Raw genomic sequence first — 72089 nt, 5'->3', positions numbered from 1 at the left:
CACCCCCCCCCCCCCCCCCCGACTCTTTTTCCACACCTTCACCACCTATTTTGCCAAAGAAAAACAAAACAGAGCATTTTATCAGCAGTGACCTAGACATGTCAGACAAGTTCAAACAATAGCTACAGCAGCACTGGCACAGTCACGTTCACACTCCAAGAACAAGCCAGTCCTTACAAGGAAATCTTCCGACTTGTGTGTGTGTGTGCACGTGTGTGTGTGTGTGTGTGTGTGTGTGTGTGTGTGTGTGTGTGTGTGTGTGTGTGTGTGTGTGTGTGTGTGTGTGTGTGTGTGTGTGTGTGTGTGTGTGTGTGCTTATATTGTTGAACTCGCAGTCTTATCCAGCAGTATAAGGTTTTGCATGGTTCATGGACACGTCTCTGCTCACCTGCAATGCCTACGAAGGGACACGCCAAGGACACTGGCACATAATAAGGTGATTTAAGTGTTCATTCATACTGCATTCTAGAGAAATGCAAACCACAGATCTGCACAATCATACATTTACATCCACACCTTGCCCTAGATCGTTTGGCACAGGACCAAAAGTGAAGGAGACCATCCAACAGCTGATATAGAGTCTCTGTGTACTCAGCAGTGCAAGCTTTACTTTTAGGTGATTATTGCGGTTAAAATATATATATATTCATGGTGGGTATCGGGTAAATTGAAAATATGCTATGTGACCTCCATGCTGCAGCTCACCATTGCCTAACCAAATTAACTAAAGTAGGTAAGTACAATTACTTAAACATGACTGCTTACCTGCATAACTCCAGCCTCCCCCCTCTGATTTACCTGCATGTATATGTGTATGGTGTCTGCACTCTAATCTTATATACTCGTAAACAACATGCTGCTCAACTTTTTTACATTGTGATCATTGCATTTACTGCCAATTTAACATGATATGGGAAATTGAATGGTGTCACCAAACTACGAGTTTCTTAAAACTAATACTTATTACTGAATGAACATTTAGGTTAAACTAGTCTATCCACCATCCCTGGCATTCACAAGGTTGTTGTTTTTTTTTACAGGCTGATTAAACATTAAATTCAGCAATCCTGTCACTGGATTCGCTAATCTAAGTTCCCCTGTAGTTCTGGTGCAGGTGACACCGGGTTTGAGTTGGAGACATTCATTTGTTCCAAATACATTCTGTTTCTTTTTTGCTTCCCTCTGTGTGTGAAGTGGCTGCGTGGGTGTTTTTCACAGCCTTTTGCTGGTTCCCTGCCAGTGACCGTACTTTGAACCAGCAGCAGCTGGGGCGTGAGCACAGCCAAAGATAGATGGCTTGCTGGAGCAAAGAAGCAAAGACCAGCCTCTCTCTCTCTCTCTCTCTCTCCCTCTCTCTGTTTTTTTCTGTCTGTCTCTCACCCTTCAGCCTTCCCTCTGTGCCTTCCTTTCATCACTGTCATGTTAATAACTCTGCCAAAACTCTCCAAAAGAAAAGCAAAAGCAAATGGCTTCCTCCTTCCTGCAGGTTTAGGGTCTCATAAGCACGAACCTGCGATGCCACCCTGCCAAACACATTTTCTTTTTGACCTGTTTTTTGTTGTTGTTGGAAACCACACTCCAGATGGTAAAAGGTCACAACCATCAAAACCTGTCAAATCCTATGTTTCAGGATTTTCTTTGAACTCATCTCCAAAGCATCCATGTTGTGTTTTTTCTTCGCAGGAGTGACTCCCTACAGCTTTTCACTCTCTTGTATTTCCAAAGAGACATTTTTTGTCAGCCAACAGGGTGACCACTGCATGTCATGTTGATCCTGGAAATGTTTGTATTATCTTTATCCCGCCACGTTTTCTCTTTTTTTTTCTCCTCACTACTTGTCAGTTTCAGGGCTCACATGCATTACTGCTCTCCCAATCCGGTAAAAATCTGAGAATCAAGAACAATGTAGAGCAGAAACTAACGTACTGCTAACAATAGAGAGGTGGCGTTCAAACTATATTTGTAGAAGTTGTTATGTCATTTGTATTCCTGTTTTTGTTTTGCATAACATGCTGCTGTTGTTTTCTCCCCCAGCATCTTGCTCTAATAATAGTTTTTGACTCTTCCCCTAAATAAAATGGTCACTAATAGACGACAGATTTCCTCTTTTCCCATTCCCATACAACTTGCTCACTGCTTGTTTTTGCTTTGAATCTCGCTGAGTCAGTCAAAGGGAGGGGTTGTTACAGCTGTATACAGCTGCATTTGCCACTATTTAAGAGAAGAGCTGTACACATTCTTTACTGATGATTGTTAATTTGAGATATTACAGGCTTTCTGCTAAACTAATTACAGACAGGCCATGGAGAAAGAATAGAGGTCCCACCAGTGGATCAAAGCCCTTTTGATCTATGTGATTAAGGATGGAAGTGGTGGATTGCTTTGATATTCACAGGCTTTTTTTTCACCTCTCTGTTATGAATCTTTGAGCTTCACTTTCAGAGAGCCCAACGATTGTTCATTGTTCTTTTGAAAACTTGCACAAGTTAACATACCTAAACTTATTAATATTTGATGTGACCATATGATTTGAAATTTTTATTGTGCATTTGCAGCAATGGGACAGACATAGAGTAACACTGACCTTTCACCACCAAAATTGTAATAATTAATGCACCCTTGAGTCCAAGTGAACGTTTTGTGCCAAATTTACAGAAAGTCACCCAAGGCATTTCTGAGATATGACGACAAAAATCTTATCAGTTTTTCCTTGAGACTAAATATTTAGGGTCAGATGTCTTGGTCAGAGCATTTTAGTCTGACAAGGGACAAACTACGAAGGGACAGTTCTGTGGCGGCTCCAATTCACAATTTACAGGATTTAAGGATCTTCTAAGGTCTTGATGCCAGATACCACATGACACCTTCAGAAGCCTTGTAATCTATGGCTCTGTAGGTCGGAGCTGTTTTGGCAGCATGTAAGGCAACCAGCACATCAGGTCAGGGTAGTTATAATGTTTTAAATTTCTGTGTCATATTACTGTTCATTTTATTCAAACAGCAACTCACTTTGAGGAGGTCAGTATGAAACTACACTGTCTGGTTGTTAGAAACCGACAAGTGACATTGATCCTTGCCAATCCATTTAGGACACTTAGTGGGCTCTGGCATGGATTTAAATTTGACAGCTAATTCAAAGCTCAAAGGAAGCACACTGTGACAGTTTCTTTGTGTGTATTAGGATTTATTTAAAATGAATTACTTTTAATTTGCCGCTTGATCAGCTACACAAATGGTGACCAATCGGTTAATTGAATTCAGTTTTTTGTTTCCCTTTTTCTTGCTTTGCCGAATTGTGACATTTTCTTTGAATGAGTTTAGTTCAACCTAGAAAAAAAAAAGAAAAGCTTTGAAATGAGCTCTGACTTAAAAGTGAGACCAATTAAAACAACACAGATTTATTAAACTGCTTTGAACACACAGTTGGAGAGAGGAGAATTAATATAAACCATATGGCCTCCAGCCCCTGCATACAGTGCTGTTCCTGCACAAGCTAACTTTAGCACTCTCTGTTTTTGCTCCTGGCACTGATATAATGTATATCTTTTTCAGAACCGTCCTCTCGGAGGGAGCAGAGCAGAAGAAATAGTCGTAGTTAAAGCTTTGAGGGAGTGGGTGTGCCCCATCATGAGTGTGTGCCTGCCCTTCCTTTAGGTCAGTCACCTCTGGCAAAGAATGTGAATTACTGTGTTTGTTCTACATGTGGAACTTCCCCACCTGCGCTGTAAAAAAAAACACAGCACTATTTATACAGTGAGGCATCCATTCATGACTTTGTTAATGGGATTGGGACTGGTCCAGCCCTTGTTTTGGCTGCTGGCAGCTATCTGTTAAGGGCTAGACATTTTACTGGACAGGTTATCACTTCAAACAGTAACTCTGGTACCATGAACTGGATTCACAGAGAGAGACACTGCTCATCTTCATGAATGACACTAAAATGAGGAAAATATTTAGAAATTGGGAACATTTTTGTTTCATGTTTCACCGTCTCACTAACAGGAAATAATAAACCAGCCAGCCATGGCAAGAATAAATTGAACTTCTGTTTTTATTTTTGTTAGTGTCATAAAAGTGCTAATTGAGTGATTTATATCATTGCAGAGTATATAGTATTGCACATAATATGTGACATACTTAAAAACTATATTTTGAACTGATCATAAACTTGTTATATGTATGTCTTTGCTCTTATACTGCATGTGCTCATGGTGGTGTTAATGAATCCTTTCATTCCAATTTCAGACATGTGGATTTACAGGGTGTTGGGTTTGACCCACATTTTCAGTCATGGCTTGTCTCTTAAACACCCTGGCAACTACAGTAGGCAACTTGAGTCCAAGCTGCTGACCTTGGGGTGGCTTCAAACATCTTTGTGCGGTTAATCCCGGTGCCACAGCATCAGGCCTCTTTAAGCTGACTGTGTTCTGGTCGAAATAGGGCACCATTTTCCCCTTTTCCATAAAAAAAAACAAAAAAAACAACACAATTATATACGTCTGCCTACCGGTGAAGTGATGGAAATTAGGGCCCAAAAATAGAAGCACATGAATCTGGGATGTGGCTGACTCAGATAATGGGGGAAAAGTTGAGTTGGAGGCCAAGAAAAGACCATACTGTGGAGGTGAAGTCATCGCTGGAAAAATAAATTATGGGGCCCCCAACTCTATTGGTACACTAATAATGGGTGCTTCTTCCCCTCCCTGAAGGAAAACAAACATGAGCTGTGCTGTATATCAGAATCATAATGAGAATTAGAAATGTGACTTGCGTGTCTAGATGCTTTCTCTCACAACACCAGAAAGCAACCTCATATTTTACACAATATAGGATTACAATTAATTTATATAAAAGTGTTTTTGCTAAAAGTGCCTTATGACATAACAGGTCAAATTAGTAATAACAAATAAACAACAACATAAAGGAACATTTTCTGGATTTGGTTTCAACAGCTGAGAACACTAATTTATCTAAAACCAAACATCGAAAAGAATTCCTCTCTGGGGCAAAGCAGCAGAGCTGAAACAAACGTTTATCAGTTAACATCCACTCAGCATATTTAGGCTGAATGAATTGCATTGAACCCCCTCAACATATTTAGGCTGAATGAATTGCATTGAACCCCCTCAACTCCGCTGAAATGGGTCATTTTGGTTGTGAGGGGTGGAGCAGATGAATGAAACTCTTGTACAAACACCTCTGTATCAACAGGATCATTGACAACCAGTAGTGTTGATTTTTACACCGAATATAGAAGCACGACGACGTAATGTACCCGCTTTAGAAACTGCAGTGTGAGCTTGTCACAGTGATGACAGGGTGGTATGACATCTTCAGCAGCCAATCGTTTTGCACAAATTCAGGTTTTTTTCTTACCCAATATGGCCAATAGTGCGGAGAAGAGCAGGACTTAGCAGTTCTCATCAACAGAGTCAGTTGGTTAAAAGAGGAACTTTGTCTCAGTGAGAGCAAGTCATTTCCTCCAAAACATTTTTTTTCTTTTTCTAATAAGTGGATGATTATGTGTCAATAAGAGACGTGCAGTGCTTATTGGACTCTATTCATATTTTTCTTTTTACCACGTGGTTGATTTGTATTTACAGTTCAGAAAGTCACACTTTGTTCCTAAAGTTTCCCCTCACTTCCTCTTTTCAGATTATTGTTTATAACCATTGACTGTTTCCATAGTAACCATGTAACAGTGAGGCCAAGAGCAACAAACAAACAAACACAAGTACAATAAATGGGAAATAACTCTCCTCAGAAAATGAAACAACTCCTCTGAAACTGAACAGATGTATTTTGATAGTCAAAGTAACTTGTTGATCAGTTGTTTGTACCTCTTCAAGAAACAAAGAACAGTTTGCACTTCACTTTTTATAGACCAGACAGCCCTCCCAGTTTTAGGAGTGAAGGGGGAAGGGGTTGAGGAGGATTTTAGGTGGAAAGGCTGTCTGGGTCTGGCTCGCTTCCTGATGGTGACTCAGACTGAGGGGGTTTCCTCAGTCTAACATCTGATTGTTGTTTGTATGTGCCCCCCTTTAGGTTAATGTTACTTTTCTTCTGTCATTCTTTAACCATTTCATCATTCCCCTCTCTGATTCTATCTTCTCCTCTAACACTTCCCTCTGCTTTCTCTCAGAGGTGGAAAGCCAACAGAGGTATGTCCTTATAAGGTCTGCTAAGGGGTCTGGTGACAATATCTGCTGTTGACATTCGCCACAGCGGAGCTGAGCGGTAGGTGTTTCCCGACGCTCCCACTATCAGATGCAGGCACAGAACAGGGTAAACAGGAAGCAGATAAAAAAGAAAAAAAAGAAAAAGAAGCTGCTGAGCTCCATGGGTTGACATCATCATCTGTTTTCCAACTCTTTTCTAAGGTTAAAAGGTTTGGTGATGTTTGGTCTGGTAAGGCAGGAAGACGCTTGTTAAACAAAAAAATTGCCTCTCTCAGCAGGAGGGCTCCACGAGTTTTTAACACAGTGACCTTATTCTTGCTTTTCCATCTTTCTGTCTGTGTCTGACTCTGTGCTTGTGGCCCACAAGATTACAATTAAAAACGTTCTGATGAGGCTCTAACAAGGCTCAGGCGGACAGATTTCTCACTCTGGATCCAGCTTAGCTTTGCAATGTTACTGTTCTTTACTTTTTAAAGGGGAACCTACTTCATCCATTTTGTATAAAAGGAGTTTGCCTTTCTCGCTGTCTTTCAGGCAACATTCACACTAATGCATTTTCATTTCTTAAAGCACAAGTGAAGTTTACATCTAGAGTTTACACTCCTCTTAAAATGGAGACTTTTGAAAACACTACTGATATAATCTGAATTTGAAAACTCGGGAATGACCTTTTAGTCTAGATAGGTAGAAAACAGAGACTTTTAAAAACAATGACACTCATGTTCGCTTTCCTATTGGGTCTTATCAGTAATGAGTCGTCACGCCCCATCACAGGACAATTTTTAGGAAGAAAGCAAATGGAATCATCCTTGACTTCCAATAGTTAATTCACGCAGTGAATTAAGGGCATTGTTGACCTTGCTGTTTTAGCTAGCGGCTGTTAAATTGATCGTTTTATGATGCTGCCGCTTACACGTGCACAAGGTAAGCTATTATTCAAGCAATTTGCAACAGTTCCTGCGTCCAGCGATGTTATCAGCACTAACTGGAGCACTGGTGATCCACTGTATTTGCTGACTGTCTGATTCTGTGACCTGCAGTGTTGGTTAGTTTGGTAGGGTTTAGATGAGGAGTGGGATGGGGTCGGGGTTAGGATTATATCAGGACAGATCACAGAATGTGCTGGATCTCTAAATACGTTGCAACACCAATGATGGGTGGCATGCCCAGTGTACGTAATTGGCCATGTGAAATGTGTTAATATGGACAGAGATACTTTTTGTTTTAAAATAAAAAAATATATTAGTGAGGACGCAGTCTCAGTTTGCGTTTACTTTGTCTGAGAGGCCTTTAGAAAATAAAAACGATACTGACAACATTAAATGTGGCCAAACAGGTGCATATTTTCACATTTCTGTGAACTTTTGTCAAGTATTTTAAAAAGAAATGACAGAATGAAGGCTACAATGAGCTAAAACCAAAGACAATTAAACAATAACAGGGTTTCAGGCATTACGTGTTGAGCGTCTGTTGGGACAGTTTATGGTCAAGTTCTCATGGTCAAACCGGTCTCTGTTGAAGCAAACACACGTGCCTCCCATGTAATGAATATTGCTAGGCATCCCAGATCGCTAGGTGTACAAGAGCCCCCAGGAAATCCCTTTATTCCCCTTGATTATGTTTCGTCTGTTCCCTCAAGGTAATGTGGTGTGCTAAGTTTTAAGTAGAGAGGAGGATGAAAGGAGCTCCTAATCTACAGTAATAAACAGAAAAGCCACGCAGAGGATTTGACCTTCTCACATGGATGGGGATGACCTAGTTGTGATGAGAGCAACATCTCAAACAGCTGATGGAGGTAACCTTCATTTTAAGGCATCCTCCTGCAGGATGCCTTACATATCTGCTAGATTACTCTGTAATATGAGCACAATATTTCTACTGTTTACCAGCGATCGTCCAGATGGAAGACAAAATTATGAGAACTTTCCAGAGCAGAGAAATAGTGATAAGCGTAGAAAGCATCTGATAAACCCTCGAAATCATGGAATCAAAATCATTTTCATAATTTCAAAAATATATATATATTTTTTTATCATTTATCTTTAATGATAGTGATAATGATAATGAGCAAACAATACAGACAGACAGGACATACTGTAGGTAAAACAATTAGAAACAAATTTAAGTAAAGCACATTTACGTTGTATAAAGACATACGATGGTACTGTACTTCTACATCTGTTTATTGAAAAAATAAAAACGTTTTTAGAGCAAATTTCTTGCAATGCAATCAAAAATCAAATGTTGAAAGAAAAATTCTATGACCTGAGAATAAAATTATTTGGATTGTAAACTAACTCCCTTACAGGTTTGTTGGTCTCACTCGCAACCAAATAGTTTTGGTTTACAATCAAAACTTTTTGTGGCGTAATAAAGAGGCTAGTTGGAACTGAGAACAATAATTATATCCTGAGTTCATATATTTGTACTAACGAACGTGATTTTTTTAATGTAGTATACTTGCATAAGAAAAACACAAAAACTACCCTCATTGACTTCCTAGAAGAAGCATTTCAAATAGACTCATAAATTACTGGGAAAGGCTCAGAGCAAAGAGGTGGGAGGCACTCAAGAACACACAAGAAAAACAAACAGGACAAGTGGGAAAAGAGGAGAGGGCGGGGTAGATGAAGAGGGTGGAGCTGTGGGAGTGAGATAAATACAAGTACTCTGAGAATTAAGTCAGGATGCAGCAGAGACAAGATAAAAGGATGCTCAAGTCGTGTTTCACAGCAAAAGAGCTGATTTCCTGGAGACTGTGTATTTTATATTCTTTCTCAGCAAACAATGGCACCTCCTTACAGTTGCATTGTAAAGTTACGCCACCCTGGGCACACATAGTTGTCATGGAGCAGCATGTTGCTGTTGTTGCTGGTGTTGGTAACCAGGCTTGGCGGGAGACTGCAACACAGGCTATGACTCATACAAAGAGTGGCTCATTCCTTCCTTGCCCACAGACTATCAACAGAAGACAGAAATGATACAATGATGCGTTCTTCCTTATATTAGTGTTCACATCACATCACAGTTTCTTTGATGACGCCCAACTATTGTTACCTAGTAACTGCTGCAATTACATCTTTGTGTTGTATCTGTACATTTTGTGGATTCTCAAATATGAAGTTTCACTTACTGTCGGATTTCATATATATAAATAAATACTGAACAATCTAAGAGGTTTGAACGATACACTGCACGTTAGTATTCTAATAATTTGTGAAAGTAACCCTGAAAGATGACACAGGATTAGACACTTCCATCAAACAAGAATACACCAACAAAACAGAACATAGCCGTCAGTGGTGAACAGAGTAAACAGTGCCAGATGGTGCTGACAACACACTACCGGCATCGGCACTGAGAACACTTAAAACAAAACGAGACATGACCAGGAAACAGGCTTTTAAATACATAGGTCAACTTGTCACATTGTGTTACTGCTGCTGCAAAGCTGCATCCACAAGATTTCAACATATACTGCTGAACTGTGCCAGGATGTGTACATATTTTCTCCAGAACTGCGTGCTGTGTTTACTGGGAACACGTGTTGGGAGTGTCAGCATGCATCATGTAGAGGTGCAGGCTGCATGGCGTCACACCTATAACACTAGTACAATCACAGCCTCGTGGTGCACTACAGTGTGTCCACATTATCTGTAACGAACACGCTGGTCTGCTTCGAGGAAGCTCACTTGAGTGTTTGTAGGCTGTGGTCAGCCGCAATGTAGGGCAGTGTTCGAATTTACATAAGCTGTTGTACAGTGAAAAAAAAAATAGAAGTCAGGAATCACGTTGTATAGTAAACCATGTCTGGAAAGAAATCTTCAACTATTTACTTGGCAGGACGGTTGTATCGGTACCTTGTATGTCTGCATTTGTGGATTAAAACACGTCAATCCTTGCATCGGTCCTCGGCTTTGGAACAATTACTGTCAACAGGTTTACTTAGGCTGAGGAAAACACCAGGAAAAAGATAAACGAAATAAGCAAAGCAGTTCAGCTATGTGGGCCGAAATGATCAGGAAACGGACAGAAAGGAAAGACAAGGTTTGCTGTAAATTGAGAGTACAAGCAGACACGCAAAACGATCTGCCGTAGTGACTGCAGGCTACGGAGTTAACTGCCTCCTCTGTTTGTGTGGTTGTCATTACCTAATTACCCATCCACTGCTCCAAAACTAAAAGGATAGAAATTGAAACCTCTTTTCCAAGCCCTGTATTTTTCTCAAGCCAAGTTCTCCTGTTGTGTGTTTAGCACAAGACATCATCCCTGTGTGTTTACATTCCCATCTGTTTGCAGTCAGACACACCACACACAGGCAAAGACCTGCTCGAGGCCATGCACTTTGACAAGCGTGTCCGTTGCATAATTAATGGTATGCCAAGCAGCCGTCACACATATTCATACTCATCTGGGTGGAGCAGGTGTATTATTTTTCCTTACAAAAGTGCCATTCTGCCTCATTTAAGATGCATGTTGGCTGTCTGTTCACATACTGCAAATGTAAGGTAAGGTGACAACGTATGTAAGATTAATCACAGGGTGGAAACCAGCAGGCAGTGGTTTGTGATCACTGACTAATTCCTTTCAGGACCGGACACAGATTGGTGCCTGACAACATGAAGGTCAACTGATAAAAAGAGGGATATAACCTAAATTATTCCGAACATGATTAACCTTTGCTTTCAGAGGGAGATGTTCATGTTTTTTTGCAGTGTAAATAAAACTTTGCTACAACTGCAAGTGAATTTGTAGGCTTCCCACAGACAACTAAACATTCATGATTTCTAGAGGAGTAACTTTGGAGCCACTTTATTCTGCGCAAGCTTAAATATCTGAACATCTGTGTCACCAATTGCTTTTGCATGTGGGTCATACCAACGCCTTGTTAGTGCTGCCTGCTTCATAAAAAGTCAATAAGCGATCAAACGACAGGTATGAATAATTAATCATTTGTTTAATCACGTCACTAATTTGCTCTGATAAATACTGTACATACCAGCACATTTTGCATGTACGTTGTAGATTATGTTACTGAAGCATGAATAAACGAGTGAACTTCAATCGTGATGCTTGGTTCATAAATTCAAATAGCACATTGATGCGACTCATTACAATAAATACACCATCAACAAGCTGTAATAGCTCCAAACCAAAGTGTGATGGCGTGTGCAAACAAATATGCATGGACTTAGGTCTTTTTGGGTGTCTGTATACATGTGTGTGTGTGTGTGTGTGTGTGTGTGTGTGTGTGTGTGTGTGTGTGTGTGTGTGTGTGTGTGTGTGTGTGTGTGTGTGTGTGTGTGTGTGTGTGAAAGAAAGAGAGAGAGAGATCGAGAGAGGGGGCGAGAGACCCCCTGTGATTGCTGTCATGTTATATTCATTGTATATTTGTGAGTCACATCAGAAACAACATGTGCTCCATTGGACTCTGACTTGGGGGCTAAAGCGTATCTGAAACTTAAAGCGTCCAGTGTGAGTTGCATCAACATCGTAGCATGTAACTGCATTTGTGTTCATGTCTATGTATGCGGATAATACTTCACTGCTGACTAGTATATAAAGTATGGTTTCATGCTTTAATGTTATAAGTCTGTGCTTGAAATTGACAAATTAAGTTTCCAGTCTGACAATTTATGAAATAGCATTTAGGGTTTGTATGTGAGTGTGTAACTTAAGGATATCTGTGGCACTTTGAGTAGGCGTACTGTATGAGCCTCCTCTAACGCAATAGGAGATATGACTCAAGGTTTTTGTTTCACAAATGAGCTCATTGCTCTTCCTGTTTGGTAGTTTTCAGACATTTTGCTATCTGTATATCATCCTAGGAAAGCACTTGAAGTAGATCTGGGGTTTACTCCACTGTACGTCTGTCTGCACTTACAACGAAAGAGGTGACACAAAGTAGAGCCCGGCTGTCATTTTAACACACCCAGGGAAAACAGGATCATCCTGGGACAAACACATATGCCTTTATTTCTTTCCTTCATCCACACTGAGTTTCAGTGTGTGACACTAAAACATTCCTGGGGTGAGCTATTTTAAGACCAGTGGTTCAAACAGGGATGGGACCTCATTTCCTTTCATTTCTCACATCTCCCAAGTCGCGCAAGTGTGTTTGTGTCTGAGCTTTCTTTGATCTCCATGGTAACGGCGGCAGAGGGAAACCCATAATCAACTGACTGAATCTGACTAAGAAATTCTTCCACTGCTCATGACAGCAAACCAGCCGTATCCCAGAATAGATGTTCTCCAGCCCCAAGGCTGGGTCTGTTCTCACATCTACTGAAGCGCAGTACTACTGAAGTGGGAAGGGAGTAACTGGAGATGTGAGCTGTTGTATATAACAGTGATAATTGGACTTGTTTCTATTAAACACTTTTTCCCAGGCATTCGACAGAGGGAAAAAAAAAAAAAAATTTAAAAAAGAGAGGGAAGTGGGTCACACCCTGGTCAGCTGTGGAAATCCAACTCAGCACAGATGTGTGTCACCAGGAGTCCTGGCACGGCTTCTTTCAATACAAAAGCTGGACAAAGTTGATACACACTCAGTGCCTGGTGGCTATTGTCCAAAGTGTGTTGGTAAGGCCTGTGCCGGCGGCCAGAAACAGTAATTCCACTTAGGCTCATTGAAACAAGCAGACGGATTATCGCCATTACGGCAAGGGACCTACAATAAATAAAACCTGGTTCAAAGTGTATCCGTGATCATGTACTCATTATGCAATAAACTCTGCAAAAGCACTAGATTTAATCTGATATAACCCCAGAGTATCATTAGAATTAGGCTGATGTATGCAGCTGTCTAAATAGCCAGGGAGGCCTTGAAGCAGTTAGAGATGACAGTCTCCCTCTGTGTGCCACTCCAGGGCAATCTACAAAGCTGCAGTCTCCATGGGAAACAGAGATGTGACGACGCACAGCAGAAACGGAGCTTACAGGGAATCGACTGTGCAGTGACCTCAAAACCCACAAATAGCAGGCCTCTATTGGCTTAATCTACATGGTTTCTGTTACATTACCTGGCTTCAGACATGACTATAACGACAACAACAACAACAACAATAAAAACCTGTGCATTACTGAGCTTCACTTTTGTTTTACATAGAGTTATATTCTGAAGACCTTTCATTATAGTCTTCAAGAGAGAGAGAGAGAGAGAGAAAAAAAAAAGGTTTGGATACTTCTCTTCCCTGCTAAGTAAAACAAATACAACATCTGATGACAGCCAAAAAGCAGTGATTCAATACTAACAAATGTTTTTATATAGAGCCAAATCATAACATCTCATCGTCATCTCACTGCATTTTATATCGGTCAAAATCTGCGGTATCATAGATAGACTTTCCAAGAGTGGGAGGGAAAAACTCCCTTTTAACAAGAAAAAAAACTCCAATAGGACCTGGCTCAGAGGTGGGCGGCCATCTGCCTCGACCGGTTGGGGTGAGAGGAGGGCAGAGAGAGGAATGGGGTTGGCGGGCCGGTAACTGCAGATCAGAACCATGCAGCAGATACCTGCAGAAAGGACAGCGGAAACTACATGAGAGAGAAGACACAAAGTTTAGGACATGCAATCGTGAGATATAAAGCGATCCATCCAGAGACGGCTGAATAGTGCAGCGTTACATCACAATTACATTCATTATAAAGATCACAGACAGGCAGGTTGGTAAACATGATTGCGCAAGTGTGCAATTTACTGCACCGGTGTCACAGTACATGATTTGAGTGGGTTTTAAAGCCTTCAATTTTAAACAATCAAACTGTCACCCTTGTTTTGGGCCACCAACATGCAAAACACTGGTGAGGTTTAAAATGAGCCTTCATAATTATAGACTACTGCCTTTCTTAAGAGAACATTAATCTCTGCTAGCTCAACAGAGACAAGCCCTGAAGGAAGCGTTGGGCACCCTCCTCTGCAGTGAATTATGGGATTTCTCTCAATGCCAGGTGACCAGATGTCCCATAAGAATGGTAGACATGTGTCGACTGAACACAAAGCGCAGTATATGCTGTTTTGAGAAGATGTTGTTTTGGAAAATATGAACCAGAAATAACATGTAGTCCTGTTGCTGTGGATGTATGAAAAGATCAGCAGTGTCTTCTTTCTTTATCGTTGTTGACTTTCTCACCCCACTCTGACACTTAAAACCCCCTGAAGGGAAATAATAGTGAGCACAGCAAGAGCTCCGAATTTTATTCGGTGTTTGTTTGAGTTTCAGTCATTTTAGTTTTAGAATATCTCTGAAGTTTGCAACCCTACACACAATGTGAGCTTCAAGCTGAAGTGTTACCTCAGGTCATTTAAAACGTTACATACAGAGGTTATGTATATGTATGTATGTATGTATGTATGTATGTATGTATGTATGTATGTATGTATGTATGTATGTATGTATGTATGTATGTATGTATGTATGTATGTATGTATGTATGTATGTATGTATGTATGTATGTATGTATGGATGGATGGATGGATGGATGTATGTATGTATGTATGTATAGATGGATGTATGGATGGATGGATGGATGGATGGATGGATGGATGGACGGGTGTATGGATGGATGGATTAGCTTTTGTTTTTCTGTCCAGATCTGGCCGTCATCTTTAGGCCAAGGAGGTGAAGCTTATTTAACAGCTGCTAGGGATGCAAGTTGTTACCTTAATGGCCGCAGACCAAAAGCTAAAACCCCAACACCACCAGCCACTGACTAGCACTCCACTGGTATCAACACCAGTCCAAAAGACTTGTTTGTATCACTAATCCTCACAGCTTCACAATAGAAACTATTATATAACTGAACAAGGTTATACTCTCTGCATCGTGCCACTATTTTGTACCAGTTTTACTGGCTGTGAGAAAGAAATATTAAAAGGCAGGAATGAATTTTTCAATGAATTTAGCTGTAGGTAACAGCTTACATTCAATATTTTGCACCTATATTGTCAGGAAATATCAATGTAAAAATGTATGCTAATGTGTACTAAAATGCTTCATTCTAGCATCAGCAGTAGGCCATCCAAGCTGCAGAATTCGGTTTGGTTTTCTCGCTTTCTCCGACTGATGAAGACAAGCACAGCACCACTACACAAAATCGTATTTGTCGTTATTGTGTCAAAAGCATACGCTTTTACTTGTTCGATTTGTTGCCTTTTTGTTTGTTTAGTTGTATGCTGAAACAAAGCTACATTTCAGGCATAGTTAGCCAGTGACTCATCCTGGCTTTTACGCAGTGGGACTATTTAGCCAGCATTTGACATTATCAGTGCCTCCCGATGATGCAGCCGTGCCCAGCAGGAACAAGAGCCTCCACTGTTGTACTATGAAAGTACTCCTCGATGAGTCCAATAACATGCAATGTCATTTCCAACAAGGATGACATTCTCTGTCTGTGCACACTATGAACACATTTGTTCTGTAGCGTGGTAGCTTTGCATCAAATCTCAGCATCCACGGAGTAGTCCACAGAGACCCGTGGATTTCATGAGGATCCCCCCCCCCATTCTGGGTCTGATAGATTCATCTGACAACTACTTATATGGTGGATAGCAAAAGGGCTGTAAAGTATGCTTTGATTTAGATTGCACACAAACTCTTCACTGTGCACATATTGGATCCAAGACTCATTTAAAAATGCATTCTGCCAGTTCAGCAGCTGTTTTCATTGACTAGTTTTATAGGTATTTAAATGGGATGCATGTGAGTGTGTTTGGGATTCTGAAACTTTGAGGTTATTTGAGCTGAATCCTAAAGGCATGCTGTCATCTGTGAGCATCTGTTACTTTACTCTCCACAACTAGTAAAATAATTTAAATAGAGGTGTAAAACTCTGCATGCATTTTATGCTAAATTAAACCATAATGTTTCTCCTTTTCATAGTGACATTTGAAATGCATATAACCTGGGTCGATTAACTGCAGATGTCTTCTGAACGCACGAAATTGTTCTTATGCTTCTTCAATTAAAACAATTAAAAAAGAAACGCCACGCAACCAACCATATTCATCTGAAAACACATTTATGCTGCATGTGTGTGTGTTGGTGGGTGTTTGTGTGGTCTGCTCTACAAAAAAATACAAAGGGTTGCATCGGTTTTTAGCACCCTGGGAAAGTGTCACAGTTATTTACAAATGAACCTATTTGTGGTAATAAGCGCATTTCAGCGCCTTACGCGGGGGCTTAAAGGAGGTAAACTTTGCTCTGGTCTGCTTTCAAGTTTTGGATCAGATTATGCACAGAAGCACAGAATAGTAAGAAAGAGAGCTTTATATGCCAGCATGTAAATACTGGTCCCCAGAGGCAGTGAAGCTCAAATCCATATCAGCTGCCTAACATCTTATGAAGTAGTCAGAATGTTTTCTTTACTTATGATATTAACTTAAACAGTTTTACAGGGTAATTCTTGTCTACAAGCCTGATCTGGATCACTAAAAGTCAACACTATGATTCATAGCTGCACGATGCAATATCCATCCTCCATCTATGGGTGATTCCTCAGCTATTGAAATAGTATTCGCAATTTTTCTTTAGCAGACAAAAACACTTAGTGACTGATTGGGGTTTTGTTTAGAAGTGCGGTTTCAGCACACGGAGAGCCAGAGAGTAGCTGTTGTTTGGATTATGATTTATGTTTTATAATTTGGATTTGTATAAAACAAAGTTTCCTTTTAAAACAGTTCTTTGGAATTAGTGAAAATGAAAATAAGCATGGTTTACTGTTATATGCCATACTAAACATATTTAGCAGGTTTGAAAATTGTGTAGTTGTTCCAATAAATCTTTAGAAGTTGATGCCTGTAGTTAGCGGCACGGTGTGTGTAAATTGTGGAAATGTTATCATGAATAAATGACTTTTGAATCACAAGGTATGTCACTAATTTTACGGGAAAAAAAAACCCCACCTTGTTTTGTGTTGTTGTGACTGAAATGATTATTTCTTCTGAATGCCAGAATAAAATGCCAAAAATTTGTTCTTGAAATATTTTCTGCGCGGCCACTATCAGGATCTATTACTACACAGAATAGAAAAAAAAAAAGAAGAACTGTGTGTAGTGTTTGTGTGTAGTTACGAGTAGATAGAAAAGACTGTACACCATGGAATACCCAGAAACATGGACATGGCAAACGGCACATCGACATGATTGTTCAGCTTGTTAGCACCGTTATGAGTTGGGAACGAAAAGAAAATGCCCAGCCATGTTCTGGTCGTCACACATAAAGCGTGGTGGAACAAGAGGGACGCTGACCTGCCTTCTGAATGGATTATTATAGTCTGGCGGCCAGTGTTGGGCAAATGCCAACTCTAAATCCAAGTACTGATCAAGTTTGACCACAGCAACAGGGTGAAGAATGAATGCAGGGACACCAGAGGAGGACGTGTTACGAAATCACGATCTTAATCTGTCAGTTGTATTTGTGCTCTAGAGAAGAAATACACTCACCTAGTCCACACCTCACAGGCAGCCTTCAAACACATTGAACCCTAACGATGGTCAACAGGAATATTCTGTCATCTGTGATCCACCTAAAAAACAAAACCAACTGAGGCCGAGATTAGCGTGAGGTCGACATGCAACATGTGAATGAATGTAGTTCAGTTGATCCAACTCCAAGGAGCGCCACATGCCGTAACCTTAAGTGAAAGGGTTACACTTTATCCTGCGTTGCTGTTTGGATTCATGCTTTCCACAATTAGCACATTTTCAAGCTACGCACGCCTGTATCAATGTCACTGATGTGAGATCAGGTGACATTACTGCAGCTAAGGGACAGCAGGATGTCCACCTCGATAGAACAAAGAATCTTAGACGGAGAGAGATAAAGATTTATCAAATGAGATATAACCTAATGCATTATATTACATAATTCTCAGACAGTAAACAATTTTCAAAGTGCCCAATTATTATGTGAAGGGTTCTCGAGGTAAACAATTAAGGTTAACTGGGATAAGTTTCTCTCTCTCTCTCTCTCTCTCTCTCTCTTTTGCCCTTGGACAGCTGCTTGAAATTTCCTCATATTAGATGTAGAGACATATGTGCAGTGTTCTTCTCATCTACATGAGACATTTATATGTCACTGTATTTCCTAAAATACCAAACATTTCTGTAAATATTTCTGTATATTATTGTGCCAACAGAGAGGTTGGCCAAAATAAGAGAGACTCCTGACAATATCATTTAACACGAACTTAAAATGTTGTGCTCTTATTTGATAAAAGATTTTTGTTGTATTCTATTGTCGGACTTCAATTTTGGCTCTTATTGGGTCCAAATCTAGATATGTGAAAGGAAATGTGAAACTTTTTTGTTTGTTTGTTTGTGACTCCCCTTATCTTCTGAGGAACGATGGCTGGAGGCAGAGGCTCCATCTTCATCAGATACAGGAAACAGCTGGGGCCCTAAGTCTGCACAGCTCTACCTCCACATTATAAAGGAGTTAACCTACTCTTCAGTGGCTGACCAGTGCTTTGACAGCTGAGAGGAAATGACTGTGAAGTAGGCTGGTGATCCTTCCTATCCAAGCTACAGGCCCGCAAGTCCCTGTGGCCGCAGAAGAGAGAAAGAGAGCATGTTTGTCTTGTAAGTGAGCCAGAATAGCTTTCCCTCAGGAAACTCCTTGAAAACGCAAAGTCAGACCTGAATAGTGCTTTGTGAGTCTCACACCGCAGCTGAAGCAGCAGCACGAAGAAGAGGAAGGATTTCGAATCTTTCCTCAGTTTATTTTAATCATCTCTGTGACACTCTGAGAACCTATTGTTAATAGAGAGCTCAAACAGCAAGAAATAACAGATATATCGAGGAATTGAGACTCGATGGTCTCTGAGATCTCAGTGATGGCTTTAATCGTATGCTAAGTGTCCTGGTTAAAATCAATCCTTTATTTGTACCACATAGAAACACATGCAGTTTTCTCACAGTGCAACAAGTCTAATGGTTTAAGGAACTGGTGTTACCTACAGTAATTATCGAAATCATTTACATCTACAGTTATTCCACTGTGTTATGAACAATCCAAATAAAAGCATTTTTCCAGAACAAAATGAGCCATTGACACAAAGAAGTGGGGTCCGTAACATTTCCTTGACCTTGTTTAACTTGGCCGCACCAACCCTCTACCGTGGGGATTGGCCATTGTATTTTTACAAATGTTGTTTTTGCTACACAGCGAACCACTTCCCCTGTTTTTAATGCCCAACAAACATAATGAGCCGGACTTTCCTTGGTTCTTTTTTGTGTGCTAAACAGTCAGCTCCAACTCAACTCTCAGAGACAAGATCAGTCTGAAGTACGGTCAAATTGAGGTTGTAGTCTGGATTCCAGTTGGCAGTTGTCCAGTGTTTCCATTTTTACTGACACCTAATGAAGTTTTACGTAAAAATGTCACACACTGACACCAATAAAAATGGCCCGACAGTCATCACTGAATTAATGTGATTGTTCATTTCCATTCATTTTCTTTCAGAAAAAGATTTGATGATTTATGTCTGCAAAGTGTGTTTAAATAAGTTCAAATAAGTGTTCTCAATTTGTTGCCATTTCAGTGTTACAGTAGTGAAAATGGGACGTTCTGTCCTGTCTAAAAATCAATTATCTTTCTTTATCCGTTTATTCCTTGTACTCACGGAGCTGCATCCTGTCCCAGCATGCATGGGCGTAACATTTAAGTGCTTTGGTATAAATAATAGATTACATGAATGGACAGAATTCAATGGCTCTCTATCTTCACCAGCAGAAAAGTGGAGCACGCCCTGTTTATGTGGCATTGATTAGCTCAGCTCCATTTGTTGCCACACTGATCTATGTTATATGTGCTGTGTTCAGCAGAAAGAATCAATTTGACAGACGTGACCACAGACGTGGTTCACTGGGCCTTTTCCTAGAAGTTCATTCTTACAGTAAAAATGAACATCACATAGTACATGTTATGTAGGTTTTATGAACTTTAGAAAATGATTTAAGGTCTAAAAAGTTCATTTTCAAAGAATAAAGAGAAAGTTATACTGTATATGAATTATAATATATGACCCAATAATCTTTTAAATTAGTTATATTTACTTGGTTTTCTTTTTCAACATCCTGACAGACAAGAGACTGTTCTCCATTTTTTTTTTTTTTTTTTTTTTACAAAATAAAACAAACATTTTTATTTTATTACTTCTCAAATGTTTCCCTTAATTATTTTCATACATTTCATTTAATCAGAATTGATCACTGTGCGCAGCAACTATAATCATCCATCATAATGTCTTATGATTGTCGACAGTCTGTCTAAAATATATCACCAATTTCCAACATGGATGTTAAGAAAGTGTTTTTTTTTTATATTCTTTAATATGCTGTAATCTTTTGATGTTAGAGTATTCGCTTTACAGTATCATTTCCTCTTAAAATATGTTCCGCAGAATTTGATAGCTATCAAAAAAAAAAAAAAAAGATTATTTAAGAAATGTGAAGCTTGTGGCACTCATATTTACTGACCTACAGTAAATAATAACCTTATTAAAGAAATGATATGTATGTATGTATGTGTGGTATAGTTCTGTCTGGAAATCAAAGCAAACAAAGCAAAGTAAGCAGGTCTGAAGCACACAAACAAACGTATTGTATGTAGACTGCTGGTTGGGGGAGTGTTGCGTGTGAAGATTGTTGAGTCTCCAGAGCTAGACAGTCTCTGCTCTGAGCTCTGTCTCTGTCTGCCTCCCAGTTATGCAACACAAGCCTGGCTGCACCGCAAGCTAACTTCTGATTGGCTCCGAGGAACTCGCTGATTTGAATACCCTTCCCCCTTCTGCCTGAGGTTCTACTGACTGAGAGGGCCGTGTTGAATGACATCCGCGGTGCTGAAAGAAATCTTTCTGAAGGCATCGTTTTTCTTCTTTTTTTTTTTTTTTTCTCAGTTGGACAAAAGAGGAGGAGATCTGAAGTAAATGAATACTTATTAACTTTTCTGGGAGGGCAGAAACTGGGTGAAGACAAAAAAAGGAGGAGAAACTCGAAGCCAAGTCAACAAATCGAACCTCCTCCTGGTTCTAGTTGCAGCAGTGTAATCAAATATGGGAGAGCACTCCTCTTCTAAAAGCGTGACAAGTCAAAAATGTCAAATTTGTCTTACATAAGAATCTGAATTCCACTTATGTCTGCTATGAGATGCATGGGAAAGATTTTCTTTTTCTATTTGACCTCTTCAACTAAAACCAAATATAGAGTGACCAATTTTAAGCCCAGAGCCTCAGCCAAGTCCTAAACTATGTTACCATGAAAAAAAAAACCATCATCTCATTCTGATTGCAGCTCATAAACAACATGGACCATGCACCAGAGGAAAAGATGAAAAGATCCCCTCTGACTAACACCCTTGGAAAATGTTATTTCGTGATGCAGACATGATGTCTCTTGGAGTCTTTGCAGGGAATCCTGTTTTCGCAAAGTCTTGCATTTCTCCCATGGTTCAGGTGCACTTTCTTATAAAGGGAAGAAAAGAAAGCACAAACAAATCTAGTGCTGTCCATTTAAAGGGGCGGAGGAGGGGGCGGGAGCCACATCCTTATCTTAATGGGAAAAGAATGGCTTCATTTCAAATCCGTTCAAAATGCCTGGACTTACACAAGGTGCTGATAAAGGTTGCACTAAAACCACATTTGTTACGTATGCAGAGAAGTGTGAAGAAGTCTTAAGTGCTAGCTTGCACTTGGACATGCAGTACAAGCCGACCACGCTGAATTGAATTGCGTCCTCGTTTGTTTCTCTGAGTAACCAAAACTGTACAGCAGGTACCTTTCGGATAATGTGGATTGCTACATAAATACACACATCACTTCTGCTAAACAGAAGAACCAGAACCAGATGAGAACTACTGTAGCAGCACGTCTCTCTCCATCCTGTCTGACCTTCTGTCCTGTCGAGGGTCAACATGTCAGCATTAATCCACAGCAGAGACAAAGAATCAATCAAAAAAAAACGTTTACCTGGCTCTGTGGTCCGGAGGTGAGTCACCATCTAAAATAAATACAGCACCAGTCATCAGGGCATCTACTTGATGCCAAATACAGCTGGACACGATCAACTGTGAGGGCAGCGACCTGCCTGGCATTAGTCCTTGTACAGGCTGTCTGCATTGGTGAAGCTGAGTTCTTAGAAGTTGCATCACCTATTGATTTTCAATGCTTAAGACTTACAGGGGTGTCCTGTCAACTCAGGCTATCTAACTGGAAGTTAGTATGGATCTTCTTTTTTTTTTTTTTTTTTTCGGTCCTGGGACATGCTAACATAAACAATGTTTCATAAACTGTAAATCATACAGTTGTAAGCAATTTTTTTTTTCCTTTGAAGTTATTTTAGCCACATTTTTGTGGGTCAATTTTAGCAGTAATACCATGCACACTAAAAATGTCATTTAAATTACAAAGTCGCAGAGTTTTTCAGCAGGCAATATTAATGGATGTCGATGGTGTACATTTAGAAATTAAAAGATATTTGTTCAAAAGTGCTGATGCGGGGAGAAAAAAAATAAAAATCCAAAAACTATCTATTTGAGGTGATCAGCTGTTTGGAAGTTTTACTAGAAATGAGGCCTGCACTTTCTCCATTTTAAAATTGTTTACATGCGTTACATTTGGAATTACTGTAATCACTTCAGCTGCTGAACATGCTGAGGTGGCACTCTGGCAGACCTAAAGAGGTTAAATAGGAGTGCTGGTGTCAAGATGACTGGGTGATTATGCACAAAAGCAAACACATGGTCTGAGTTGTACCACACACAAAGAGTCATCTATATCCAGCGTGGTGCGTATACCCTCACACTCTCAGGCAGTATAGATCAGATATCAAATCATATATCAACCTCTCAGCTGCTTTAATTTTTTTTGGTGGGGCCTGAGATTATCTCTATAGATTTATTTCTGAGATGTCATGATGGATTTATAAATCACTCTGTGTTTTCAAAGAGGGTATAATCACAAGGTGTAAAGTGAGTTATTTGTGACCTGGTAAAGGAGCAAGCCAATCAAAGTGTCTGGAGTGTGAGTGAGCATGTCGGCTTAAAGGCTCGTGTACGTGTGTCACTGTCTGTGTGTGTGTGTGTGTGTGTGTGTGTGTGTGTGTGTGTGTGTGTGTGTGTGTGTGTGTGTGTGTGTGTGTGTGTGTGTGTGTGTGTGTGTGTGTGTTTGTGTGCGTGTGCTGTGTGTGTAAGTATTGTTTGCTCTGAACTGCATGTTTCTTTTGCCCCGGAACATTTAACCTGAATATAGAAAGCTATGTCTGACCTGCCACTGCTTTTCTTGTACATTTGATTTTGTATCTATATATTTTTTAATTTCTTATATCTTCAGAACTATTACATTTTAAATAAAGTCAATTACACATGTTTCAAACCAACAATACTTCACCCACTGAATATGAACTTAAATTCAACTTTCAGTGTTTAGAGTTAAGTAAAAACAGCAACAACTACACTTTTACAAATGATGTTGCATCTGCTTAATGAAAAATTATCATAAAAAAAAAGCCAATGTATCATTTGAATCAGTACCTTGTATAGCTTCTTTTTTTTTTTTTTTTGGCATTGAACTGTGCATTTTAGAAAATGAACTTGACTTCACATTCAGTGTCTTACAGAAACTCACATTAAAAACAGTAAAAGTGATCGATTCTCAGCACTCGATTCCCGGCACGTCAGAGCACACCGACAACACTTTACAGTTTTCAAGTGCCTGTCCCTTTGTGTGACTATTAACTCACATACCTTTTCCCTAGCAGCTACTGGTGTTGCCATATATGTCAAAGCACTCGAGGGAGACTTTTCTGAGTGAAGGTTTGACAGACAGACACCATGACACACATTATTGTATGCAGCATCGACCAACCATCTATCTTGTCACAACAATATCGTCTTCCAAGTAATTTAAAGGTGTGAAGAATGTGCTGCGGCGGGAGGGAGGGAGAGATCAGTAACAGTTGGATAAGCCCGCGGCGTCTTTCTGCGTGTCAGAGAGTTTGCGTCTGCAGGTCATGCGTATTTGTTTTTTGTAGTTTTTTATCTTCTCCGCACAGAACACTGGTGCACCTTCTCACCTGACTTGAGGGCAGTGCGCACGAAGTTGGACAAGTTCCTCTCTGATAAAACTAATACCGAGAGGTGAAGGTCAACTCGTGATACCACAGAAAAGGAACTGCATGTTCGTGACCTTTCAGCATAAATAAACATTGCATAAAGCATCACGAGTCCACTAAATATTGTGTTGTGTCTGGACGTGTGTGTTTGACTGTGTTTGCTTGCTTGCATGTTTGTGTTTGTTTTGCGCGTGGTAGGATATTTGTGTTCAAGTTAAATGTGTGTGTAGGAAGGCACTTGCAGTTTATTTTTTAATATGTGTGAGTGTGAGTGTGAGTGTTCCCCCTTTACCGTGCCCGTAGTAACGCGGCTGCCTCTTTTCTTATTCATCCGCAGGGCAACATCCTTGAATCCAAGCCAAGTTATTCTATGCCTTCAACCTTATCCTCTGCGACTGATGCCAAGAATCAGATCACACACACCTTCAAAAAAAAAAAAAAAAGTGTGTGTGTGTGTGGGGTGAGGGGAGAGGGGGGGGGGTTGACCACAACACTGCCTGAATAAGCTACGGAACAGTAAGTTATGTCATTAGACGAAACACATTTTCATATAGTCACATATTTATTTCTGATTCTGTACCTTCCTCCTTCAAAACTCACTCCCATGCAATCCTTTCTGGAAGGTAAATTTGGTCTTTTAAAAAAAACCCACAATGCACTCCACCTTTTAATGATAGCTCATTGTGAATGGATCTTTTCCCCCTGGAGGTCTGATGGGGTCTTTGACCAGCGACAGCTTTTCAAATTTGCAGCATAGGGCTTATTTGGGGTATGTACAATATGTACTTCTTGTGTGAGGATGAATGTCTGTACACTATAGAGACGTGTCAAACTCGTCATACTGCTATGAGTGGGTCACACTCCACTTCCATCATGGTCTGTTCCCGGTCTGGTCTTCCTCCTGTCGGGCTGTCAGTCACCTGAACCCCAGCAGCTGGGAATGTTGTTTGCTGATGTGCCTCCTCTGCAAATCGACACCAAGAAAACTACTAAAGATGGTAGGACAACTGATGTACTGGTCAAAGAGGCTGTGGACATGCACATGTGTAGGACTGATAAATTACATTGGTAGCATCAGCGCAGTCTTTACCTGTTAGTGCATTTAGTGTGTTTTGAATGACTGCAATCATTTGGATGAAGAAGATCCTCTGAATGTGCAGAAATACTCACATGCATACACATTGTCTTCACATACATACATGGTCTCATATGAACATTTATGGTCGTTAAATATTGTACAATCTACACCACACTGTCAATCAAACCTGTCATGATATGTAGACATATTGTTTATGTTGTAAGATCCTTTGTAGTACAAGGCTGTCACCTGATCTATTGATATTAAGCCATCATTTTGAATGAGCCTGTAAACACTCAGCAGGTATTGTGTCTGGCAGTAAAACGTCAGTGTAATAGCTCTGCAGTATCATGTGAATCAGAGGTATAATATGTGTTTACATGCTCCTGCACACTTGGGTCCGAGGTTCAGGATGCGTGTGAGTGTTAATTTGTGTGGCTGACAGTAAAACGTGTCACGTAATAAACGCGGCGTGAACTACTAAGCTGAAATCATTCCAGCGGTATGACCTCAAGTTATGACAAGTTCCCTGTACTCATACTTTATATACTTCATCACATCTTTTAAATCAAATGTAGATTCCAGAAATAAAATTGGAAAAATTCTAGAAAGATCACAGATGTGTCATGTTATCAAGATTTTTTTCCAATACGATCAAGAAAAAAAAAAGTGGAATCCATGAAGTGAAGAAATTCAGAGAAGACAGTGATCTCGACTTGTGAATTGCTTTCAAGGCTTATTTTATGGTAATGCCATAAATAACACACGCAGTGACAGATTTCTTCCCATATGCACGTGTTGTAGTTTATATGACAACTCAATAACACACACATAATCAGCTCATTCATGTCATGTAACTTTATGTCGCTAACAAATTGTTGTGTCTTTTCTCCCTGTAGGAAGGAGCTGCACTCATGGGACTGAATGAGGAGAATTACATTCAGCTGTGGAAAGTGAAGAACAGGATTTGCCGCACTCGTGGGTGACAAAAGTAGCTCAAAGGCCCAAAGATAAAAGTCACCGTTTGTCAATAATCCTCGGGGGACATATCGACAGCTGTCATAATGTTCTGCTTCTATGACTGATTATGAAGCAGAGTAGACGATTTGTGTGTCGTCATGGCAGCTAAATGCAAACATGTAAATATGAATGTTGAAAAGAAATCGTAATTTAGATCCCACGCAAGTGCCTTTTTTTTTTTTATGAAAGCTTCACTGTGTTTTAACATTATTAATTAATTTAGGCTTCATTGTGACTCATAGGGTTTAAAACTAAGCCGATGCAAACTCTCGGTTATAATGTTTTGTCTTGTGTATTTTGATGTGTTTTGATTTCCAAGCGAACATAACGATCTGCATTTTACAAGAATTCAATTTTAATCAATTAATTTGAGATCAAATTAGATGTTATAAGGGAAATAAATCTCAATAGTTAATGTCATTTCTTTGATAAGATCGGACGCTTTGTACCGGTGTTGCGTAAAAAGACGAGCCGAATTTGTTGTTAGCCCTCGAAGAAGCAGCATCTGTAGCGAATTGCTGCTGGAATGCACCAGCAGTATAAAGCAAAGCTAAGGGGTGGGCTGACTTGTAATTTAAGAAGAAAAAAAAAATAATCACGTACTGCTGCTGCCAATATGGCAACATAAAGATTTGGTCCACTAACCAAGAGTCCTCTCTGATCCACAATAGCCTCACACAGCTGGGGACAGGTTAAACGGCTGTAAAGCAATCCTCATAAAGTTCACAACCCCGGAAAACCTCAGGAAGGCAATAAACCATCAGAGAACATGCCGTTCTGCCACCCAAAATACGTTTGAAGGAGGCGGCTTCCCAATATGGCAGCAAAACAGGACAGGTGTGATCTTATGTTTCACACACGTGATGTTTTGTCTGTTGCCGGGGCGCAATTATGCAACATAATTATACTGTATGTGTGCAGTTATGGAATCTGATTATATGTGTTCAACCTTTTTGATCTACAGCTAGCTGTGGAGCACGGTGTCAACTCGATGATTTACTATTTACCATCGTATTAAGTTTGTATGTTTGTTCCAAAGAACATGAAAAGAAACGTTAAAACTAAAAATATAACAAAACCAAAAAAAAAGATTTGAACTGATATATTTCCGCAGTGATTTTCCACAGTTTTTGTCTCATAAAATAATAATAATAATAACAACAGCAAAAACAATTCAATCTGAACGTGTTTGAAAGATGTGTGCTGAGAACAGCGTGAACTGTGTCTGGGTCACACATAATTGGATCATTACGTAAAAAAAAAAAAAAAAAAAAAAAAATTCCAGGATTGTTTGTGAAGGGATGTCAGACTCAGCGTTGCGTAACGTACTCGCATCACCGTGCAAGTTGCCTCCCGTTCGCTTTTGAAGCATCAACTTGTCAGACACGCCTCAGACTACGCCAGAAAGGGGAAAGAGAGATGTTTTCGACCTGCAGCGTCTATCCTCAGCCTGTCGGGCCACTTTCTGCCCGACAACAAATCTGCGCTCAAACAACAAATGACGAGTCACAATTATTCACAGCAGCGGATAGCTGTGAAACAAGAGTCAGCCTGTTTTTTCTTCCAAAACCTTTTCCTGACAATCTCTTAAAAAAAAAAATAAAAAAAAATCAGTGTGCAAGCTCTTAAGTGCAGGACATGTAAAACACAGAGAAAGAAGACAACTACTGTAAGTTTCTCGCACTGAGCACATATCTCGAGGCTGTTTTTATCATCAAACAGAAGAAATTCACCGAAAATCATGTTCCGCTTTCCTCACACAGTGTTTCACTGAATTCTGTTTTTATATCCAACAAGGGAAATCCGCGACTGTGACAAAGAGTAGTAACAATATTTCTCTCCTTACTCTGACCTGTCTCATATTACGCAACGGTTTATTGTGCTTACTGGACACCAAAACATTTCCAGGCATTTAGTAAACATTCACAAGACAGAATGGAAATCTTATCTATTCCTGGAAATTCTCTCTTCAGCCACAACACGTTCAGTTGGACGTAAGGAGTCCTGCAGTTTGCGTTCGACGAAGCCTTCACATTCTGGTGAAGGAAAAACTCCTCTTCAACTGGAGGCATTTTGACATGTCGTGGCAGCAAACGCACATGAATGTAAGTAATATCATCGCTAATGACTTAATTATGTTTATGAGAGCAACTTGCAGGGCGCCGGCATTGTGCTCGGTTCTCTGACAGTTAATGGAACGAAGTCATCATTCATCGCCTCGGTCACACCTGAGCTTTTCAGGACATCCAAATGTCAGAAGTTCATTACCGATGGCCCTGTGCCATGTCAGGGAAAAAAAAAACCCACCTCAGAACAAGCTTATTTACACTCTACAGGTTTATAGAAACGCATGGTGCAGTCATTCTCCATCTTGCTTTAATGTTAATTGTAAGTAAGGGATTGCTAAACCCAGAAGAATCAAGAAAAAAAACACCACAGTCACTTTTTAATTGAAGCGACTGCACAGTACATATTTCCCAAACTGTAGCATAGAACTTAATAAATAAATAAAATAGGCCTTTTTTTTCCCCACCTTTTTCGTGGAAGACATTTTGTCTTGTTGCAAAAGGAAAAAGCACAACTGTAAATATGGAAATAATCATAATAATAATAATAATAATAAACTTTATTTGTATAGCACCTTTCATGCAAGAAATGCAGCGATTTTGGCTTCTTTGGTTACAAGAACCAGACATCTGTGGTACTGGGTTGACTGTCTATCATGAGTTACTGACACATGAATAGAACAAAGCTTTTGTTGATGTTATCAAAAGGGTTTTTCCTACTATAGCCAGTCAAAATGTGTGCTATCATAAGGACCTTCACAAAACTGTTTTATGTTTTGTTTATGTTACATATGCTAATCAAACATTAGGGACCTAACATATAAAAACTGGGGGAAATGCTTGTAAAAAGAACATATAATTCCTAACACATGCTGCGCATTTGTAACTCAAAATATATTGCCCAAATCTTAACAGATTAATCCCCAAAATATGTCTGAGAAAATGAACTACATGTGACACTGTCACTACATGTGACACTGTCTCCTCCATTTATTTGTGTTTTTCTCTGCCATGCAGGTTTGTCACAACAGAAGAAGTATTTCCTCTTTTATATCATCATAAGTAGAGCCTTCGCTGTATAATGGTTTTATCATTGTTGATCTAGTTTTGTATGCATGTTGCTGACATGACTAGGCCCTTTGCCCTCTCCCCTCTCCCCCCACCATCAAACTCCACCCTACAGCACATAAAGAGAAATGGCTAAACCTGGATTTGGGAACATTGTGTCGATATGAAGAAGGTGTAACGGCTCGCACGCGAAGGAGGCAATCCCACTTAATCCGGCACATTAAAATGTACCACATCTTTCAACTGATGCCGTCATATCTTATAATCTAAAAGTCCGTCCCGAGGATCGTGATCTGCGACCATCTTTTCACCTGGAACAGATAACATTCAAAGTCTAATCACGTCATTTATCAATTATGAACCACCAGCTCTTTATAACACAAATGGATTTCCAAGGTTGTCTGCAGTTCATTTCCTGCTCTGTTTACGTCTTAAACTTCCTCCAACCCACATCTCTCGTTGCATGGGCCCAAAACTAGAACAGAGGACGAGGGATGTTTACCACACAAAGGGAACAGTCACAAACACAATGGGGGAGGGCAAGTTGCATAACGCGTCACAAACGCTACCAAATAACCGTTGAAGCCATATTTGTAAGTAATATGATCCTCAACTTTGCCATAAACTCAACGCAGCGAACCGCCTTCTTCTACTTCTCTCATTGTTAAGTATTTCCACAGATGAACTCATTTGTTAGTCATGAATTCGTATAGCTTCTGTGCAAGAAGTTAAATATAGATCAAAGACGTGCATTTCCAAAATAATAGCTGTATGTCAGAGTTGTAAACTATCGTCGTTGGAATGATGTTTGCTCTTTTATAGACTTGATTTCAGTTTACTAGAACTTTTGGCAAATTTGCATACACAGAGCGACACCTAGTACCCCAATAAGACATTACAAACTTGGGACTACAGTCTATTGGTTTTCAAATTAAGGCATAATAAAAACCCAACAATTTATATAAAAAAACAAGCCGTTTTAGGTAGCAAATCCTGGTCTGATTTCTAAATGTATGTTCCACGTACATTTTTCTTTTCTTTAGTGTCTTAGCATGTTCGCTAATGGAGGAGTCTTGCGATTGGTGGCCACTGTATAGCTTGGGAATTTCTCCAACTCTTTAAGTTTTCTATATTGTGCTTGTCGGTGGTGCCTTGAACCGGGGTATCATCGTAAATCCAAAACCGGTGGTTGCTGACCTTTTGTCTTTCTGAATAAGATGCTCTGACCTGGCTGCATTCCTGACATGGCTTTGATCAGCTGGGATACAAATACGGTCGACACCACAGCGGACAAAAACGAGAGGCTCTTGGGTTCGTCGTGGTCAAGATCCTGGCCACTGAAATGGGAGTGCATTGTACTAATATTGCTGTATTTGATGTTAATTAAAATGATCTGAAAAACAGTCAGATCCAGTTTTGTGTGCTTTTTGATACACACGGCAAAATAGATTGAGAGTTGAAAGGTTTAAATCCAATATTCAGAAATATATGTTATCACATCATCGTCATAAACTGTTCATTACAAAACTACGACCTTTTTTTTTTTTTTTTTTGCTCACTTTTTACGTTATAACTAGACAGACAGGTACTCAATAGATTTGGTGAATATATATATACATAATACATCAAACTTTGTGCTTGGATTACTGTCAGGCTCCTCAGGTATGATAATGATACCTTGTTTTGTTTTTTTAAGCACGACAAACTCGAGACAGTTGGCCCACAATCTTCCTTGTGAAGGTTCAAATCTCACATGGGTTCATCACGACAGTGTCTTCAAAATATTCATCCCTTGCGACCTTTCAAAACCCAAAACAAATGTGTATAACACTTATTCAGCAAGCAAGTTCAAAGATTTGGTCAACAAACTATTCTGGGTGTTCTTTTAAAGGATTGTGCTCTAAATCTATCTTCTTTTTTTTTAATCTAGACAGAGTCATGACTGTTAATAAAAAAAAAAAAAAAAATAAAAAAAGGCAGCTAGCAGGTTTCTATCTTTGAGCCAAAAACCCATTCATGTCAATTTTCTGACCAACTTTCTGACCTCATTTTAAATGTGACACCATTAGAAATGAGGCCAGGGATTACTGTTTGACCCTTAATGTCAAACAATGCGGCCAAAGAGGACAGACATAAAGCTCCGTCACATCTAGAAAAGCCGTATCAGCGCTTAATTTGATCGTGCGTCGTTCAATGCATGAGGACCTGTCCATCTGCCTGTTAGTGGTGAAACATCTTCTGTCTGCATGGCCAGACTTTCTACATCTGAGGAAGTTCAAACTGTTGTCCACTTAACAACATATGGAAGAAGAAGTCACCGACAAACACTCATAAATAAAATAAATAAATGTAAACACTTGTGCAGATGCAAACTGCATAAAATACAAAAAAGTATTAGACCTTTTTTTTTAACAGGGCAACTAGTCAGCAGTAAACCCCTGCATGTCCCTGTGTATTGTTGTTGTTTTTTTGTTCTTGCCCCTCTTGCCTTCAGAAGCCAGCAGAGACACCCGCTGTAAAGAGGTCCCAGTACCCCTGTCAACAGGTCAAATACAAGGTGTGGTGAAGGACACCAAAGAAGTCGTGTTTTTCTGCTGCGCGAAGTGTTTCATCCACGTGTTCGGCTTAAACAACCATCAGTCATTAGCAATTTGCAGCTCTTTTGAATCGCTTCTTCTGGGGGGTGAAAAAAAAAAAAGCAGGGCGATTCCACGTCGGCATTACGAGAAAAGCGCCGTTAATGACACTGCGTAACATAAACGGCCATTTTTCTTTGATTCAACTACGGCTTTCATGTCGACATGCCGGATACCCTGACATTTCAGAGGACTCACCGAGTTGTATATGTCTGCATGAAAAGCATTCAGACCAAATTATTCCCCTGCACGCAAAACCCAACCACACTGAGGCACAGCTTGCCTTTCCCAACAGCTCCCCTGAATTTCCATCTGAACCAGATGTTCTTTTTTTTTTTTGCATCGCATAACACGAGTAATCCAACACAAACTCTTCTCTTGGCTGCTTGGTTTCAAAAAGGTCTAAAAATGTATTCCCCACCTGAGGTTCTTCCCAGGCGTTTAATTTTTAACTGCGACGTGGAATCACTGATGCTGATGATGATGATGATGAACTCCCATTGAATGTTTTTTTTTTTTTTCATTCATTCCGGTGGAAGCCGAATATGGATGAGTCTCCAGTCATTAACAGACGAATGAATGAGAACGTGTCCGACGCGTCTGCTGCCGATATTTTTCATCGGGGTGAGATCAATGGTCGATGTGTCATTTTTAAAAAAAATTTTTTTTTTTTTTTAAATAACCTGATAAAATGTGGGTTGTGTCTTTTTCGACACCGTGGTTTAAAGTTTTACAACTGAGAACATATTCAGTGCTTCCTTCGTATAATCATCCACACAGATTTGTTACAGCGAGGTAATAATAGTCAAACCAAATTATGCACACCGCATCGACGACTAAGGCTCAAATGTCCTCACAAGTAAAGGAACTCATTCCTTATCGGTTTCAAATAAAAGCCACTAAAGTGATTCAAGTACATTAACTCGTCCCAAAACGACAGAACAAGTGTGAAAAGCAAATGGAGCCAAAGTCCCGACTTTCTCAAGCCTCAAGGGTCCTCAGCATGTCAGCCCGCTGCTAGATTAATGTTTCCTCTGTGGTTGAGGCTACATTAACCATTAGCGCAAAGTGTGATTAAGAAACTGCAGCACTACTTTCCGCTGTTGCTGGCCCTGCAGCGTCTCGTCATTGAAATGCACAAGGCGCTCGGGTGTCTGGATAGGAAGCAGGGACTGACCTCAATTGTACTGTGCAAAAAAACAAAAACAAAACAACAACAAAAAAAAAGCCAATAAACACCTGTCCCTATCCTCCTTTACAACATGAAATAAATGTCCTCCTCAGTGAATAAACTGCACGACCCTCCCGCCACTAATTAAATACAGAATACATTTCAGTGGAGGTACGTTGATCGGCTTCACATCCAATCAGCTCGCTTTGACACAAAACACCTGGAGAGAGCGCGCGGCTTCATGCGTATCGGGGGAAGGAACCGGAATGATATCGCGTTTGCTCTGGTGCCATTTGATCTGCGATGACGGTCCCGGGCCAGAGCTCGGTCTCCCTCGTGCTCAATATATGGACGCGAGCCTGGTCTGGGAAGCCACAACATATCTCGTTACACGCAGGCTGAACCGACTGGCTGCCAATCCGTCTGAAGGAAAATGCTACGAGGACAAACTGTTTTTTTTTCTTCTTCTCTCTTTGGCAGATTCCAGTCCTCACGCAACCCGCTGTTATTACTCCGCTATCATTAGTGGTCGCGCCGTTTTGGACTTCGGAAAAGAAAAATAGCGTACTTACTAATACTGAACATTCTCAATGGAGACAAAGAAAAAAAAACTACAAAAGATTTGTAGTTTCCCAGTCCGACATAACTAAAAAAGCATCTGTGTGCGTGCAAGGAGGAGCCTCGTGGCTCACCGCATTTTTTTTTTTTTTTTACAAGTCACGCGCTGCTACTCGTACTGACCTTGTAAACACAAACAACTCCCCAGAAAACAACGTCGACTCAAAAGATGTGGAGCGGCTCCAGCTACCACGGATGCAATCTCGGTTCTGAGAACAGACAACGGGCCGGGGGGAGAGGGTGGGTAGGGGGAGGGGTGGTTGATCGCGCTGGGTGATGTAAAAAAAACAAACACCTAACGTCCCAGACAAGAGTTTAAATAAATAAATAAATCGTACTATAGCACAGAATTGGCAAATTCTTAAACACTACCATAAAAAAGAAAAAAAAAAGAAAAATGCCAACAAAGGACGTTTTGTGATGGGACGGTACCATATTTTTGTTTACATATATTACATGCTATTACATCACCCGCTTAACCCGCGCGTTGTTCAGCGACGACAAATAAGACGCCGTATCGCGCGTGGAACATCCTGGAGTGCGCTTTTCCCCATCAGCGCAGTCGGACCCGACCAAAAAAAAAAAAAAAAAAAAAAAATGACAACATGTCCGGATGTCCCCATTATGTAAACATAAGGTTTATTGCAAAATGTGCAGTCGTATCCAAAACACCGCCGAACAGCCGTTCCGCGGATACTTTACAGCAACGATACCATCATCTTTACAAAACACACACAAACTTCAGCGCTAGCTACAAACAAGACTTCTCCCCTGTGAGCTTATACACATGGTCCTGGTTTGCTCAGCCTTTGCTGCGGTGCAAAACAAAAACAAAAACAAAACAACAACAACAACAAAAAAAATGTCTTTGGTAGGGTAGAAAAACCACAGCGACGGCTGAGCTCAAGTGTGGAAATGGCGTTTTGTCTCTTACTTACAGGCACTGGTGTCATGCCGTTGTTTTCAAGTTGGCATCTGAGCGAGGAAAACAGATCAGATGCTGGATGACGGTTTCAAAAAAAAAAATACTCTTTTTTTAAAAAATAAAAATAATCAGGAGTGCATCTGCAGCGAGAAATGCAGGTGTCTGCTTGCCGACCAGTCTCCACTACCTCAGGACATTTTGGACCTTATGTACACTGTAGTTATCCTGTGAAGAGTTAGGCAAACGACACGGGGCACAAACGCCCCCTTTTAGATGATGAAAAAAAAAAAAAAAAAAAAAATCTTATCTCCTGTTAAAAAAAAAAAAAAATCCTATTTTTTTTTTTTTTTTTTTTTTTATACAAACAACTGATTTTTGTTCAGAATCACAAACAAAAACAGAAGACATAGCAGGATTAATTTCCCCCATAAGCAGCAAGCCCCAACTGCAGACAATGCAAGATTACATTTTATGAATTATTACAGTATGCTGATCAGTCAACTGCAGCGCTTCAACCGGCTCTTATAGGCCGCGCTGCATGAACCTCCGCCTCCGTTGCCTTAGCTCGTCCTGTTGATTATTTGTGTTTACGCTTAAGATGCGCACGAACATGTGAACAATACATTGCGGGTACGGGAAGGGTTCCTGGGGGTTGTGCGGCTGAAATGTGTGGCTGAAAGTCCTTGGAGGGGTGTGGGGGGGAAAGAAAAAGTTGCTTTTTTTTTTAGATCGGACAAATCCGCATGATGGGTGGGGGGCTCTTCTCGCCGAGACTCGGGAGGACCGTCTCGGGTCGCTCTCCTCCGGGTCGCGAGGGATTCGACTCCGCGCACTTTCCCCAAGTCGGCACCTGCGGGGCCAGCCCAATCAACGCCTCCCCTCCCCCCCCGCGCCCTCCTCTCGAGAGCACACGGGGTGTTTGATGGGAGGCTTCGGGCCAGGCGGTGGAAAGCCCCCCCCCCCCCCCGCCCTCCTCCTCCCCCTCCTCCTGTCTGAGAGCGAGCGCTCGACCGTGTCCAGTCAGCCCTCTCTCTACTCTTGTCTACGTAGAGAGGCTACGACCAAAACAAAAACAAAAACAAAAACAAAACAAAAAAGAGAGTTGGACGGCGTCAAGAGGACGGGGCACCTGACGTGGCACCGGTCAAGAGCGTCTCAAGTTCTGTTTTGTGCTCATCGGTGTCAACAGTTCATTTGCGGTGTCCCATCGATTCGTTTGCAGCCCCGGTGCTTCGCCTTCGTTGTTTTCGAAGGGGTTCTCGGCGGCGGCGGCGATTTTTTTTTTTTTTAGTAACGCTTGCGTTCAAATGGAGGTCCATTTCTGGAAAGAGATAGTGGCTCTGCCCGCCCCAAGGCAGAGCCACTTATACAGCAGAGCCAGCGCCGCGGTTGCACGGCTGCTGGTGGTCCGGGGTCGCCTGGGCGCCCTGATTGTCCAGGGGCGGCGGCGCGTCCGTCGGGATGCGAGACTGGAACTTCTCCAGCTGCTCGGGGCTGGCCAGGTTCTTCAGCAGGTAGTTCTCTCGCTCCAGCTGGTCGTTCTTCTCCGCCAGCTCTTTGATCTGCTCCTTGAGGATCTCCACCTCCTCGCGCACCGCGTACATCAGGTGGTTCTTGACGAGATCCTGTCGCGACGGGACGAAAAGAGACGGGGGGGGTCAGTTCGGGGGAAAACATAAAACACGGCGCGCGTTGGAACTTGCGAGGCTCGGGCGGATATCGGCTCCTCCGTTTTGTCTTGTTTGCTCGCACGGAGCCCGTTATTATTAGACGCCGGAAACGGCCGAGTCTACGCATTGGCGAGCTTTCCTCCAGAAAGTCTGCAATAATGATGTGCTGCAGAAATACGATCAGTCTCGGTAAGTTTTTTTGTTGTTGTTGTTGTTGTTTTTTTAACACTTGTATACCACCTCCTCCTGCACTAGTCGTCTACTTTGTGAATAAAGCACCCATTAGCCTGCGCAGCTTTCACACAACAGGGTGCTTCCCAGCGCATTTACAGAGAGCTGGTTATGTGCAGAACAGATTGCAGACTTCACAGATTATAAAACGGTTCTGTAAATGCCGACATGCAATGCTGCTACAAAGATTTCACCGTTGGCTTTTAAAGACACTTCGTGGTCTCTCTCTGTCTCCGTCTCTGTCCCCGTCCTATTTAGCTGACCTGATTGTTTCATACAAGCCCGCCCCGTCGTCTGAGATCCTCGAGACTAAAAAAAATAAATAAATAAAACGAGTGTATCCGTTCCAGAGACGCGTTTTAAAACTAAAGGTGACAAAAGCATTTTCAGTCAGAGGTCCCCCCCCCCCCCCCCCGACTATGGAACGAGCTGCCAGAGGAAATAAGGATTGCAGAGTCGGTGGCATCTTTTAAGTCTCTTCTTAAAACACGCTTTTAGCCGTGAGCCTTTGCAGATTTTAGGCGATCGATCCTTATTCATGTCGCACCCCGTTTTAATTTGTTCTCGTGATTGTTTTATCCGATCATCGTGCTGTTCAAAGACTCGTCAGAATTCACTTGTCGTTCCGTTGTAAACGGCTTATTTTACGCGAAGCACTTTGTAACTGAAGTTTTAGAAAAGCACTACACGAATAAACTTGTATTATTATTAGTATTATTATTATTATAATACAAATTGCTCTTGAGGGCAAACAAACGGGAGGAAAAGCTCACAGGTTTGTTGCTGCTCTGTGTGTCCGGTGTGATTTACCAGCAGCCATTTTAAATAACAAGTGAATCAATCACTGTCCATAAGCCCCACCGGGCTCAGTCGCTGTCAGTGAGCGGGGTTGGGCCCTCGAACGCGGCGTTGTTGCGGGATGCGTGCGTGGTGCAGCAGCGTGTTCCGTGCGGCGCAAAGGCTTTCTTCATGTCGCGTTATCTCGAGCTTACCATCGCCTGTTCGATCTTGTTGTCAATGGCCACAACGCTAGCACCGGAGGCACTGCAGGAGAGAGACAGAGAGACAGAGAGAGGAGGGGGGAGAAAAAACACAGGCCATGAATCAACAGTCCGCAGCCACAACTCAAAAAAAGTCCAGATAAGATGCTCCAAAAAAAATTAATAATAATAATAACACAAAAGGAAAAAACAAGTTGCTGCGTCCCGAACCGACTCGTCCCATGCCAGTGAAACGGAAAGCTCACAAAACGGAAAGGAAAACGGTTTACTCCGCCGTTGTCTGGTTTTTTTTGGTTTTTGTTTTGTTTTGTTCAGGAGAAAATACACGTTGATTGCTTTGGAAACTAGATTAGGGTTGTTGTTGTTGTTGTTGTTGTTTTTAAATTCCGGTTATCACGTAACCAGCACAGAGCGGATGAGCATGCGGGCTACAAGATAGGCTACAGGTAGGGTTAAAATAAATAAATAAATAACAACAACCAAAAAAAAAAAAAAATTACAGCATCTCAGATATCCGTTCAAAGTCCAAATAAACAAGCAGCACAGAGAAACGCGGGCTGACCGGACGGTGTTCGGGAACAACAATCGCACATTTGACCCCCCCCCCCCCCCCACCAGCCGGGTCTGTAACTGCGGGCGAATTCATCACGAAATGCGGACGTTCGAGCGCGTCGACGGCCGCGTCGCGAAATTTACCTGTTGTCAAGTTTGACCGATACGACGTCTCCTCCGAGCAGCGAGGAGAAGAAGGAGATGGAGAAGTTATGCAACTCGTAGACGGCCACCTCCATTGGGGATTTGGCGAACATCTCCGTGCTCATGTTGAGTACCAGACTCGTTTGGATTATACTTCTCGCCACGTTTGCGACTGGTCGGTCACCTTCGTGAGTATCCGGGTGTGTTTTTTGTTCGGGTTTTTTGTTGTTGTTGTTGTTGTTGTTGTTGTTTTAGTAGCGATGCACTAACTCGCCTATGGCTGAACGCAGTGCTGTGTCGGGTCCCGGGAAAGCTTCGCTGTTTTTAACGAGCGACTGTCTGATGCTATTTCTGCCACCGGCTTCTATTTGAATGACTTGCCTCCTGACGTCATGTGACGCGGGCACGCGTTATGTCAAAGGGGCGGAGGGACGGACAGGGGCGGGTTTTACGGTTGTCTTCCCGCGCCGTGGGAAAAACTGGACCTGGAACCGTGATTCTGTGACACCCCGACTTTTTATATAATGAATCCGGAGGGGTCCGCAACAAAGTACGCTTCGTCACGTGGGAATCGTAACCTATTAATGAGGCTGTTACTGGTTATATAGACTTTTTATTTTTTTTAAATTTTACTACTCACAGGGTATTTTTTTTTCCCTATGTATCGATCACGCAGAATAAAGATGAATCTTTAAAATATGATACAATGAAGTACATTATGAAGTAGAGCTACAAAGTCGCACTACGTGCGTTAACTTCGCATAATCGTGTGTGTATTTTGCAAATTAATAAAAGTTTTATAATAAATTACACTTTATGCTTCTTCACTTTATTTCATTCTTAATTGAGATCTTTTTTTTCAGAATCAGAATCAGCTTTATTGGCCTGGTATGTTTACACCTACGAGCAATTTGACTCCAGATTTAACTTGCTCTCAATGCGCATACACAGAAACAGACATAAACAGACATATGAACAGGTAGGAACATATATACAGCTAAATTACAATATCACAGCATTTTCTTTTCTTTTTTTTTTTTTTAAAGTAAATGGTAGAAAACATCCAGCTCTGCACAAACACACATCTATTTTAAATAGCCTATAAAAGTGAATTAGGTGGGGTCTCTTACAGTCATCCATACTTGCTTGAATACTTTTACCAGATTACAAGAATACAAATGACAGTTTTCATTGTTGGATCTCATAAACAACCAATTAAAGATAACCCAAATTTGTTGTTATCGCTCCACTGAAACAAATGCATTTTCATATTTGTACTTTAATACAGTGCAAAGTCCACTTCTTATTCAGTTGATTTGCAGAACTAAACAAATGCCACCAAAAATAGTGACTTTTCGGGTTTTATTATTTGCAAACAAACGCACTACTCTGAAGGACGAGTTTCAGAAGAGCATTTGAACGCAGCACCACATCTGCCCCGCTTCTGAACTTTTCTGCAGTTAACCCACAGACCGAAATCTTCACACGAGCTGCAACAAACAGTCCATAACAACCAGCTGAACATCTTCAATCACACAATGTTTGCATAAATTAGTCACTCGTGTTGCAAATTTTTTTTTTTTTAAATCCGATTTAGTCAGGAGAAATATCTCATCTGATTTTCATGTGATTTTGGTTATTTGAATCACGTGAGTAATTTTAGAGAAAAATTTCCTTTAAGAGAACTTGGAACGAATTTATTATGCCAGTCCTCAACGTGCATAGTGAAGCCTGAACTTTTACAACTCAAAGTCCGCCTGCACATAATTACTTGTTAAGACAATAACATCGGTCACCGTGACTTATTGTTGTTTGTCACGGAACGTCCTGCACCATGTGCACGCGTCCACTGGAAAAGGTATTGTATTTTTCCATCATGTGTCCCACGAACTCTGCTGGTCTCTAGTGGTGACACTCAGAAGAAGATCATGGACATTGTGTTTACTAAGGAATTTTCCATGCAGCTTTTCCTGCCATTCCTTGGTGTTTTTCCCTATTTGGACAACACATGGAATTTTTTTTTTTTTTTTTTTTTACAGATTTATTTATTTAACATTGTATCATGAGTCAGAGCCTACTTCCTTTTGAATTCTTTTTTTCTTTTTGTGCAGCTTATGTGCAATGTGGTGACTGAACAACAATGCGGTCAGGGATACTTTAGGTCTAACACAGACGTGCAACTTTACCCCCCAAAGTTACACAAAGTACCACTACCTACTCACTGGACTGCATTAGTTGGGCTTCAGAAACGAGGCCCAGTTCTCAGGTGTGCGACCTCTCGCACTTTGGGTGAACATTTTCAACTTGCACGTTACCACGAGTGACGCAAACTGTACCGAGTCTCCTGCGAACCAGTGTCAAAAATACAATTTGCGGTGGAAGCCGACTAGAGAGGACGCAGAGAAAGCACACCTGCTGTCATCTCTCTCTCTCTCTCCGACACACACACACACACACACACACACACACACACACACACACACACACACACACACACACACACACACACACACACACACACACAGCCTTTTCCACTCAGCAACAACTGTGGCTGTTATTGTGCAATAGACCTTGTTTTCGCTTTGGCGTCCATGCAGGATTTGATAGCTTTAATGGCTGTCACATTATGTTCCATTTCACCGTTGCAATTATCTGACTCAACACTGATAATAAAACAATTACATTTTTATTAGGGAGCTTCTGCATAATAACTTTCTCCCGACAAATCAGCTCGCATAACAACACCAGCTACTCGATAATGTTCATGAAACGTCTCTGCTGAGTGGGACTTATGTCTGACTCTAGGAGCCATTACATTTGGTCCATGCCCACTCCGTAAAATCCATATTTTCAGGCATACTTGAAAAAAAGATATTGGTCTGTTTTAATATGGTAAAAACAATAAATATATATTTATATGAATAATATGTGGATAAAAATACTGACAAATATCACTTTCCAGATAAATTCCCTGTAAGATGGCACCGAATTGAAAAAGTGGAGCTGCATTTAAAACGATAAATGACCCAGGACGCTCTGATCTCTCCATCGGAAACCAAATTCCCTGATGCCGCCACATATTTTGTGGAAAGAAGAAAAAGGATTTCTGTTATGTAACAAAACAATTCGAGTGGAGGGGGTGACTTTTGGTAGGCCTAACTCGGCACATTGACTGAGTATTAGGGCCTATAGTGCCTGTCGGCTCAGATTTCATGCTGTGACAGTGCAACTGCCAGGTTTAATATCAAGCCCCGCTCGAGCACTGAGAGGCAGGTGAATTACGCTGGCCTGCTGTGATAGTCCCATTTGGGAGGCAGGAGTCACGCCAATTGCCTTTGGCTCAGCTGAGATGCACAGGCAGAAACTATTGGAGCCTTCCTGTTCTGCTTAGGTAAAACATACTTAATGAGCGACATGCAGTGGGATGACTGTGTAAACGGACTTTTAGGCTTTGCCTGCTGTATTCACAGTTTCAGAACTTCTTCAATAAAAAAAATCTTAAGTAAAACAAGTTTACACATCACATAAACAGCTTTAGTTTAAACCGTATCGGCCTTTTTTCTAAACAGTTTAAGCGCCGCCCGTGTTGACTTATCCTACTTCTGAACACTAACCGAGTAATACACAGTAAAAAGAAACAGGAACACGGATCCTTGGAAGATCTCAGCACAATACAATTGTCTTTATCCTCTGTGGATTTAATCACCTGCATTTCTTTTTGTGTACATCTTGGACTTGGTGTGGAACACTTAGTGCCCAACCAGATTTGGCCAAATCCAATGAGACACTCTGCAGCTCGGGGATCGGCCACAGTTTCCATCAGATGTCCCCTGCCTAAGAGCCAACCGCGTTATATAATACGCTGATTCATCTGCGCAAATGGCTGAAGAAGAATGAGGCCGAGACCTACCGCCAACCTTCCAGCTTTTGTTATGAACAGCATTTTGGGGTTTTGACACACCAGATTCAAAATGTAGCCGCACAATGCAGTGCAGTAAGAAACGCGGGTGATCAAATCCTCAAAGGATCCTCAAACACAAGGATATCGTTTAGAGATTGTTTCTGGGTCAAAAGGTTGCTTTTTACCGTGTCCCGCCTGCAATTAAGAATACATGGCCTGTATGGGAGTGTGACCTGAGAATACACATGCCTGCCATAGGTTGCAGCCAGAGGCGATGTCAGAGGAATCTGTCAGTGTGGGCAACAAAGAAAGGTTACAACCAATGAATACCGAACGAGCTACGCACACTAGGACGCCCAGAGGCGGTCATTATTATCACATCACCTCCAGTCCCCTGAGCCATGAATAACAACGAGGTGCACGGCCTCGGTATTTCTCGTGAGATGTTTCAATAAATGTAACAGGCTCTCAATTCCTGCCCGCAGATTGCATGTAATATTTCTTTAGGTGATAGACGGCATCGAGCACTTGTGTGTGCAGAAGGGGGAAGACAGGATTGACATTGTTATCCAAAGACTGGCAGAGATATCACTCAGCTTTCAATGCTGCGAGCACAATAACACACAACGTAGATATCAGTTTATTAGTGGAAATTCAAAAGATGACTTTCAACCGTAGGATCACAGGGGATTATGTTCGAGAAATGAGCACGTGTTACTATAGAGTATACTCTTTCAGTACATCTGATACAGAGAATACACGGGAGGCTTTATTCCTTGTACCGTTTTCTTCTCTATTTAGCCTGATTGAACGTCATGAAAACTGTAAGCGAAACTGTTATCCATGTCATTCAATGAAAAATACTGCATCCACAGCTCTACATCACTTTGACGCTGACACACTGCCAGTCTGCCCCACCCACAGTCTGCTGAACTGCCTCTAATGTGCACATCAGTCACTGACACATGTTACTGTCACGCCAAACCTCCTCTCACGCACAAGACAAATTTACTTCCTATCCTCTGCTGCCCCCACTTACCGCCGATCTGGCCTCTTGAACAGACTCGGTGAATAAGGGGGCGAGTAGCTCATGGTAGCTCTCTCAGGATAGCTGAAGTGCTGGTAGTGGCAGCAGAACCTCGGCGAGGGTTCGGCCAGGCGGAGGGCGCACAGCGTCCTGGGCGAGGGCGGCCGAGGCCCGAGAGGGGCGACGGCCGCCGGGTGCGTCTGAGACTGTCCCATCTTCGCTTCCAAATGAAGTAGCTGCTCAAGAGGCCGGAGCTCTTTTGCCGTTTGCTCACTGTTCTGCTGTTGTTTGTTCTCGACAACTGTGTTCTCAACGAACAAAGAAATGATTGAGCGCCGGCGATACCTCTGGATATGCAGCCATAACTGCGAGTGCCATGCTCAGACTGACACTTGTATGATGCGTCTCCGGTCCAGTGGAACACAATGGCCCGAGAGTCACGCTGAAAATGACAGACTGCTGAAATGGCGCCACGTGTTTCATCCCTTCACTGCTGCAGTTGTCCGTTTCGGGCAGACAAAGCAAAATCTCTTTCTCTAACTGTACCTGAAGGGAATAATCATTATACTGGAGCTATCTTCACACCTCATTTAATCTGTGGTAGCATGTGTACTAAAACTCACTTATATAGTCCTTCACAAGGAATGGCTTTGGAGACATTGTTACATATCTTCTAAGATTTGCATGTAATACCACGCCGAGGCAAATGAATTGTCTCCCTTGTATTTTATTAATCCCTAAACACTTTTCAATTCTGGGTTCGTCAATTGTAGTAAGGTCCCTTGTGTCCTCAGGGGTGTAATTGTTTTGGAGAGCCAACGCTGCTGCCGCAGGTGCGGCAAAAAGTGAGCCGCTCTTTCCACGACTAATTTCCCACTCCTTTCGCAGTTTGACAGCATTTCTGCATAAATGTCTCACGGCTCTGCCGCCATTTAACCCCGTCTGTTGGCCAGAGGCAGGTTTGTGACATTTGATACTATACACAAACTGTGGTGCGCAGATAGTTTGACATGATAGGCAGCCATGTATAAACGGTTTCTGCTGTCTGTTCGGGGCTTCAAGCAACTCTCTCGTGGATATACAGGGCCATTAAACAGGAAGGTTCACTGCGTCTTTTAGAAACGCGAGTCTATAACATACCATCAGAAAAAAAAAAAACCCCGCAGTATACGGTTAGATAGTAGAGATAATTTAGCCAGGTGAGTTTTACCACACAGCCCGTAGGTCAACAATATGTCACCGATATATCCTTGAAGAAGTGGAATTTCAGGTTGACTCAGTTCACACTCTTACAATAATTTATCACGATTATTATTCAAGGTTATTTTCCAGGACAGCACACCACTGACTGGGATTGCACAACGTCAGCAGAATAAATGGATGGCTTGTATCGGACATGTTTAGGAGCAAGTAATTCAAACTCGAGAACGTTTAATCCTCAAGGATTCAGCTTAGTCATTCAACCTCAAGTAGGAGGCTGTCTTTTCTTTTCTTTCTTTGTTTCATCATCTACGGTTTCATAAGGTGTCACATTGGTGCACACATGAAAAGACATCCAGACTTTATATCTGTAACTGTCATTTCTATGTAATTAAGTACTTTTCTTTGTATACCTGTGTATTTTCAGTATTTGTTTTGGCCCCCAGCAAGCAACAAGATGACTGTGTGCTGAAACCTTTCCTCTGGTTAAACCAGTAGGTGACAACATATCTTCCTTTCCAGCCTATTGCAAACTGTAGTGACTTGTTGTTGTTTTCTGCCAAACAAATGGTGACAATTATGCTCTCACACATAAGAGCAATACTGTTTGTACAAATAATGGCAGACACGTACACCCCTTTAGGAGCGCATCAAGAGTGACTGACAAGAGAGATCTTCCCGTTATACAGCAACCCAATAAAACACCAAAGCTTGTAATTCACCCATCTGTCCACTAGAGCATACCGTTTCAGTATCATGACTGTATATAAAAGTGAACGCAGCTTCCACTAAAAAGTGAGGCCAATGTGGAAGTGCCTTCAACTGCAATACCAGCGAGGGCCAGTAGGCGTTAACTCCGAAAAGCCTCTGGTTCCACAGACTCTCATTCAACTTCTTTCATGAAATACAAAGTTCATAAATTCCTTCTTCGATCCTGGTCATACATCTGTACATTTTTCACGCCTCATAATGTAACGCTGATGTGGTATCCTCTCGTGGACACGCTTCGGCATCATACCAGTCTATTACGCGATGTTAAGAAACTGACATTTACTTCCCCGACTCTAAAGAAATGGGACAGAAGCATTTAATCACAGAAGTGATGTCATAAATCCTGTATGTATTGAGCTTCAGTCAAATATATTTCCCTGCCGATATATAAATAGCAGCTTTAGCTGCAGTGTTATTCAGTTTTGCTAAATTTAAAATTAGAGGCAACAACAGACCAACTTTTAATAGGGTGTATTTAGCTGCAGATGGGTTTTAATTAGGTTTTCATGGTAGGAAACATGAATCATTTGCTCCCCTGTTTTTTTCCTGAAGACAGCTGTTACGAAATCAGAGGACACCACAAGCAGGGCTGTGTGTTTGTGAACAAGTGTACTCCTCACCGCCTGTGAGGAGCTGTATTTACCTGATTAGTCCCTTGATATAGAATCTCCTTTGCTATGTAACAGCTGCCTGGATGACATGCCAACCTTTGCTCATTACCACTAAGAGGACAAGGCTGGAACTGCTGCCAGTGCCTGTTCCTCAAGACAACACACTTTAATGCTTCACTTACCAAAATTTACTACATTTCATTTCAGCCCATACAAAGTGATATACAGCACATTTACAGTAGCCTCCACTGGAACTAATAGCAGGACAAGCGGTATCGTAGCAAACGGTGCTGTGTGCAGTATATCGCAGTTAACAAGCTCGGGGACTTCGCAGCATCTGGCATCGGGCTGCGGTTCAGCAGAAGTCAAGACAGCTTCAGGCCATAATGTAAAGATTTACCTTGTGTTCTAACGGGCAGGATGTTCTGGTTAAATTTACTGTGAAAATACTGAAGTATAGTCGAGACCCAAAGGAATGTGCGTGGGGAGTATCACAGTATGGTGAACCCTTGCCAGGCAACATTCATACCCCGAACCCACATCTCCCCCAAAGACAAATAACTGTATGTTCTCGTCCATAGCCCATAGGGTACCCATCTGAGTTTTAGTGCAAACATGTGCAGATGTGTTTACACACACACACACACACACACACACACACACACACACACACACACACACACACACACACACACACACACACACACACACACACACACACACACACACACACACACACACACACACACACACACACAATGTTGTCCTCTCTGACAGATAAGGGATTGGACTCTCAGAGTAGTTTGGATGCAGTTAAGGGATCTCATTAATTGCTCCATGGGTACTCTACAAACGGTCAAAGGTCGTGGACTCAGTTGGCCGTGCAAGGTTAGATAGCAGTGAACTTTGTTATTAGCTGTGTCTGGGCCTTTTTTTTTTTTCTTTTTTTTTTTTTACTTGTTACGGGTCACCTAGTTTACCACAGAGTTTTTAAAAGAGAGCTGTTGAGTTTCTCATTATTCTGCTGTACTTAAGTGCACATCACAAAACATCAATTTAAGCTGTTAAACAAAAAAAATGTATGAGTGCATATTTCTGACATGAAAAAAAAATTGGTCACAAAACAAAAGGATCTTTTTTTTTGCTTTTACAGCATTCTGTGTTTACTCAATAGAAAGCATACACGGTGATACTCCAAGACTGGATTCAAAACACACCGAGTTGCAATGGCATGGCTGAATCATGTCCCAGAACAAAAGGGTACAGAGTTCAGTGCCAGCTATCCATATTCATCTGCTTATGGTTACTTTAGTGTACTGTATACCTCAGCTGTCTGAGTTGGTGTGGTTGTGAGTATCCATGTCTAATCTGAGTAGACTTCAACTATGGAATGGTGACATTGGATTAATGGGCACATACTGCACCGGAATCCATCACAAGACCAGCGGATGTGCTGTGAAGCTGCACAAGATGACCCTTAGAATATAATCAGAGGAAAATCAATTGGCTATATCATATTATCAGCTCTAAGTTGGCAGGTTTTCATTTTATCGTAAAGTTTGCTGGAACGTCAGTGAGTAGTTCCAAAAATGTTTTCTGCACCGCATGTTTATCATAAGCAAAAAGGCTGTCAATGAGAAGGTCGGCCGCAGCCGAGATGAAGGTAAAAAGATGTACTAAATAATGGAATATTTAGTAATTCAAAGATTTACAGACCAAAACGGTGAACTGTCTCCATGGTAGAGCTCCACAGATACTGGATACACATACTGGATTTTTAGGCCGATGCTGATCAATAAATCGACTGAAATGTGGTTATCATACACTTGTGCCAAAGACGCGTAATATAAGCGGAATATTTTACTTTTTAAAGATACATTTTATTATCCAAAATAACAACAGTGCACTGAAACGGTGAACTTTACTGGGGATGTAATAATTATATGTATTATATGTACATATTGCATTATGTTATAATAAAAAAAAAAAAAAGTTTTCATATTGGACGATGTGAACACTGATACAGATGTATCTGTGATGGGCCATATCAGCCGATAAAAGGAAACCATAAAAGTGGCTTAGAAAATGTACTTCCGTTGAAAACAAAAGAGACTGTAGCTTCAGGACAAATTATTTATTTTCCTGGAAAAAAAAAAAAATCACGAAATCAGTCATGTTTCTTTCTTGTTTATCCAAAAGACTAAGCCCCTGTCGTCCTATTTTTAAGCTGTCCTTCACTCACCTACTCTATAGTGCCCTTACTCCCGCTTTCTTTTTCTACTTCTTTTATTCTTCGCGAAGGCGTCCCTCACTCTAATGTTCCCACGTTCTTATTGCACTTGTTGTACCCTGTTTTCTCTCCATCTTTCCATCTCCCCACTTTCCTCATCTTTTCCCAGTCATGTATCTGGCCGAGCTCGCAGCTGTGTGACCCAAGTCACCAACAACTGGGACAACACTGGAGGGAACTGGGCCCTCGACGGGCCGCCCCCCGATGTGCGCTTGCTTGTGTTTGTGTTTTCCCGTGTGTATGCTGATGCGTGCGGTTGGCCACACGCTTGCATACGTGTATGCTCAGGCACGTCTGGCCTAGTCTGCGTGATCTGGATTTAACTGGATGATAGGTTCCCTGCCAGCTCTCACTGTCAGCGCCGTCCAAACACCGAAAGGTTCCCACAGACTCCAGCAGGCTTCTCCGCTGAGCGTTGAGGCTAATCCTTTGTCACCTGCGAGATGATGGTGGAGCAATGACTAAATTCCCATGGATAATTTGAGACGAGTCACTGGCGGTCATCGTGAAGGAAAGTACAGTAACAGCTTCAGAGCTACACGGATGTGCGTCAAACACACCTTCCTGCAACAAGGCATTAAAATTAAAAAAACACATACGAGCAGATATGTCCACAATAAAGTAGAACTATAAATCACGCATGAAATAGCTATTTTTTTGATAACCAACTTTGAAATGATGTTGCCATTTTTCCTAAAACTTATGTTATGCACCTCAATGGCTTCGTAATGCTGTATAAGTTGTATGATGGTGTAAACGTCCAAAAAAAGTATCTATTTGTTGACGTTTCATCAGAAAACAGATGTTTTTGAAATAATTTTCTTTATTATCTTTAAGTACGCCCTGGGCCCTCCAAGTGGCTGATGGCAGTAACCAAGGCTGCGTTCAAGTACTCGTACTAGCCTGACGAAGTTTCATCAGCCTCTGATCTCCACAAGCCAAACAAAGGCCATTATTCTCTTTCAACACGACCACAGGAATGACTCTGAGCTTTGATTCAAAACAAAGATGATGGAATAACATGTAACTGATCTAGCGAGGGTCTACCGTATGTGCGGGAATTTCATATCTAAAAGCAGGCCGAGATGTTTACTCCGAATGTACTCTGCCGATCTTTAACGTTCACTCCGGGGATCTCACCCCTTGTTTGTGTTTTCAAAAGTGTTGAGGCGACACTATTGAGAAGTCTGATTGATTGCTACAGACCCAGAATCTGTTCAGTAGGACATCAAGCTATGCTGCGTTCATATGTAAATGTGTCCATAAATTCAGTCAAGCCATGCAGTTGTATTAAAACCATTCACTGAGAAACCTTCTCTCAAAGGGGAACCTGATATAACTCAAAGTGCAGCTGTGCCACAGGGAACTCATGTATATTCAGCACCTCATATAACTTTCTTTCCAAATAGCATCACGGATTAAAACCATTCAACTCTGGATTCTGTAAAACCGCAGGGGCAATAGGTCTGTGCGGTCCCACAGAGGTACAGTGTGGCTCACACGCAAAAACACAGAGGAGGGCTGGAGTCGGAGGGAACGCCGTGTACACAAAATTTCCCCAGCCTGCGTGCGTGGTCAGAATCCCCGACCGGCAGAGGACGGCCCGGGACAGACGAGGACAGGGCCAGATGTGCAGGCCCCCGTCGTACTGGGTCTTGAAAGGAAACATGCTGCAGTTGAAAAGAAGAAAGCTGAAAAGCTACGCCAAAGTCTGCTTCAGGAGAAAAACCAAAATGTGCGTCCAGATGTTGTCCACCCATGTACAGACTCTAAAACAAATACGCTCAGGCTAAAAAAAAAAGCACGTATTACGTAAGCATTCACACAAAAGTTAATGAGGACGTTAAGTACAATGCACTTTAAAAAGATAAAAGTGCAGTAATTGCAGCCTTGAGGACGCTTTATGTTTTGTTGAATCGCTGATAAGATTTTAATCTATATATCTAAACTATTGAACGGATGAATAATGTAATAATATTACACTACAGCACTTTGTGGATATTTTACTTACGATGTATGCGTCTCAAGGCATTTCATTTACAGTGTATACTTATTAATTACAAATTTAGGAAGTGATAACGGCATGGTCATATATTTTTTTCTTTCCATTCTCCCACCTGCCAGGATGAACGTTTTCTTTTACAGCATTCAGTAAAATGACTTAATCTCGTCATTCTGAGACGCTCCATTTTCATGGACATCAGTAAATGTATTCATAATTTGTCCTTTACCATGGTCTATTCCCACGTCTGCCCCAGATCTCTGCACTTGTGCGCCTGAATCGCCCTTAACTAATTACAATCTTATACACAACAGACTATAAGGCATCCATACAAGTGGTTTGTATCAAACAGTTTATGTAAGGCTGACTCAACCTCGAGACGCCTTCATGGCTATTGATTAACTAAGAATCATTCAGCTGCACTGTTGATCAGTGTAGCACCTGAAGTCTTGTACAAGCTATTTGAAAAGCAGGTAGCCAGTATCAGCTCAGCCTGTTTCCTTGAAAACGCAACCACTTTAAAAAAAAAAAGAGAAGTTGGAGCCTGTCCTGCACCCCCACCACACCGCTACTCTTTAACCTCTTTTAAACAAGGTTACAGGTGAACCTCTCAGGCAGCAAAACTAAACCTGAGCAAGCTTTAAGAAGGTATTTCAAATACAACCTCAACCCAACTCTTATCCTAAGGTCTGATATCAGATATATATTTTAGCACACTATTTTAGGATGTGACTCAGCCGGAAGAAGGATCTGCATCAACACTGCTACGTGATCCAAATACACTGGCTCAAATGTTGTCTGGGAGTTGACAGGAACAAAAAGCCAAAAGACCTGCCCCCTCGAGACAGAGATCATGTGAGGTTTTTTTTCTTTTAGTCACGGTTCTTTTGAAGACTTGCAGTAGGGGCGTCAAGAAGGGAACAGATAAGAACTTGACACCGGGGTATTTGGTGACAGACAAATTTAAACAAATGTACTCCGAGGGGACACCTCAACTTACATAAACAATTAAATAATGCAAGATAAATATAGGCCAACACACTGCTTTCACTGAGTTTTGGATATGTCACCTCCATCAATGTGGTTTTCATTCTACTTTGAACTCAGTGTTACCGAGACAAAACAAATGAGGACATGTCTCTTTCTAATGCTTTGGATTTGAATATTGTCATATATATATATATACATGACAATATTCAAATCCATATATATATATATATATATATATATATATATATATATATATCTCAGTTTTATTTTCACTCATGATACAAGCGCTTTAAATTTGAAGATTTTATACTGTCATTGGCTGACAGGGTCAAGATCTCTTCCAAGAAACAAACAGGAAATTCTTCCACTTGAAGTGACTCTTGAACTTGGAGTCGGTTAGAGTACACAAGACAAATTGTCTTGAGATGTAATTTTCCCGGTCTCGAAGCTGCACAGAAGAGAGAGTAAACACCGCCTGCCATCCCAGTCATTGTATAAAGGCTCAGGTAAACAGTGTTGGCTAAATTGGCCCGCCTCCAGCGTGTACCCGAGAGGTCCAAAGTTCACTTATAAAACCACAGAACACTGTTGTATCGCTTCTGCACGCACACACCACACAGGTACAGACGTTGGCCGTGTTCCCATGCAAGTAAAAGTGTGCAGTGGAGCGTGAACAACAACAATAAGATGTGATCATAATCAAGACACGTAGACATGCAAACACAGTAATGGACATGCATGCAAATTTGAGGTCACTGGAGGCAGAGGCGTGCACACACACACACACACACACACACACACACACACACACACACACACACACACACACACACACACACACACACACACACACACACACACAAGGACACAGACACAAACACAACACACTGTTTCTGTCTGGACACGCAGAGTTACAGCCTTTGGAAGACAACCGCTCTCATTCTAAAGAAAGTGAAATAGAGAGATCCATAACAACAAAGCACCTTTCTTAAGACCGAGCTCTTTTTCACACTGGATTAAATAGACCTGTAGAGGGAAATGCTCTCGGGGATTAAGAAAAGTTGAGATCTGGCCAAAATGGCAAACACAGTTCTGAAAATGTCATCTCTGGCATCAATCAAACTAAAAACCATTTCAAACGGCCGTGATAAAAGAACAAGATGGTGATGATGGCTGTGCTTGAGATCCGTCGCAATGAAAGCTGAGGCTGATGTTAAATCTCTAATCAGATCTGGCCTATTGGCAAAGGAGAAGTGCGCAAGAGCCATTTATTGTTTTGGAGATGAAGAAATCTGCCCACGTAAGCAGCGTTTGGGAGCCAGCGAGCTGTCACCTTATCTTCGTGCTAAAACCGTAGAGTTGAGCCGGTGATGTACGAGGTTCCCGCCAGCACGGCGGTGCCCCAGCTTAATGGCGACGTGGCAAGGTGAGGGAGAAGCACCTCGGAAACCGGGTGAGCTATAAAATAAAATTGCTTCATTAATAAATGAGGCCTCTAAACTGTACAGCACTGAGTATTCTGATGTGGATGGAAATCAAAACAATCAAGAAAAGATAAGAGACTGGGAGAGGTCAGCGAGGTCGAGCACTCACTGCACTCCAGAGAGGGTTCATGGTTGTGTTTGGCTTCAGCCCAGCAATAACACAAGAGCACGCCACAGGTTAAATATGCCAGGCTTGGCTTTGTTATTGCAGAGCTGCTGCAAAACAAAAAGCAGGTGTGTGCCAGCGTCTTTATGAGACACAGCTAGAGTTATAACTTACTATCACCACCAATCCAAATGTGTTGTAACAATATTCTAAGTATTAAGCCAATTAAATTCAAAATGCCACAATTTTGTGATCATCGGGGATTCATGTGCTGCAAATTTGGATGTGCTCGTTTGCTTTCACCGAATTGGTGGAATGTAAAATTTCTTTTCAAGAAGTTAAACGACTTTTTTTTTATGACGGCAAATTAAGCTATGAATCGTAAAGGAAACTAATGTCAGCTAAGCTCCACGAGCTAGTTTGAGGAAGTATTGCAGAATTTGCAGAACCGAAACAAAATTGTGTATTTCACAGGCTCCCATCATAACACCTGACCTCTACACACACAAAAACACATAGCCAGAAGTCATTATCTTTGTTTTTCCAGCCTGTGTGACTGAATGTCTTCCTCACACTGGTTTTAATGACTGCGGTGTTCTCTCCTGGCAAAGACTGTAATTACAGTCCGACCACAAAGAAGGCAGCGCAGTGTGCTGGTGCCTGCAAGGTATCTGCCAACCTTTACAATGCAGACACCCCTCGGCTTGTCAAAATAGTAATAATACCAGCAAGGTCCTCTTGTGTTTTTGAATATTGTTTATTAAAAAAAAAAAAAAAAGGCATATGTTTGAAAGCATCTTGCTGACTGGCTGATGTAGCTGTGTAACTTTTGTGCCTTGTCTGCCACCTTGTGCCTGTTCTGCTGGCTCTTTTGACAGGTCTGTCTCGCTCCTCCTCTCCTGTCTGCGCTCCACACCTCCCTCCTCCAACAGTCATTGTTATTCCTGTCCTTTCGCTCTGCCTCCGAGCAGTAAATCCTATCCTATCTGACTGGCATGCTTCAGGACAGCCTAACCCTGACGCCGTCTCGAGATAATTATCCCGTCTCTGACCTGTCTCGTCATATTGCGAGCTGTTTGTCTGGTACACGCTCACCTAGTTCTGGCAGAGGTGCTGCTATGGCGCCAAGAGAGGGCAAGAGAGACTTTGCTGCGTGCAGTATAATGTAACACATGAACACAAGGTGGGGAGGGTTAAGGTGAAACAGCTTCAGCCTTGTGCACAATGAACTTAGATATTTGTGTTTACTCTGCAAGTGTACCGCGTCTGGGCTGTGTTCCTGAATAAAGATGAGCACACAGACATGCTGCCCGGTTTTTAAAAACATCAAGCAAAATCATTGAAGAGCAGAACGTCCGTTTCATTACCAGAGCGTGACACCAAGACTAGAGCTTTTCTGAACTGAAGATGATGAGCCCATGTATACACACTTGTACATCTACATATATGTGTGTGTGTGTGTGTGTGTGTGTGTGTGTGTGTGTGTGTGTGTGTGTGTGTGTGTGTGTGTGTGTGTGTGTGTGTGTGTGTGAATGAGCACGCTGTAGAGTATATCATAAGTAATCTACATTACATAAGTGACCTATGTACAGGCAGACTAAACATCATTTGACACAGCCAATAATGTCAGGGAAGATATTTCCCTGGAGATGCTTTGAACCACTTTTAAGGCAACATTTCCTGTGTTTCCATAAAGGGTAATTGTAGGATTACAGAATATTACCCATAATGCTTCTGGTTTAGGTTTCTATGGTTTCTCAGCTCAGAGGAAAAATGCATAATCAAGGAGCAGACAGACACACAAACCGGCGGAATAACAAGAATCTGTGGTTTCGTCTTTCAACAGTGCGCAGTTCACCAGATACTCCAGTATCTGTCTGCTCCCCACCGCCTGAGGACGGCCCACTTTGCTTTGTATCAAAGACTGAGCCGAGAGCTACCGAAACACCAAAACAGGAAAATGCAAAAAAATGAGGAAGAGAAAGGGAAGAGGAGGAGAAAGGGGGAGAGAGGAGAGGGCTTTCACAGCTGTTGTTAAACAGTGTTTCCTCTGATAGGAGGCTTTGGCTGTACTCCCAGTTCTTTAGGTAAACTGTCAAAAAACATGGGTACCTTGAGATAAGAATAGAAGGGCGGTGGGGGGGGGGGGCACACTGGTGGTAAGACAGAGGGAGATAGAGTCTTAAAATGACAAAGACATAAAGTTTAAATGATTTAAAAAAAAAAAAATTTTAAATACTATTTTAGGGTGGAGTTTCCATAATAAACAACAAAATTACCCACTACTATAATCGGTCTGTTTTTGTGGTGGTTAGGAAAATGCTGCCACACACTATCCAGTTATTTCCAATAGAAAACCTCAGAGATACACTAATGTCAAGTTTAAAAGGTACAGGGCAGCAACTTCCGAAAGAGTATCTTCGGAAAAAAAGGCAATAAAATCTTACAAAAGAAAAAAACGTGTCAGCCTCTTATCAAGGGACCAAGAGGAGAATACGTCTTTAATCTGTCCTGCTGCCTGTCTCACTGTGTTGGGGAAACAGGTGCTGCAGAGTGGACTGGACAGTCAGTGCAGGCCGACAGCTTTTACAATCGTTCTACTATATTGTTTACATCGTTACGGCCCGAGACAATGTGGAGACTTGTTTAAAGTACAAACCTGAGTTTAACAGCGGCAGCTGTTAAAAGACTCAAAGAGGTGATGTAACCAAGATGCTAAGGCCTTGGCATAAATACTAAGGAGTCCTTACAATGAAACTAACAATTTAAAGGAAAAATATGATAAAAAAAAATTTTTTTTAAATGGCTGAATTAAAAAAAAAAAAATGCATTCTTCCATTTTGTGACATTGTGGGCCTTGCTATTTTATTTGATCTTAAAATGAGGATTCACAAAAGACACACCCGGAGTAATTCTAAATGCTTGCTCCCTATTGACTTTCCAATTTGAACATGTGTTTCCATTTGTTGAAATGACATGCAAATGCCAGTAAAGATGCCAATGGGAAGGAGGGGTGGGGTGTGTGTGTGTGTGTGTGTGGGTCAGGAGGGGGCCTGGGAGAGGTACTTAGTGATGCTGTTTTCAGCACGAAGGCCTAGATATCATTGCCACTTAATATTGCAAGAAATACAAAACACTCACGGGAAAAGCGCTGCCTTGTCTGAATCTGATATCTCCTTCTGGAGAGCGTATTTGAATATGAATCGGAGGAAGTATCTTGCTTGTCTTTCAGTTGTGTTTTGGGTTGGTTTTTTTTTACTTTTCTTTTATGTCCTCCCCTTGCTGGCTGTCATAGAATAACAGTGAGACTTTGTTTTGTTTTTTTTATCAGGGTGTTTCTCTGAATTTCCCACTGATATGAGCTACAATAGCATCCTTTCCCTCCAGAGGACTGGGAAGTGGGCCCATGAAAAAAAAAAGAAAGAAAAAATAAAAGAGCACTAGAAATACACCAAAAGCATCCATTCACCCAGCAACGGGATCAGATAACAACGCATTCATTCAAACTGATGACTCTACTGAGAAAATCGTGGAAAAGGCACAGAGGGATTGTCTGTGTCTGTGTTTTGCCAACATTTTCACACTGTTGTGTGTCTATGTTTGTTATGTAACCTCCAGTGAGAACAGGGCAAAAGTACTGGAGCCAGGAGGAACGCTCGCTCGGCCATTATGGAGCACCTACACATTATTCATGGTTGGAGTGTCAGAACATTCACCTGCAGACCCCTCTAATCCAAGACAACCCTCATCGCCTCATACCGTGATTGCCAACTGGATCGTATCCCCCCCCCTATTTTGGCTTTCCTTTCATGTAACATCAAAGGTACTGTGGTGGAAAACACTGTACTTTATTTTATTATTTCTTGTCTTTTCCAATTACATAACATGGATTTTTCAAAACGCTAAATCGTGAGCATTTTGCTTGCATGTATCGTCTGACATTTACTGTGTAACCTGCTGCTTGCTGTATGTATGCAGGGAAGCCTGTTCTTTAAATTAAAAACCAAGTCTGCACACCAGACCTAAAGTTGCTGTAAATTTGCTTTACTTGGACAGATGTCCTTGCTGTCTGTCTCATGTGCAATTCAGCAATTTATTCGTCGTGCCCACACTGAACCTCACTGTAATTATATGCTAAATAAGCCATTTTAACCTTACATTCTGCCATCTCATCAACATTCAACCCAAAAAGCACTGCTTGTTGTCCTGTTTTTCTCCCACGCTGCGACCCGAGTATGTTGGCAGTACAGGAATGCTTAAATTATGCTAAACAATCCTAAGAGTGATAAATCAGTGAAAACATTGAGGTCAGGCAAAACAAGCGTGTGCAACTATTCGATGGAAATGTGTAGGAGAAGAAAGAAGGAGTGGTGCACCACTCATGACTATGATATCATCGTGTATTCCTGGAGATGCGAGTGACTTCAGCAGCATCTTGCCACACAGCTCATTAAAATGTGCCTCCTGTGCACAAACATTTACCTTTCTAGCTTACGTATATATACTGTATCTAGTATTTTTTTTTTTTTTTAACTTTGGAATTGATTTAATCTGCAATGCTGGAAACTCAACTTTCTTGACATGTTTCCAGGTGAAGAGGGCAACAACTGCCGAGTCTTCCCGTTTGGCTCGAGCACTTCCACAGCGAAAGACGCCCCCGTTGGCGCGAGACCTCCTGACCCCGACTAACTTCCACACCGCCAGCTTCACAAGCACTGAAAGGCTGCGAACTCGACTGTTACATAAATCCACCTCTCTTCCCGCTCTCTGCCAGAGCGGTGCCGGCTCCACTTTCCCTTATATGACACCTTGCATTCAGGCTGCTAATAAATAGGTCTTTGTGTCCATTGCACGTCCCTGGAAGACTTGTGTCAGGGATGTGGATGGCAGCCTGGATGGAATCTGGAGTGCACTGGTATGTGCAGGAGAGAGATAATTGGGAGGAACAGATGAAGAAAGGGAAGGAAAGACACTTTCATCAGCCGCGCTGTCTTGGCTCTGGCCTCCCCGTGTTTTTTTGTTGTTGTTTTTTTGTTTTTTTAAAGCCCTGCATCAGAGCTCTATTACTTCTCTCCAGAAGCATCTACATGTTTTCAGAGGACTCCATTTATCCTAATTCCAGACTGTGTAAACAACACATCATGCAACCATAATGATGAATCTGAGACTCCCTCGTCTCCATAACACCGACTGGAAGGAATGCAGGAGGAGGTCATTTAATGTCACTGGTGTTGATTCCCTCTTGTGATGGCACAGTAAAATGGCGGGACGAGTGACGCATTGGTGCGCCATCAGATAAAACCGGCTCGAGCTGCTCCGCGGTATGAAAGGCTCTTTTAAACTCAGTGACACAAAGACAGAAGTGAGGGTTTGGACAGGATGCATCTTGTTAGTTTCGTTTGTTGGAGTACGCTGGTGCCTCACTCCTTCAGTTCTCTCTCTCTTTCTCTCTCTCTTTATTCTCTCTGCCGGGGAGCAGCCAGAAACAATCACAGACTCACTGAAACTTGGCGCAATGTGCGTTCATTTTTCTCCTTCTTGTCTGCCAGAAAGGCATCCAGAGAGAGAAAAAGTGCTCCATCTTTTCATTCCACCGCAGCTCGCTGCCAGTGAGGCCAAACCGGTGCTCGGTCCGGCGTGCCTCCTCCTTTCCTTAAATCAGAGTTACGGTGAGAAATGACTTGACTTCGAGAGCCACAGCTGTGTGCGATAAAATGCTGAAATAAAGTTTTGGTTTGTCACCGCCTGCACTGTCACATCACAGAAAAAAGAAACAGTACATTACAGTAGGTTTCTGGTGCATCACATTTCTTCGTTTGTTTTTGTCGGTCGGTTTGATTCTGTTTTTCCGTTTTATTTTCCATTTTTCTTCTTCCATGTTTTTTCTTCTCACAAAGCCGCTTTTCAGTTATGTAACAATACTCGAAGCCAGAGTCATTTGGAAGCAACAGCAATATAAAGGAAACCATGTTCATTACACCAAAGTCAGAGTTTGATGGTTCATGGGGATTTTGCCAGCCATTTGAAGTGGGGTGTTTTTGGAGCATCTATACTGTAAACTTAATTCAGAGTGTCATTTATATAAAATACAAAATTCTGCCAAGCTCTTCTTTGCGTTCGCAGGAAAGAAGAACAACTTTCTTCATTTAGTAGGGGAGCTTATTGCACACTATCGCACATCTGATGAAACCGACGCATTACAGCAAGGCGGGGAGCATGTTGCCCAACATGTTCCCCACTCGGTTTCCCAGTCAAGTGTCTAGGTTTTTTGTTTAGTTTTTTTGACTAACATCTCAATGTTGTGCAAAGGCTAAAGTTAATGATGAAATTACAGATGACACAGGAGCTCCGAGATGAGAGGTGGGTGTTGTTGGGGTGACACAATTAGCTACACACTTCAGAAAGCATTCATTTAAATAAATGTTACTTCACCACTTCAATACTTTCGATCAAATTAAGGATGTGATTGTGTGATGAGACACATGTCAGAGACTATAAATCCAGTTTATATTTACTTTTAAACACCCATATTACATAATTCTTTAATGAGCCAGAGCAACGTAATGCGTACTTAACTGAGTAGTTTATAACTCCTGACCAAAATGATGTTCTTTTATGCTCCTTAATTCCAAACTCATTACTATTTTCCCCATCGCATGACAGCAGAGTCGTGTTTGGGAAAGTCAGGGCTCTTAAATTACACCTCCGCCCCGAGAGCTCAAAATTGTTTACTGGAGAACACCGAAGTTCAGTCAGAAAAGGAAAAACACACGGTGTGTTGCCAAACTGCAGATGTCCAGTAACTTTAAAAATAGAATATGTGATTGGCCCTGGTGCTGCAAACTCTTGTGTCCTGGAAGAGATGGCTTGACAACCTGCTGAAGTTCACAGAAGTAATTGTTTTCTTTCCCAGAGACTCTCAGAGTACAGAGTAAGTGAGAGCACTTTTCAGTAATGGAATGCGGCAACACCTTTGCTTAAATTCATCGAATACTCGGTCCACGTCTTACAGGCTATATTGATGTGTACGAGGTTGCGTGCGTGTGTATGTGGCTTTGTGTGTGTGTGTGTGTGTGTGTGTGTGTGTGTGTGTGTGTGTGTGTGTGTGCGTGTACGTGTGCGCACACAGGGTACATCCTGTACACAACCTGAGTGTGAATAGTGCCCAGGGAGAATAATATAGGCTAATGATAGGCCTGGCTCAGACCCGCTCCACAAAAGCACTGTCTGGCAGCATTGTGTAGGCATCTATTGTGGAAAGAAGAAAAAAAAAACTGACATACTGCGGGATTAAAAACACTTGGGATTATGAAACAGGCGTCCACAGAGAAACAGATGGAATATACAATCGGAATTAATCTCAAATAACGTCTGGGTTTTTTGTTTGTTTTACAAATTACCTCAATTCAGAGCCATTAAAGAGTCTCCCATGCTTCTACACAAATCAGCACAAATACTGGCTCCCCCTGGATCTGGTAAAGGGCACAATGTGCTCATGAAAAGCATTTCTTTCCGCTCCTGATCTGATCTTCCTTTCAGCCAAACTTGAACTTGGCCCTCGGTAGCAGGGTGGGTTACCACATTCTCACTTCTCATGCAGAGTTACAACAAGATTGGGAATCCCATGCTAATGAAAACAGTGCAGAATGAAACTTTCACTGCCCTCCAGCCAGCAGCTTGTTCCGCTCAGCCTGGGTGGTATGGAGAGTCCACGTCCAAAAGCTCCATCATTTCAGCTTCCCTCCATCGACATTATAAACTCCACTCTGCTGATAGCCACATTTTTCCGTTGCTTGACTAACACAGCATACAGCAGGATGTCATTTGTGATGAAAAGAGTGCACCACCTCTGAATATCAGACACTAAACAAGCTGAATTACTGCCTAATGTGTATTTCAATAGTGTAATTATTATCATATTGACTGTTTGTGGTACAAATATTTACTATCAAGGACAGGGCTGTGTGTGTGTGTGTGTGTGTGTGTGTGTGTGTGTGTGTGTGTGTGTGCGTGTGCGTGATGGCAAGTGTTGACAGGCTTCCTTATTATCTAATTAGGCGCCATAGTCATGGTCCAAATAGATAAGGCAGGGAGCACAAGCCATTGTCACGCCACCCCACCCCCCTTCGTGCACGCTTACATAATCTCAACAGTTGCCAACTGGGACGACAAAGATGGAGAGAACGAAGAAAAAGACAGGGAGAAAAAAACAGAGAGAGAGAGGGAAGGGATGTGGCCAATAAGACAGAGGAGGACAAAGACAGTTGTGCAAACATGAAGCGTGATAGAGAAAAGGATTTAAATGGGTGGACGGTGCTGCTTCCCTTTTTTTGAAGTATCCCTCATTCTTTTTTAAGAGGGCGTCTTTTTTTCTTTCTTTTTTTTTTTTCACTTTTCAAAAGCGTTGTTTAGTGTCTGATATTCAGAGGTGGTGCACTCTTTTCATCACAAATGACATCCTGCTGTATGCTGTGTTAGTCAAGCAACGGAAAAATGTGGCTATCAGCAGAGTGGAGTTTATAATGTCAAAAGCACAGGTGCCTGCACACTGCTGCGAGTGGAGATCCTCCTCATTTTTTGACTTCGTATTTACTTTTCACGGACCTCCCGAAGGAATCCTTCCCCAAAAGTCTTGTTTGTTGCGCAGAGCGAAGCCTCATGAGTTTCACTACAAAGAATGTTCAAAAGAAACCACAACATTCTTCATGAATTTTTTCTACAAACTTTCAAACATCAATGACCTAAGCATCATTAAGGGACCGTTTTATATAATCCGTCCTGTAAATCATGTTTGCTTACAAATTCCATGCGATGACAGCCATTTCATAATTAATGAAAGTGGCGGCATCATTTCAAAATGACCTCTCCCTTCCTTCCGTGGGCGTTCCATCAGAGTGCCATCAAAATAAACTCAGAGACTTCAAACTTGCTTAACATAGCTATTGCATTTTACTGAGACACACATACCAGCACATAAATGCACCACTCAAGTAGGTCAAACTTCAGATGCGCGCTCTCATTGGAAGGCATGCATAGTAGTTTGTAAATGAACAGCAGTCAACCAAGAAATAACCAAGTAGGAAGTGAAGAAGCAGATGTGACGATGAAGAAGAGCGGGACGCTGCCGCTTCGTCGCCTGATCAACCAAAACCACCGGGCTCTTGAACGAACAGACAGCGGCTGGCGATTTAGCATCCTACCCATGCCAAACTCTGCAGACCACAACAGAGTAACGGACATCTTGTGTCTCTTTTTCATGCATCTAATCTTGCTCAGAAGACGCGTGTCGTCAGTTCCTTCCCATAGCTCTTGGAAGAGTTTCCCAGCAGCACAATGATCTTGAGGATTTGACTTGGTTGAGAATGTGTGTTACTTATAGATTCATAATCCAGCTCTGGTACGTACTGTGTCCGACACAGGACAAAAGAGCTTAGCTGGGTTCCGCTGTGGCGATGTGTCAACAACTGCATAATGCTATGGGTCACCTTTGTGGGCTACACTCCGCCGGTCTGTGTTTATGTGCGAGTGTGTCTGCGTTGTTGGAGCGTCTTACGTCTTCAGTCCAGTGGAAAATCTGAAACGACTAAGGTAGTCACCGGGTTTGGCAAAAGTTAAAGGACCTGCATGTACGCTCGTATGGCCGGAGCCACTCACACAGGAAGCCCAGTATACTGTATACGAACAGAAATTGACTAATTAACCTACAACGTGAAAAATACTTTTAATAAATCCTGACTGCCGTACACAGAACGACTTAACAACTTTTCATTTCGTAGCTATTATATATTTTGTTGAACATGTTTCAGTTGCCTTTCTTCTCTGCAATTTGGAAGAATCGGTTCTGCCACGTTAATAACTACACGCCACTGCTGGAAATGTAAACTTGCGAAAAACAGTCGCAGATTCCTTCATATAAAGTCCAAATCGTTTCTCAAAACAGATCGCTGTAGTTTTTAGCACAACTTTTCTGAAATAATAAGTAAATGGTTTATTTTGGGGATGAATTTTCAGCCTTGAAATGTATATGCTGGAAAATATTTATGGCACAGGACGGTGTATGAGGAGTACAGTGCTCATGTCCGTCGTGACGAAGGAACGTTGCGGGTCAATGTTTCGCACGGGTCATGCGTTTGGTCTGAACACGGCTTGAGAGAGCAGATTTTAAAAAAATGTTCAGGACATACGGTAGTCGTCGCTGAACTTGTATTTATGTACATAACAATATGTAACTTATCATAAATGTAGCGGGTCTGTTGCGGTATGACCACATATAGTAAAATTATGCTAATAACTGGGGGAGGGGAAGTTCAACATTTTCTGAGTCACAGTCATTTTCTGAAGGTTCTGTGCGTGGAGAGGAACTTTTGCCGAAACAAAACGCCCTGAAAGTGGAGAAACTGAAATGACAATCTGATGTTGTGTTTGTAATGTTGCTGGGGACAACTGAACAGCCAACCACAGCAGTGTTGGTAAAGAAAAGGCTTTACGCTGGCGGTTGCATTAACCTGCGGCGCAGGGTGTGCCTGTGGATTTCTGGGTTGACACACACTGATCTCTGTCTGCACGCACTGTGTGTGTGTGTGTTTGAGAGGCAAATGTCTGCGTGCTAAACTGTGCGCATTCGCCACTATAGTCGCCAACTTCATCATCACTTTACAGACGGCAGACAGTAGTCAACAAATTGGAGAGTATTCACATACACCTTCTGGCAAAAGCACCGAGGGCAGCCTATTAACACAGTTACAACACAACTAGGCAGTAAGTCAAGAGAGGTCCATTAAAAAGCCATTATTGTTCGTCCTTCTTTAACGTGGTCCCACAGCAATAAAATCAAAGCACAGGGTTTAATTTCCGGTGCAAAAACACTAAACATATGCCGACATGTTAGAGAAGGCGGTGGATTTATAATATCGTGAGTCAGGCCTTTGCTTCCAGAACGTCTCCTGTCGACATAGAAGTGGTCGAAGCATACGTTATTGAGGAACCTCATGAAAATGACCTTAAAACAAACACTTTTCACTGCTTTTTACTTCCTCCCATTGCGAAGGAATGACTTCCTTGAGCACCAGAGAAATGTTGTGACTTTTACCAGAGATATGCACAGACCTGCCTATATCTTAGTTCCACCAAACGTCAACAGCACGCTATTTATAGCAAGTCCGGGCTATGTTTTGTCTTGACTCCAGCCTCCTGTCTGACAGCTTACCTCTGACTGTTTCTCTATAGCTATCTCTCCCTCTCTGTCTCCCCTGACATTGCTCCGACCTCGCCCTTGTGGCCTTTGTTTGTCAGAGGTTGGTTCCTACGACTTGCCTGGCCATGAATCTGTTCTTCCACCCTCACATCCTTCCCTTTGCCCTCTTGCCAGTAATTCACTGTTGTGTACATCCGTATGTATCCCCTGCCGCCCGAAGTTCATGAAGTTTTTTCTCTCCTCAAACTTTTGTTGCCCCCCTCTCCCTCCCCCCCTTATACAAGAGATGGCAATTTGTTCTGTTCTTATTGCTGCAAATGAGAACACGGCTCAAAGAAAGTTCTGTCGTCAGAAATACCGCATTTGACATTTAGAAGCCTTTCATGTGGCCAACAACGGAATAGTTAGTCATGACATTGAAAACAGCATTTCATCTACCTCACACCTGTATTGTGATGTAGACTTTAGATTACAGTGTTTTCTCTTGAAGGAGTTTATGAATGGGAGAGATATGAAATTAGAATTTCAACACTTGTGCAGCAGTTTGTTTCTCATTGATCTCTATGCCTGTTACGGCTTGTAACAGGCTATGATAATTCAACAGAGGAGCTGCAATTGGGCTGTTTGTGATGAGCGTACCCTGCCCTCTGGAGAAAAAAATATTATATAATATAAATATGTAATTGATGTGGCAGGTAGGGCCAAATATATACAGCTATAAAGAATAAACAGTGTTTTGTTTTCATTATCCTGCATCTTTACATTGCTGACCGTGTGCTTCTATATCACCACAATGTTATCTGCAGAACAAGCCTGAACACACTGTGAGGACAGAAAGCAGATGTCATTTAATCACAACGTCACAAGATGCATGCTTTTGTAAAACTCCGAGAGGAGAATTTGTGACTTGTGATACTGAGATATATAAATATAATTTGACTTGGTCTGATATGATGAGTAAATCATCAAGCCTGCGAGGCAATCTAACATCCGGACTCAGGGGTGAAACAAGGTGCATTAAGATTCCTGCGCGAGTTCTCCAAAAGTGTGTGTTGCCTTCCGTGCAAATCTTTAGCCCTCAAAGACGGAGCAGGCAGAAGTGCGCTGTATTCAGTTCTGCACGGACAGATAAAAAGAAATTGTCAGGTGTGACCTGGCGCAGTGGTGCAATGGTTAGCATTGTCGCCTCACAGCAAAAAAGGTTCAGGGTTCGAATCCGGTCCTGGGACTTTCTGTGCAGAGTTTGCATGTTCTCCCTGTGCTTGCGTGGGTTCTCTCCGGGTACTCCGGCTTCCTCCCAACATCCAAAAACATGCACCTCAGGTTAATTCTAGAAATTGCCCTCAGGTGTGAATGGTCTTTGTTTCCGTCAGTCTCTCTGTGGCCCTGGGAGGGAGGCTGTAGCTCAGTCGGTAGAGTGGGTTGCGCACTAAAATTTAAAAAAAATTCCCCTTGGGGATTAATAAAGTAACTACCTAACCTAATCGGAAGGTTGGTGGTTCGGTCCCCAGCTCCTCCCGCCCACATGCCTAAGCGTCCCTGAGCAAGACACTCAACCCTAAAATTGCTCCCGATGGTGTGCCATCGGTATGTTGTAAGTCGCTTTGGATAAAAGCGTCAGCTAAATGAAGTGTAATGTAATAACCTGCATGGAAATTAACAAAACAGGTCACTCTGTGGGCACACCCAGGATTAAGATGGTATTAAATTCTTATTCTATTGAACTGTAGAGAAGTGTTCCACTGTTATGTACAGAAAACAGACTTGATGCAGGCTGAGATGGAATCTTTTCCGTGGTTGCAGAAGCTTATCCAGTATTTTCTGGTACACGCCTTGGTTTTGGTAAAGTTAAGGTTTGTTAAAATGTAAATTTCTATGGATTCCTGGATGGATTATACATGGCCAAGACACTTTCCATAACCACCTCAGTGGATCACTAAATATAGGCAGTCACTTCATAAACTTGGGTTTCTCGTAGCAAAGCAACATTGCGGTTTATATTTGGATCACAGAGTGGAGCTTTAAAGCCCATCAGGGTGTCTGACACAGCTGGATCCCGTCTCCACTCCATTGTAAGAGGATGAGGTTATGTTCAGTAGTCAATTGGACCAAAGCCAGCAGGCAGTGGTCATCTCAGGCCAGAGTGAGAAACTTTGAAGTAATGAGGTCTAGGGCTGCAAATTGTCAGAAGGATAAGTAGTCATGTCAGAACAGAAAATCAAACTCAGTCAGAGTTTCTTCTGTCAGAATCCTTTTTCTGCCTTTCTTTGCACAGTTTAATATAAAAACCACAAAGTGAGTGTGTGTGTGTGTGTGTGTGTGTGTGTGTGTGTGTGTGTGTGTGTGTGTGTGTGTGTGTGTACTTCACCCTCAACTCTCCTAGTCGGACAAAGAAATGAGAGGTTTTTTTTTAACCACGCAGGGAAATTCTTTCTCTTTTTCAGCCAACAGACCTGACCTAATGGATGAGCTTCTTGCCTACTCTGGTTTAGCAGCTTATTGTCATTTTAAACACTTTACCAGCAATATGTATTTGAAGTTCTTGCTGGCAGCTGCTATGAGTTCGAGACGGGAACATGAAAGTCTGCATACCTTTAATAGACAGATTGTTGTTATCTTGCCTAAAAATCCTGTCTGGAGGGAGAAAACTCCTCTTCAGCTCTGTCCTGTGGTCAGACTAGTGGCTTCTGTAGAGAAACAAACTCTTTTATGAGGTCTTTCACACTCTGTGACATCTTTTGTGCTGCCACCAGTTTTGAAGTTGTTCCCCCTTCGTGTTTTGACTGCTTATCGACAGACTGACTGACTGACTGCTCACAGACCCGAAGTCCTGTGATAAATGTTCGTGTCATCCCTGCAGGCACTTCAGGCCTCTTCACCCTGGCATGTGATGGTGTGTAGTGGCTGCTAAGTACTGACTGACTGCCTGTGGTGAAGGTGTGCAAAAGTGCCTTTCTTATTCCAGCCAACTGAAGCCCGCTAAGCCTCAAAGTAAATCAACACATTTCCTCTGGTTATATCCTGTGGAAATCACAGCTCTTGCCCCCCTTAGGCCTTTCTGGCTCGACCTCAAACACCAAATAGGACTTATGGCTTCAAATTCTCCTCTCAGCACATTTCTGTGACCCTTGAATCATTTACATAACAAGTTTTCTGGCCGCTGCCACTGGTTCATACTGATATTCAACAAGTGCAAAAGATGTCCTGGCATGCTTCCTTGGGCTATGCTGAACAATTTATCCTGTTAACAAGTGGCAAATGAGAATAATAGCTGCCAGGCAGACTGACCACCCAGGGTGAGGTCACAGAATAAACCTCAGCAAGGCTTTCATCAGAAGCCAGGCCTTCCCAAAGCGAAAAATGCACGTACTTCTGCAAACCTGATCTCGGTGAGGCAGCTTTCTTGCTTCAACTGACAGGATTAGACTGTGAGTACACGTGTGAATGAATGAGGGCGTTTGTGTTTCTGCATGAAAAAATTGCGAGGCTTCAGATTTGAAATCAATGTTTTAATCCTGTGAGAAAGCCTATCCATGAGAGCCACATGATCCATGTCTGTGATTCCCTCTTGAAATGGGAGGGTTTGGGTACAAAGTGTTCTGGCTAAAGAGTGTGTTTGTCAGGCAAACAGCTGAGCGGGAACAGACGGACGCTTAGTCACACTGGCCAAAGGCACAGGTACAGCCGCCTCTGCCTCGCAGCCCGAAATGGCAAAATTATTGGCAATTGTAGCCTCCTTTTTCTCCACTCCAGGAAGATGCAAGTCAAGCCTTAAGTCATATACATTTTATATAAAGGTTTCATTTAAAGTGTAGATGACTGAATAGAAAAGATTCAGATTTCAACACCGAGTTATTTCCTAATAATGGCATTATAATAAACTGTGAAAGCATGAAAGTATTAATGCCCTGATTACTGAAAGAAATGCACTAAGCTGCCATATATGCATGATGAAGTCTGAACTCCAAAGCAGAAAAACACCTCTTGTATAACAGTTGTAGCAGAGCCCTGCCAGCAGGCATTATTCAAGGTAAAGCAAACACTCACTCATCGGAACCTTTCCCAGTAGTCTAAATGCAAGTTGAAAATATTATCCAGAATTAAAACAGTTTGTTAGAAAAGGAGTACCAGCTGGAGCTGCAGTCCTAAAACCAGAGTTTCTTCAACTATTGTTCATCAGTGTGATAATGACACACTCGCGCTCTCGTAAAACAATCAAGAACAGGCTGTTCCTTCACTGAATTATGCAGCTCCACAGCAAACCCAATATCTCCTTAAAAAGTGTCCTATTAATGAGCACTTAAACAGCTGTTCTGCAACTTAACAGATGGAAAAATCAACTTAGAGTGGAAGTTTCTCCAAACAGCTTATATTTGATGTGTTATTGAGAGAGAAATTAGCACTGTTAAATAGTCTGTCGGGTATTAAAAACAATTCACATAAAAACTCACACAGCCTGAGAGTTTGTCACCGATAAGCTTTTACAGCCAAAAGCTACAAATATCGAGTTAAACCTTGCTGAGGTCTAATCATCGATGTCATCAGCCGCAGACCACAGTACATAGTTTTAATTCCACTTTACTGTCTGTACTTATGCAGCAAGATTCCCCCAGCACCAGATAAAAGCAGACTTATGGCACACAGCAAAGTAAAGGCAGGTTAAAACTTAACTTATTGGGATGTTCTGTGGCAGCCGGGCTTCTGGAAAAGTTTGATTAAATACTGATAGTGCACCTTGGCCAGAGAACATTACTGATATGATAACACCTATAAAATAACTGAATTAATGATAATGGTCACCTTTGCCTCGTTCATTTCAGGCAAACTTTATTGGGATCACAGATATTTTATCTGAAGAGATAGCGAAAGAATCTGGGTTTACCCGATATGCATTAATGTTGCTTACATTTGTTTTGATAAGAATTCACGTTCCAGAGGATGACTTATGTTAAAAAAAAAGTTTAATATGCACTTTAAAGCCCACTTTTTTTCACAGGCACTATTTTCACATGCATGTATTATTTCGTCTCCGTCTTATTTGTCTTTACCATAAATTGTTAAAGGAAGAAGAACTTCTTTTTTTTTAGGTATTTCACAACTGGAGTTGATAAATAAACTCAAAACAGAATTATCAAGAGTTTATAGGAAATAAAAACCATTGCATTACTTTAAGAAGACAAAAGAGGTGGTAAGATTGGAGCCAAATGTCAATTTTGATATCAAGACTCTGTTTGTACAGCGCCGTAAACACAAAAGACCCCTCATTTACTGTTATCATATGTCCTATGGAAGTCTGACACACACGTCATGATCCTTTAACACACATCTCTGTTTTACTGACACGGATGACAACAACTTGACGTTACATGACACTCAAAATTGACTTTTACAGTGATAACAAGTTTTTGTTATTTCAGTGTTCACGGCTATTTCCCCAAAGAATTCCACATTTTACGACTCCAATAAGAGATCGTACGTAATTACGTGCGGCTGGTTCGGGTTCAGAAGTGCAGCGACGGTCCAAACTGGAGTTGACTGCGAAGATGGTAACTGTTAATTTGAGGCTGAGGTCATTTGACAGAAGCTGCCAAACAAACTATCCAACTGGCAGCAAGTTTGTAGCTGGACATTCTCCTCCTCACAAACACTGCGAGGTGAGCTGCCAAACGTTGCTTTTTAAATGCTGTTTGGCAGAGACAGTGAAAGAGTAAGGCCAGATTTAATTGACCTCAAGCAATAAAAGATCATTTTAATTGAATCAATATGACCAAAAACTGTTGTTTTAGAATAACCTTGTGTTTTTGGAGGGCATTCTTTTTGGGTTAGGTTTTGTTTACTTCTGTTCTCTGCCATTTATTTTTTAACCACACAGTGCTTAGCTATTTAGCTCTTTTCAACCTATGGGAACTTTCCCTTCTCAGTTATTGTATATCTAACAAATTATTGCGGTTAAACCGAGTAATCTCATAAAAGAAAAACGTCATATATCATTCGTAATGGTCAATATGTTATGTAACATATGCTGCATGAAAGACATGTTCGTGTAGATGTAGAAAGACACTAAGAGGTGCATACATACTGTGTGTGTGTGTGTGTGTGTGTATATATATATATATACACATACATACATACATTTTTCAGGGACAAAGACACACCTAAATTAAACCTGACTATCCAATCCCAGCCTACACTTAATCCTTGACTAAACATTTATGTCAGCATTTTCAGAGTTCCAAGAAACCCGATTAGTTTCCAGTCACCATCTGGTTCATCTAAACAAAACATGCTCCTCGTATTCTGATTGGATTTGACAAGTAGATCCACTAATGAAAAGGTAGACTTTGTACTGAATGTGCCTTAAGAGGGATAAAGACTAACATTAAGTTCAAGTTTCATATTCAAATTAAAGACCCTTTAGGTTCAGTTGTTAGCTTGTCAGATAAGCATGGACCTATCAAATTAGCAAACAACAGACCTACCTGTGAAAGAAGAGCAATATAGACAGCATTGTCTGATCAATGTTGCTGTTGCAGATCCCCTCGTTGAGCAGGAAGCATGGGTCCCTCACCACCGACTCCAGGGAGTCCTGCCTCATGATGTTGTTCAGCTTGTCGGTGTTTAGGTTCTGGTACATCAGCTGGTTGCGGAGCTGGCGGAAGTGATTCACACTGGGGCTGGTGGGGCTTCCCAGCAGGCCCCCCGAAGAACCGAGGCCCTGAGCCGGACTGCTGGATATGGACTCATCACAGCCATTGGCCAGGTCCAGGCAGCAGCTGCAGCAGTCCAGGCCGATGGGCGAGCGGCAGTCATCATCTGACATTTTGGAGGGCAGGTGGCTGAAAAGGAAAGGTGCCCAGGGCAGGTGCAGGAGTTTCAGTAGAGGATGACACAGACCGAGGTGTAAAAACGGTCGACAAAGTGAAAGAGCCAACTGTCAGTAACAGGGTGTGTTCCTCAGCTCTGACAGACACACGGACAGGCAGCCTGGACCAGCCTTGTGTGCCGTCCTGCCTCCACTGCGGGGCCAGGAGGGCTAAATGGCAGGTTGAGTTCCTCCCTGAGAAGTGCAGTCACGCTGGGCCACTCTGCCTGCTTCTGTCCCTGAGTTTCCCCTCCTGCGGCTCTGCTGCGTTTAGCCTTTTGTTCGGGGCCGACGCTGCGGCAATGTGTTGCTACTGTGGCAGGATGAAGAGTGAACACAGCGCGCGCACACACACACACACACACTCTCGCACCGATTCAGCAGGAGTCCGCTTGAAAGCAAAACCCAGAAGCTGTTTGCTGCTTATCACTTTTTTCCCTGGACTTTTTTTTTTTTTTTTTTTTTCTTTGGTTGGCGTGCCTAGAGCCAGGGGGAGGGAGCGAAAGCAGAGGGAGGGAAGGAGACGGAGAGGGTGGGGAAACCCCTCTGATTGGTAAGAAGCATCGCCGGCTGCACGCACTGGGCCCTCCTCTTTTTCTTTTTGCAGGCCTAGACGTGGGCGCATTCGCGGTAGAAGAGGGAACTAGATGGAGGGGGGAGTGAAGCCTCAGAGCATGCTTGAAACATGTGCAGCCCGGCCAGCTCCACCCTGCCATGCTGACAGCCCGAGGAGTGTCTGAGTGAGGGAGGCTGCAGGAACACACGCAAAGCCATGATAGCAAAGCCATGATAACACGTCTCGTGCTAATTTCTGAAAGAAAAAAAAAAAAAAAATGAATTCATGTTTCCAGTAGATGAGAGTTTCCTACACTGCATCATACATACTTTACGGAAATGTTTCCGAGTTTGTGCACTTTCATCCATTTTGCCTGCTTCTCTTGAATCCCTTTATAGTAGCGTCATATGCTTTTGAACTCTGATTTCCTATTTTAGAACAGAATGAACAGCCATGAAGACTATCACACAGGATTTTTCTTTAAACAGTTGTTTTCATGTTGTCTCTCTGTCTGTGTGGATGTCTTCTGGGTGTGTTTGTTTTATCCCCAAATCCAAACGCATACAGCTGAACTGAATTAAAAACCCGAGGTCACTGTGTGAATGCAAATGGTTGTCTGCGTTTGTG

At 41.8% G+C, this 72089-nt stretch overlaps 1 protein-coding gene across 3 annotated transcripts; it reads right to left on the bottom strand.

Moving 5' to 3' along the window:
- Positions 1–35761: 35761 nt before the first annotated feature.
- Positions 35762–71250, bottom strand: tsc22d3 (TSC22 domain family, member 3). Of its 3 annotated transcripts, none has more exons than XM_069694507.1 (3): positions 70524–71250; positions 37764–37815; positions 35762–36495 (listed from the first exon to the last, which is right to left on the bottom strand). In XM_069694507.1, the coding sequence occupies exons 1-3, from the start codon at positions 70862–70864 to the stop codon at positions 36235–36237; spliced, it is 654 nt and encodes a 217-aa protein (XP_069550608.1). In that variant the 5' UTR covers positions 70865–71250; the 3' UTR covers positions 35762–36234. The 3 variants fall into 3 exon arrangements, with proteins under 3 accessions (XP_069550608.1, XP_069550609.1, XP_069550610.1); XM_069694508.1 differs by lacking the exon at positions 70524–71250 and adding an exon at positions 43409–43626; XM_069694509.1 differs by lacking the exon at positions 70524–71250 and adding an exon at positions 38469–38804.
- Between the last annotated feature and the right edge of the window lie 839 nt (positions 71251–72089).

Source organism: Brachyistius frenatus, unplaced genomic scaffold (assembly GCF_029030835.1).
Source record: "Brachyistius frenatus isolate BFR_SWC_R1_liver_20210118 unplaced genomic scaffold, ASM2903083v1 Contig_17, whole genome shotgun sequence".
NCBI classification, from domain to species: domain Eukaryota; kingdom Metazoa; phylum Chordata; class Actinopteri; family Embiotocidae; genus Brachyistius; species Brachyistius frenatus.
Note: the sequence above shows the minus strand (reverse complement) of the source record. Positions and strands in the feature narration are given on the sequence as shown.

Coding starts and splice junctions, on each gene's coding strand:
- tsc22d3 (XM_069694507.1), bottom strand. CDS start 70,864: ATGTCAGATGATGACTGCCGCTCGCCCATCGGCCTGGACTGCTGCAGC. Junction 37,816..70,523: donor ATATTGCTCTTCTTTCACAG/GTAGGTCTGTTG, acceptor TCTCTCCTGCAG/TGCCTCCGGTGCTAGCGTTG. Junction 36,496..37,763: donor ACAAGATCGAACAGGCGATG/GTAAGCTCGAGA, acceptor CCGTCGCGACAG/GATCTCGTCAAGAACCACCT.